The sequence below is a fragment of the Salmo trutta genome, chromosome 28, assembly GCF_901001165.1.
Source record: "Salmo trutta chromosome 28, fSalTru1.1, whole genome shotgun sequence".
NCBI lineage: Eukaryota > Metazoa > Chordata > Actinopteri > Salmoniformes > Salmonidae > Salmo > Salmo trutta.
In genome coordinates this window covers 42427405-42487907 of record NC_042984.1, presented here as the reverse complement: position 1 = coordinate 42487907, position 60503 = coordinate 42427405, and the positions used below count along the sequence as shown (strand labels likewise).

The following is a 60503-nucleotide window of genomic DNA, read 5'->3' as shown; positions in this document are numbered from 1 at the left end:
TCCCAAACCATCTCAATTGGGTTGAGCTCGTGTGATTGTGGAGGCCAGGTCATCTGATGAAGCACTCCATCACTCTCCTTCTTGGTCAAATAGCCCTTAGACAGCCTGGAGGTGTGTTGGGTCATTGTCCTGTTGAAAAACAAATGATAGTCCCACTAAGCGCAAACCAGATGGGAATTCTAAATAAATTGAAATCTAAATAAATCACTGACAGTATCAGCAGCAAAGCTCCTCCTCCATGCTTCACAGTGGGAACCACACATGCGGAGATCATCCATTCACTTACTCTGCGTCTCACAAAGACACAGCGGTTGGAACCAAAAATCTCAAATTTGGACTCATCAGACCAAAGGACAGATTTCCAACGGTCTAATGTCCATTGCTCATGTTTCTTGGCCCAAGCAAGTCTCTTCTTCTTATTGGTGTCCTTTAGTAGTGGTTTCTTTGCAGCAATTAGACCATGAAGGCCTGATTCACGCAGTCTCCTCTGAACAGTTGATGTTGAGATGTGTCTGTTACTTGAACTCTGTGAAGCATTTATTTGGGCTGCAATCTGAGGCTGGTAACTCTAATGAATTTATCCTCTGCAGCAGAGGTAACTCTGAGTCTTCCTTCCTTGTTGCGGTTCTCGTGAGAGCCAGTTTCATCATAGCGCTTGATGGTTTTTGCGACTGCACTTGAAGAAACACAACTGACTGGCTCAAACGCATTAAGAAGAAAATAAATTCCACAAATGAACTTTTAACAAGGCACACTTGTTAATTGAAAGGCATTCCAGGTGACTACCTCAATAAAAAAATATATCTAATGATTTAACCTTTATTTAACTAGGCAAGCCAGTTAAGAACAAGTTGTTATTTACAATGACGGCCTATACTGGCCAAACCCAGACCCGATGCTGGGACAATTGTGCACCATCCTATGGGACTCCCAATCATTGGCTGGCTGTGATACAGCCTTGAATCAAAAACCAGGATGTCTGTAGTGATGCCTCAAGCACTGAGATGCAGTGCCTTTTTAGATCGCTGCACCCCTCGGGAGCCCAAGTGGTGCATGTTAACAGAATGCCAAGTGTGCAAAGCTGTCATCAAAGGGTGGCTACTTTGAAGAATCTCAAATATAAATATATTTTGATTTGTTTAACACTTGTTTGGTTACTACATGATTCCATATGTGTAATTTCATAGTTTTGATGTCTTCACTATTATTCTACAATGTAGAAATTTGGTAAAAATAAAGAAAAACCCTCTAATGAGTAGGTGTGTTCAAACTTTTGACTGGTTACTGTATGTCCTTGAACCGATTACTTTCAAATCACACACAGACGAAGTTATAAGGATAATTTAGTTGCTAGCCTACAGTACCTTGGTCGGGCCTTCATCTTGAGATACTCCATGAGAGGGGTATGCACTGAGCCACCCTGCAAAGTCACTTCCTAGAGTAGCTCAAACTGCGCATGCAATGTTTCCAAAAACTCCTCCATGTAGTAAGATGACACTTCCTGATCATCAAATGCGCCACTGAGCATTCTCATAGGAAACAATGGGGTGACGTCATCGATGGCTTCCTCCATATTTTTTATAGTCTATGGGTAGAAGCCCTCAATGGCACTGTCCATGCTAATACAGCCTTTTGGCCACAAGAGGCCTCTATCATTCTCTATAGCTATGTCCAAATAGTTTTAACATGGTTCTCTGCATACTAGGTTTGGTTTGCTCCTAGTCGAAGCTGGGCTAGGCGAAGTGAATGTCTATACCTCACATGCTCTTAACCTTTGATTGAAAATAGTACTGTTTGTCCCTCTTTAGACGCTGTAGCCAGTATACTTCCTCAAAATAGTCTAAATTAATCTAAGATAACTCTAGAAATCTGTAATACATTTGTATGTTTTTGCCAAGGTGGTCTTAATAGCGCAATTTTACATCTAACTGAGATTGGTGCAGTATTTCTCAAGTGAAGAAATGTGCATGAAAACAAGCCGTCTCTCGTTGAATCAGAACAAACACTTCTTCTTCTCTTACTACTTCTTCTTCTTTTTGGCAAACAGATATTATAGGTGCATGCCACCACTTACTGTATTGGCTGTGTATCAGCCTACTATTCTGTAGTATGAATTCATTACAATATGTGAAACAATTGCCCTATCATCTAACCCTGCACCCATTAAAACCTCACCACTATTCCACTACTTTGGCCCTATCTAATCCTACTCCAGGCCAGCAGCCTGGGAGGATGGGACACTATCGTTCAAAACATCTTGTAACTCTTCTGCAGTAAAATCTCGTACACCCAAGTACTTCTCTGCAGCTTCCAACACAACATCTATCCTACTGGGATTGACGTTCCATTCCTGCGGTACAATTGACAACCATTGCCATGAACACCAAAAAACAAACCTTATTCCCAATCTCTATTGGCCTAGGCCTACTCACAGGGATCCATTTAGGATCCCTCACCCTGGACCCATCTTCCTGTACTACTTTCCTTACTGCCTCAGCATACAACACCTTCTGCACTACTCTGATCCTAGAAACCTCAACCTACCTTTCTCTCACTGGACACCTCTGATCTCCAGCACCGATTGTACACATTCCTTAATATCATGTCCTCCTACACACTTCTCACATCTAGGAATCTCCCTTCTACACACTGCTGCCACATGACCATTAGCTTGACACCTAAAACACCATAATCGATTTGGGACAAAAGCTCTCACGGGATAACTGACACATCTCAACATGAAATTATCTGGTAAAGACTCCGCCTCAAAACTAAGTAGTCCAGACAGTGTCTTCTCTGTTTCACCACGCTCTCCACCGGGTCTGCGTCGCACCAAATGGTTGGCGTCACAGAGACCTGGAATTCTGAACTTCAGTTGATCCTGCTCAACACTTAACGCCACTCCAGTTATCACTCCTTCTGGACGGCAGAAACGCAAAAAATCAACACGATTCCCCTTCGAGTGACTTTCACCGTCCCAACATACCCCAACCTCTTCTCCACCCAACCTGACACCACATATGGATCACAGGAGGTTGGTGGCACATTCATTTGGGAGGCCAGGCTCATCGTAATGACTGGAGCAGAATAAATAGAATGGTATCATATACAATGAATTCGGAGAGTATTCAGACCCCTTCACTTTTTCCTCATTTTGTTACGTTACAGCCTTATTCTAAAATTGATTAAATCGTTTTTCCCCCTCCTCAATCTGCACGCAATACACCATAATGACAAAGCAAAAAAAGTTTTGGGGAATTTTTTGCAAAGTTATATAAAAAAATACTGAAATATCACATTTACGTAAGTATTCAGTCCCTTTACTCAGTACTTTGTTGAAGAACCTTTGGAAGCGATTACAGCCTTGGTCTTCTTGGGTATGACGCTACAAACTTGGCACACCTGTATTTGGTGAGTTTCACCCATTCTTCTCTGCAGATCCTCTCAAGCTCTGTCAGGTTGGATGGAGAGCGTCACTGCACAACTATTTTCAGGTCTCTCCAGAGATGTTCGATCGGGTTCAAGTCCGGGCTCTGGCTGGGCCACTGAAGGTGTAAAAACGGACAGCTTATCTCCTTTCTAAGACCCCAACTTTCTTTTTGTTTTCCTATTGGAATAAGGTCATGCTAATCATCATAATTTTATTAGCCAATCAGCTGCCTTTTTTTTTCCGGGACTTAGAGTAATAATTTTAATTTTAATTTTATTGCAACAATAATAACAACATTACACATAAATACAGGGACATTCCTGTGAATACAATGAAATAATAAAATACCGTAATACTCGACCAGGCAGGGCCTCAGGCACTCTCTCTCTAGTTTACATTCCAACTTGTTTTTCTCTCCTGCTTATTCTACCTCCTTAGAAGAAATGTATTCTCTTTCTGATGTTTATTGTGCGTGCAGCTAAATGTAAGTGCCAAAATCCTGATGTCTTGTTGTTTGGAGCCAAATAGCGTATGTTTTAAATATTAGCATTAGCATTGTCATCTGGAATTCATTACTATTTAGCATGCTTATTAGCGATTAGCATTTTTTAGCATTTGTCTGTGGTGCTAGGCTATTTTCGTTTGTAGATCGTTCATGCTTATTACGTTTTATAATGTGTAGATATTTCTACATTGATCTATTTTTTGTGAGTCTAGCATGTGTGTTTGGGTCCACATAGACTGTTAAGTTGTTGACATGCAAATAGGCAGATTGTTTCTATACTGTGCTATAGCCTAAGTTCTCTTTTCTTTACAGAACCACAATTAGTATCAAAGAGAGTGGTGTTGTGTGTGGATCTTCATTAAACCCTTGAACTGGAACTACTGCTTCCTCGTGTTCTGAACAGACACCCTGTGGTTGTTGCTACCGGCCTAAAATCCAGCACCTAAGTTTTTTATCCCTTTTTATTGATCCTTCAAATTGATAAACTACCCATATTGTTCATGTTCCTTTGAGCTGGATTCAGTAACTGCCAGAGTCCAAGGATGCCAGTCTCCAGAGAAAATCCTCCACACATTGTGGTTCGTCCCCGCCGTCACACTCCCCCCCACTTTGTCTGGTTGACTATGAGATAAGCTACGAGTCAAGACAGACACCACACGCAACAGAAGGACATTCAGAGACTTGTCCCGAAGCCACTCCTGCATTGTCTTGGCTGTGTGCTTAGGGTCGTTGTCCTGTTGGAATGTAAGATGAACCTTCAAATAAAATCAAACATTAAAGTGACTAGTGTTGCATTATTAAAGTGGCCAGTGATTCCATGTCTATATATATATAGAGCAGCTGCCTCTAAGGTGCAGGGTTGTGTAACCGGGTGGAGCCGGCTAGTGATGGCTATTTAACAGTCTGATGGTCTTGAGATAGAAGCTGTTTTTCAGTCTCTCGGTCCAAGCTTTGATGCACCTGTATTGACCTCGCCTTCTGGATGATAGCAGGGTGAACAGGCTGTTGCTCGAGTGGTTGATGTCCTTGATGACCTTTTTGGTCTTCCTGTTACATCGGGTGTTGTCGGTGTCCTGGAGGGCAGGTAGTTTGCCCCCGGTGATGCGTTGGGCAGACAGCACCACCCTCTGGAGAGCCCTGCGGTTGCGTGCGGTGCAGATGCCGTACCAGGCGGTAATATAGCCCAACAGGATGATCTCAATTAACCATCTGTAAAAGTTTTTGAGGGTTTTACGGGCCAAGCTAAATTTCTTTAGCCTCCTGAGGTTGAAGAGGTGCTGTTGCGCCTTCTTCACCACAAAATCTGTGTGGGTGGACCATTTTAGATTGTCAGTGATGTGTACGCCGAGGATCTTGAAGCTTTCCACCTTCTCCACTGCGGTCCCGTCGATATGGATAAGGACGTGCTTCCTGTGCTGTTTCCTGAAGTCCACGATCAGCTCCTTTGTTTTGTTGACGTTGAGTGAGGTAATATATTTATGACACAACTCTCCCAGGGCTCTCACCTCCTCCCTGTAGGCTGTCTTGTCATTGTTGGTAATCAGGCCTACTACTGTTGTGTCGTCTGCAAACTTGATGATTGTGTTGGAGGCGTGGGTGGCCACGCAGTCATGGGTGAACAGGGAGTACAGGAGGGGGCTGAGCACGCACCCTTGTGGGGCCCGTGTGTTGAGGATCAGTGAAGTGGAGGTGTTGTTTCCTACGTTCACCACCTGGGGGCGGCCCGTCAGGAAGTCCAGGACCCAGTTGCAAAGGGTGGGGTTCAGACCCATGGCCATGAGCTTAATGATGAGCTTGGAAGGTACTATGGTGTTGAATGCTGAGCTATAGTCAATGAACAGCATTCTTACATAGGGATTCCTCTTGTCCAGATGGGATAGGGCAGTGTGCAGTGCGATGGCGATCTGTGGATCTATTTGGACGGTAAGCAAATTGAAGTGGGTCTAGGGTGTCAGGTAAGGTAGAGGTGATATTGTCACGTCCTGACCAGTAATAGGGGTTATTTGTTATTGTAGTTTGGACAGGACGTGGCAGAGGGTATTTGTTTTATGTGGTTCGGGGTGGTGGTTTGTTTAGTAGGGTATTTGATTTATGTATTCCGGGGGTTTTTGGGCACTGTTCTATGTTAGTGTATTTCTATGTTGTGTCTAGTTTTTTGTATTTCTATGTTTTGTTAATTGGGGTTGGACTCTCAATTGGAGGCAGGTGTTTTCTAGTTGCCTCTGATTGAGAGTCCTATATATAGGTATGTGTTTGTTGAGTGCTTTGTGGGAGATTGTTCTGTGTATAGCCTTGTGCCTTACCAGCCTGTGAATAGTCGGTGTGTTTTCTTTGTGTACGTGTTTATTTTGGTTCTCCTTCTTGTCCGATTATAATAAAGAAGATGAGTGCACATTTCCCCGCTGCATTTTGGTCTATATCCAACGAGAGCCGCTACAGATATGATCCTTAACTAGCCTCTCAAAGCACTCCATGATGACAGAAGTGAGTGCTACGGGGAGATAGTAATTTAGTTCAGTTACCTTTGCTTTCTTGGGTACAGGAACAATGGTGGACAATTTGAAGCAAGTGGGGACAGCAGACTGGGATTGGGAGAGATTGAATATGTCCGTAAACACTCCAGCCAGCTGGTTTGCGCTTGCCATCTGGGCCGGCAGCCTTGTGAGGGTTAACACGTTTAAATGTCTTACTCATGTCGGCCACGGCGAAGGAGAGCCCACAATCCTTGGTAGCGGGCCATGTCGGTGGCACTGTGTTGTCCTCAAAGCGGGCAAAGAAGGTGTTTTGCTTGTCCGGAAAGCAAGACGTCGGTGTGTGCGACGTGGCTGGTTTTCTCTTTGTAGTCCGTGATTGTCTGTAGACCCTGCCACATATGTCTCGTGTCTGAGCCGTTGAATTGCGACTCCACTTTGTCTCTGTACTGATATTTTGCCTGTTTGATTTCCTTACGGAGGGAATAACTACACTGTTTGTATTCTGCCATATTCCCAGTCAGCTTGCCATGGTTAAATGCGGTGGTTCTCAATTTCAGTTTTGCACAAATGCTGCCATCTATACATGGTTTCTGGTTTGATTAGGTTTTAATAGTCACAGTGGGAACAACATCCCCTATACACTTCCTGATGAACTCCATCTCTGTGTCAGTGTATACGTTGATGTTATTCTCAGAGGCTACCTGGAACAAATCCCAGGCCATGTGATCAAAACAATCTTGAAGCATGTATTCCGATTTGGTCAGACCAGCATTGAATGGACCTTAGCAAGGGAGAAGTAAAATGGAGTCGTGATCAGATTTGCCTAAGGGAGGGCCTTGTAGGTATTTTGAAAAGTTGAGTAGCAGTGGTCCAATGTTTTACCAACACGAGAACTACAGTCAATGTGTTGGTAGATCTTTGGTAGCATTTTCCTCAAATTTTCTTTGTTAAAATCCACACCTACAATATACAGTGGGGGAAAAAAGTATTTGATCCCCTGCTGATTTTGTACGTTTGCCCACTGATAAAGAAAGGATCAGTATAATTTTAATGGTAGGTTTATTTGAACAGTGCGAGACAGAATAACAACAAAAATATCCAGAAAAACGCATGTCAAAAATGTTATAAATTGATTTGCATTTTAATGAGGGAAATAAGTATTTGACCCCCTCTCAATCTGAAAGATTTCTGGCTCCTAGGTGTCTTTTATACAGGTAACGAGCTGAGATTAGGAGCACACTCTTAAAGGGAGTGCTCCTAACCGCAGCTTGTTACCTGTAAAAAAGACACTTGTCCACAGAAGCAATCAATCAATCAGATTCCAAACTCTCCACCATGGCCAAGACCAAAGAGCTCTTCAAGGATGTCAGGGACAAGATTGGGCTACAAGACCATTGCCAAGCAGCTTGGTGAGAAGGTGACAACATTTGGTGCGATTATTCGCAAATGGAAGACACACAAAAGAACTGTCAATCTCCCTCGGCCTGGGGCTCCATGCAAGATCTCACCTCGTGGGGTTGCAATGATCATGAGAACGGTGAGGAATCAGCCCAGAACTACACGGGAGGATCTTGTCAATGATCTCAAGGCAGCTGGGACCATTGTCACCAAGAAAACAATTGGTAACACTCTACGCCGTGAAGGACTGAAATCCTGCAGCGCCCGCAAGGTCCCCCTACTTAAGAATACATATACATGCTCGTCTGAAGTTTGCCAATGAACATCTGAATGATTCAGAGGACAACTGGTGAAAGTGTTGTGGTCAGATGAGACCATAAGGGAGCTCTTTGGCATCAACTCAACTCGCCATGTTTGGAGGAGGAGGAATGCTAACTATGACCCCAAGAACACCATCTCCACCGTCAACCATGGAGGTGGAAACATTATGCTTTGGGGGTGTTTTTCTGCTAAGGGGACAGGACAACTTCACCGCATCAAAGGGACAATAGACGGGCCATGTACCGTCAAATCTTGGGTGAGAACATCCTTCCCCCAGCCAGGGCATTGAAAATGGGTTGTGGATGGGTATTCCAGCATGACAATGACCCAAAACACACGGCCAAGGCAACAAAGGAGTGGCTCAAGAAGAAGCACATTAAGGTCCTGGAGTGGCCTACCCAGTCTCCAGACCTTAATCCCATAGAAAATATGTGGAGGCCGCTGAAGGTTCGAGTTGCCAAACGTCAGCCTCAAAACCTTAATGACTTGGAGAAGATCTGCAAAGAGGAGTGGGACAAAATCCCTCCTAAGATGTGTGCAAACTTGGTGGCCAACTACAAGAAACGTCTGACCTCTGTGATTGCCAACAAGGGTTTTGCCACCAAGTACTAAGTCATGTTTTGCAGAGGGGTCAAATACTTATTTCCCTCATTAAAATGCAAATCATTTTATAACATTTTTGACATGCGTTTTCTGGATTTTTTTGTTGTTATTCTGTCTCTCACTGTTAAAATAAACCTTCCATTACAATTATAGACTGATCATTTCTTTGTAAGTGGGCAAACGTACAAAATCAGCAGGGGATCAAATACTTTTTTCCCCCACTGTATGCGGCCTCGGGATATGTCGTTTCCAGTTTTCATAAAGTCCGGTGTTGTTCTTTGAGGGCCATCATGCTATCGGCTTGAGGGGGAATATACACGGCTGTGACTAGAACCAAAGATAATTGTCTTGGGAGGTAATACGGTCGGCATTTGATTGTGAGGTTTTCTAGGTCAGGTGAACAAAGGACTTGAGTTTCTGTATGTTATCACAATCACACCAGGAGTAGTTAATCATGAAACATACATCCCCACCTTTCTTCTTCCCGGAGAGTTCTTTATTTGTGTTTGTGTGATGTACTGAGAACCCAGATGGCTTATGGACAGGGACAGTATATCCCAAGAGAGACATGTTTCTGTGAAAGAGAGTATGTTAAAATCCCAGGTGTCTCTCTGGAAGGAGATCCTCGCCCTGAGCTTGTCTACTTTATTTTTCAAAGACTGAACATTAGCGAGTAATATACTTGGAAGCGGTCGATGGTGTGCACGCCTCCTGTATCAGACTAGAAGTCCACTCCAAATACCTCTTCTGCGCCGGTGGTGTTTTGGAGCAGCCACTGGAATAAGTTAAATTACCTTGGGGGGTATGAACGAAAGTCGTATTCCTGGTCATAATGCTGGGGAGTTACTGCCGCTCTAATATCCAAAAGTTCTTTATGTATGTAATAACACCAAACATTTTATGAGCTAATAATGTAAGAAATAACACACAAAAAAACAAAATGCTGCAAAGTTGCTTAGGAGATAGAAGCAGAGCTGCCATATCTGTTGGCGCCAAACACACAGACCTTCGCCCCAGTCTGAGGTCCTGAGTGCTCTGGAGTAGGTCTTCATCAAGAATCTCTCTGAACTTTGCTTCGTTCATCTTTCCCTTGAACCTGACTAGACTCCCAGTCCCTGCCGCTTAAAAACATCCCCACAGCATGATGCTGCCACCACCATGCTTCACCGTAGGGATGGTATTGGCCAGGTGATGAGTGGTGCTTGGTTTCCTCCAGACATGACGCTTAGCATTCAGGCCAAAGAGTTCAATCTTGGTTTCATCAGACAATCAGAGAATCTTGTTTCTCATGGTCTGAGAGTCCTTTAGGTGACTTATGGCAAACTCCAAGCGGGCCGTCATGTGCCTTTTACTGAGGAGTGTCTTCTGTCTGATTGGTGGAGTGCTGCAGAGATGGTCGTCTTTCTGGAAGGTTCTTCCATCTCCACAAAGGAACTCTGGAGCTCTGTCAGAGTGACCATCGGGTTCTTGGTCACCTCCGTGACCAAGGTCGTTCTCCCCTGATTGCTCAGTTTGGCTGGGTGGACAGCTCTAGGAATAGTCTTGGTGGCTCCAAACGTCTTCGATTTAAGAATGATGTGGTGTTCTTGGGGACCTTCAATGCTACAGCCATTTTTTGGTACCCTTCCCCAGATCTGTGCCTTGACACAATCCTGTCTCAGGGCTCTACAGACAATTCCTATGACCTCATGTCTTGGTTGTTGCTCTGACCGGTGTGTGTCTTTCCAAATCATTGAATTTTCCACAGCTGGACTCCAATCAAGTTGTAGAAACATCTCAAGGATGATCAATGGAAACAAGATGCACCTGAGCTCAATTTCGTGTCTCATAGCAAAGGGTCTGAATACTTATGCAAATAAAGTATTTCTGATTTTTATTTTTCATAAATTTGCAAACATTTCTAAGAACCTGTTTTCGCTTTGTCATTGTGGGGTATTGTGTGTAGATTGATTAGGAAAATGTTTAATTTTGTCAATTTTCGAATAAGGCTGTAATGTAAGAAATGTGGAAAAAGTAAAAGGGTCTGAATACATTCCGAACGCTCTGTTCATCAAACACATGGTTTCCAGATGTTCGACGCCGTTCCATGTGCTCCGTTCAGGCCCTTATTACGAGCCGTTCTCTCCTCTGCAGCCTCCTGTGATATGGATCTGCCAGAAGGTAAGGATCCATTCTCTCCAAAAATCTCATTCCCACAGGGCCAGAATCATCTTTGTCATCATCAGGATGAGGCTCAAACTCAGCGGTCTTCACTGCATCTGCCACCACAGTTAATTCATCCACAATCTCGTCACATTCAATTTCCTCCTGTAGCCCTTCCAAAAGTTCTGTGTGATCCACCACTCCATATTGACCTTTTTTTCCTGTCCGCCATTTTACCCCCACCTCATGGCCACAGCAGCAAACGAAGAAACACTTAATTGAAGAATTTCTACTGTTGACCAATCACCGACGAAGGGGCGTAGACTTCGGCTTGCCTCAGGAAAAAATTTTGTGTGCCCAAACAGCCAATAAAATGCTTGCAAAAGCCCCAATAAACAACCTCACAAAATGTTGTCATAATATATGAACAAACTGTTTCGGATGGGAAGCATGTAGACACCTTTATTTATTAGAATTTTACAGGATGAAATCTCTTGATATGCACCATGTTGTTTTCAAGTGTCCAAATAAAAAAAACGAACAAAGCAAACAAACAATACTTTTGTTTTGTAACAAGAATATTATGGCAACTTCTGTCTATTAATAATAACAATGTAATAATAGGCACAGGCATAGTCTGGGTGCCAGTCTGTTTAGAGACTGTTAACCCCTAAATAAATACTGGCACCCAGACTAGCGCTGGCAAGGCGAAGTAGAGAAGTTGAGAAGGAAGCATAAGGAATAATAGCGCTATCTGACGGCAAAAGGGCTATAATGCAAGGTGTGGTAAAGATACACTACATGATCAAAAGGATGTGGACAACTGCTTGTCGAACATCTCATTTCAAAATCATGGACATTAATATGGAGTTGGTCCCCCCTTTGCTGCTATAACAGCCTCCACTCTTCTGGGAAGGCTTTCCACTGGATGCTGGAACATTGCTGCAGTAACTTGCTTCCATTCAGCCACAAAAGCATTAGTGAGGTCGGGCACTGACGTTGGGCGATTAGGCCTGGCTTCCAATTCATCCCAAAAGGTGTTCGATGGGGTTGAGGTCAGGGTTCTGTGCAGGCAAGTCAAGTTCTTCCACACCGATCTAGACAAACCATTTCTGCATGGACCGCGCTTTGTGCACGGGGGAATTGTCATGCTGAAACTGGAAAGAGCCTTCCCCAAACTTGTATTTTTCTCAAAACAGTTGGAAGCACAGACTCGTCTAGAATGTCATTGTATGCTGTAGCGTTAAGATTTCCCTTCACTGGAACTAAGGTGCCTACCCAAACCATGAAAAACGGCACCAGACCATTATTCCTCCTCCACCAAACTTTACAGTTAGCACTATGCATTTGGGGAGGTAGCGTTCTCTTGGCATCCGCCAAACCCAGATTAGTCCAGATGGTGAAGCGTGATTCACCACTCCAGAGAACGTGTTTCCACTGCTCCAGAGTCCAATGGCGTTGCGCTTTACACCACTCCAGCCGTCGCTTGGTATTGCGCATGGTGATCTTAGACTTGTGTGCAGCTGCTTGGCCATGGAAACCCATTTCATGAAGCTCCCGACGAAAAGCTATTGTGCTGACATTGCTTCCAGAGGCAGTTTGGAACTCTGTAGTGAGTCGAGGACAATTTTTACGCGCTATGTGCTTCAGCGCTTGGAGGTTCCGTTCTGTGAGCTTGTGTGGCCTACCACTTCGCGGCTGAGCCATTGTTGCTCCTAGATGTTTCCACTTCACAATAACAGCACATACAGTTGACGGGGGCAGCTCTAGCAGGGAAGAAATTTGATGAACTGACTTGTTGGAAAGGTGGCATCCTATGACGATGCCATGTTGAATGTCACTGAGCTCTTCAGTGCAGGCCTTTCTACTGCCAGTGTTTGTCTATGGAGATTGCATGGCTGTGTGCTCGATTTTATACACCTGTCAGCAACGGGTGTGGCTGAAATAGCCGAATCCACTCATTTGAAGGGGTGTCCACATACTTTTGTATATATAGTGTATGTCAAAATGATACTACAAAATTATCATTTCATAAATAATTATATTCTAATATGATTTGGGTAACTTTCAACTCTCTGTTTGAATGTGTTGAACAAAGAACAAAAAAGACACACCCATGAAAGTGGTTCTCTATGTGCAGCTTGTTTTTATTGAGCAAAATATCCAGCTACCATACAATATCTCATAAAAAAGGGGAAGAGCTGTCAGTAGAGCAGTCGTGGCACTTTGTTTTTACATAAAAGATAAAGAAAACACAAAAAATCTCCTGCTGCCTACTTCCCCATCCCCCTAGGCACTACACACAGATTAGCGTTTTCTTTTTGGTAGGCTACACAATAGAATTGTACAGCTCACTAATAAATAATTTGTTCTGTAAAATGATACAGAACTCTGTAACTGACAAGTTAGAGCTGGGATTTTACTCTTATTCTGGTTATAGAACTACAATGATTTATTTTGTATATTATTTACAGCATGTGTCCAATACTAAAGAAAAGTCATTATACATAAAGCAATGACTTATGGTGTGTACGCACACGCACGCACGCACGCACGCACGCACGCACGCACGCACGCACGCACGCACGCACACACACACACACACACACACACACACACACACAACATTACACTGTATTGTTCAAACAAGACAAGGATACAAATCTGTAAATTCCAAAATGTCTTGCCTTAGCCGATTGACAGACTACGAATCCCCTTCTGTAGAGTCGCCCTCTAAAATCTATAGGTTCAGGTGGAGTTGTATGCGAAATTTGCTAATATAAAAGTATATATTCAAATTTGCTGATAACATTGTCCGAACACTTCGAAAAAAAGGATTCCAAAAGGATTCTTTGGCTTTCCCCATAAGATAAATGTTTTTGGTTCCAAGTATAACCCTTTTTGGTTCCAGGTAGAACCCTTTTGGGAGTACAGAACCCTCTGTGGAAATGGTTTTACATGGAACCAAAAATATTTATCTTCAAAGGGTTCTCCTATGGGGACAGCTGAAGAACAGTTTTAGGTTCTAGATAGCACCTTTTTTTCCTAAGTGTACTTAGTAACTGTGAAGCTTAGTCTTCGGTGTATATGATAGATAATACCGTAATAACAAGACGTTTTAATGCCCAATAATTCATTTGAAAAGGATACCCTGTGAACACCCCTTGTATAATGTCCGAGCCGGCAAGCCAACTTCATCCCCATCAACTGGCATCAACTGCGTCACCATCATCTGGCATCACCATCATCAAACCATCATCTCATTTTTGGAGCCTGAGATCGCTGATCTGTTGAGGGAGTCGTGCTCTATGGCTATGACAATGTCTCCTATCCTTTGATTTGTTATGTGTTAGCTATATGTGTAAGCCAACTATGCCTGTTATGTCATGTGTTATATGTGTAAGCCAAGTATGCCTAGTATGTTTATGTTTCTACATTTTTTAACCATTTATTTAAGAGGACCATAATGGAAATACATCTTAAAACATGTTTTGTGTCATGCTTGATGATTTTAAATGCATTATCCACATTTGTGGTTGTATATTGTTTTACATGGTCAAATAAAATCTATCTATCTATCTATCTATCTATCTATCTATCTATCTATCTATCTATCTATCTATCTATCTATCTATCTATCTATCTATCTATCTATCTATCTATCTATCTATCTATCTATCTATCTATCTATCTATCTATCTACAGTTGAAGTCGGAAGTTTACATACACCTTAGCCAAATACATTTAAACTCAGTTTTTTCACAATTCCTGACATTTAATCCTAGTAAAAATTCCCTGTCTTAAGGTCAGTTAGGATCACCACTTTATTTTAAGAATTTGAAATGTCAGAATAATAATAGAGAGAATGATTTATTTCTTTCATCACATTCCCAGTGGGTCAGAAGTTTACATACACTCAATTAGTATTTGGTAGCATTGCCTTTAAATTGTTTAACATGGGTCAAATGTTTCGGGTAGCCTTCCACAAGCTTCCCACAATAAGTTGGGTGAATTGTGGCCCATTCCTCCTGACAGAGCTGGTGTAACTGAGTCAGGTTTGTAGGCCTCCTTGCTCGCACACACTGTTTCCGTTCTGCTCACAAATTTTCTATAGGAATGAGGTCAGGGCTTTGTGATGGCCACTCCAATACCTTGACTTTGTTATCCTTAAGCCATTTTCCCACAACTTTAGAATTATGCTTGGGGTCATTGTCTATTTGGAAGACCCATTTGCGACCAAGCTTTAACTTCCTGACTGATGCCTTTAGATGTTGCTTCAATATATCCACATAATTTTCCTCCCTCATGATGCCATCTATTTTGTGAAGCGCACCAGTCCCTCCTGCAGCAAAGCACCCCCACAACATGATGCTGCCATTGGCAGCTTCACGGTTGGGATGGTGTTCTTCGGCTTGCAAGCCTCCCTCTTTTTCCTCCAAACATAACAATGGTTATTATGGTCAAACAGTTCTATTTTTGTTTCATCAGACCAGAGGACATTTCTCCAAAAACTATGATCTTTGTTCCCATCTGCAGTTGCAAACCGTAGTCTGGCTTTTTTATGGCGGTTTTGGAGGAGTGGCTTCTTCCTTGCTGAGCGGCCTTTCAGGTTATGTGGATATAGGACTCGTTTTACTGTGAATATAGATACTTTTGTACCACTGTACCCTGTTTCCTCCAGCATCTTCACAAGGTCCTTTGCTGTTTTTCTGGCATTGATTTGCACTTTCGCACCAAAACACGTTCATCTCTTGGAGATAGAATGCGTCTCCTTCCTGAGCGGTATGACGGCTGCGTGGTCCCATGGTGTTTATAATTGCGTACTATTGTTTGTACAAATGAATGTGGTACCTTCAGGCTTTTGGAAATTGCTCCCAAGGATGAACCAGACTTGTGGAGGTCTACAATTGTTTTTCTGAGGTCTTGGCTGATTTCTTTTGATTTTCCCATGATGTCAAGCAAAGAGGCACTGAGTTTGAAGGTAGGCCTTGAAATACATCCACAGGTACACCTCCAATTGACTCAAATTATGTCAATTAGCCTATCAGAAGCTTCTAAAGCCATGACATCATTTTCTGGAATTTTCCAAGCTGTTTAAAGGCAGTCAACTTAGTGCATGTAAACTTCTGACCCACTGGAATTGTGATAGAGTGAATTATAAGTGAAATAATCTGTCTGTAAACAATTGTTGGAAAAATGACTTGTGTCATGCACAAAGTAGATGTCCTAACCGACTTGCCATAACTATAGTTAACAAGAAATTTGGGGAGTGGTTGAAAAACTAGTTTTAATGACTCCAACCTAAGTGTATGTAAACGTCCGACTTCAACTGTATGTATGTATGTATCGGTGTTGTCGGAGGGCTTAGAGTTGGGAGTCGGCTCCCCCCAGGCTGTTCATCTCGTCAGGCGCATACTTCTCCCCTGCCTCTCCGGCATCATGGCGGAAGCCAGCGGCGATCTCGTCAAACGATCGTCCCTTGGTTTCGGGCACCATGAAGTAGGTGAAGACGAAGAAGCCCAGCAGCAGCACGGTGAAGATGATGAAGACGTAGGGGCCACACAGTTGCTACAGAGAATCCAGAAAAGTTACATTATTATCACTATTTTCAAATTGAAAGTGGAAGTACTATTATAGAACTATATAATATATATAATAATATCAATGGATATTCATTCATGTAATACGAAAATGAGCCATAACATTAGTAATTGTTTCTGTGTCCTTACCTCAACGTATTGGAAGGTCATGCCCACTATAAAGTTAGCTGACCAGTTGGAGAATCCAGCCACGGCAAAGGCAGAGGGCCGAGGACCTTGGCTGAAGAGCTCAGCCACAATGAACCATGGGATGGGGCCTGGGCCAATCTCAAAGAAGGCCACGAAGCTGAAGATGGCCACGATGCTAACGTAAGACATCCAAGGCAGCTGGTCCTGAGGCAAGACACATCAGTAGAGGAGCCTGGTTGAAGTAGCCGTGTACATAAAATATAATATAAGCATTTTTTTATCTTCTTTTAGTGCACCATTATACATACCAGCAGTGCCATGGCAACTGTCATCAGGACCGCTGAGAATGCCATCCCCAGTAACCCAGTGAGGTGAAGGGATCTTCGCCCAGCACGCTCTACAACGAATAGCTATATAAAGAAAGCGAGGAAGAGGAGAAGAAAGGTGGGGGTTGGGGAGTTGCTACATCTCAAAGACACATTAGTCTGTTTCATTTTCCACCCATACTAGAAAAAAAAACATTTCAAATATATTTTTTATACATTTTTTGGGGATAAATTGGAAATATCTATATTTTTTTAACATATATTACGAAATGTATTTAAAATTGATATATAAACGTATGTAAAATGTATATCACAATATACACTGAGTGAACAAAACATTAAGAACACCTTTCTAATATTGAGTTCAGTTGCAGCCCCTTTTGCCCTCAGAACAGCCTCAATTCATCGGGCCATGGACTCTACAAGGTGTCGAAAGGATTCCACAGGGATGCTGGCCTATGTTGACTCCAATGCTTCCCACAGTTGTGTAAAGTTGGCTGGATGTCCTTTGGTTGGTGGACCATTCTTGATATACACGGGAAACTGTTGAGCGTGAAAAACCCAGCAGCATCGCCTGGCACCTACTACCATTCCCTGTTCAAAAGGACTTCAATGTTTTGTCTTGCCCATTCACCCTCTGAATGGCACACATACACAATCCATGCCTCAATTGTCCCAAGGCTTAAAAATCCTTCTTTAAACTGTTTCCTCCCCTTCATCTACACTGATTGAAGTAGATTTAACAAGTGACATCAATAAGGGATCATAGCTTTCACCTGGATTCCACAACTCAATATTAGGAAGGTGTCCTTAATGTTTTGTACACTCAGTGTATGTTAAATGCATTGGAAAATGTATTTAATGTATTTTAAAGTACATTCATAAATACATGAAATAATGTTTCCACATGTATTTATTGATCAATTTAGTAAATATATTCTAAAATGTATTTGGAAATATCTTTTCAATTATAGTATGCGCCCAACGAGCTCAAACCAAGGCCACGCCTCCAAGAAGCCACGCCTCCAGATCGTCTAATAGGCTGCCGCAGCTACAATATGTTTGCTCAAAATGTATTTTTATTGTACTTGACACATCAAAAGCATACTAAAAGCATTAAAATGCATTTACATTTAAAATTATGTAATGATTTTTTCATTATTTAATGAAGCTAAAGAGAGGCACTTACTATAGTCTTTTACATTTTTTAAATTTTCATCTTGAGACGGGAAAACATGTTTTTTATGAAGTTGAACATGCACTCTTTATGACAATGTTAAAATGATATCAACGCCAACATTTTGTGTAAAAAGAGTAATTAAAGAATCCTCTGAAGGGCCAAACTATGTCATAGGCCAAATTAGGAACCACTTTGGCCACCCTGTAGACTCGATATCTTAGCCATGCATTTCTGGAATTGTCAGGCATTACATGCATTTGACCAAAGGTGGAAATGTATGTACATGTATTTGAAATACATTTTATGAAATTAAATATATTGAAATGTATTTTTTTTCTTCGTATGGGTGTTTATGGATGTTGTACAGTGCTTTTCTGACTTACAGACACAACAGTGAAGGCTGTATTGACTACTCCGGCCCCGATGGTAGCATAGACTGGCTGAGAAACACCTGCCTTCTCAAAGATCCTGGTGGAGTAGTAGAAAACCTGCACCAAATTGTCATAATTTAGTGGGTCTGGTAGTTTGAAGTGTGTGTTTGTGTGTGTGCACATGTGTGTGCATGAGTTCGCATGTATGTGCATGCATGCATGTGTATTCACAAGTCAGTGTGTGTCTCCCAGAGTGTCCTACACTCACAGCGTTGATGCCAGACAACTGCTGGGAGAGCTGGAGCATGATGGCGATGAAGATGGGCTGGCGGTAGAGTGGCGAGCGGAACAGCTCCAGGATGGTCACCTTCTTCTCCCTCATCATCTGCCTGGCCTCCTCCTTCATCTCCTGCATGTCGGCGCCCACCTCCTCAGTGCCTCGCAGCTTCTCCAGCACTGCATGCAAATCCACAACACACTCAGGACTCCATCCAGCTGGTACCAAGATGCATGACTGGTGGCCGACCCTCGTCCTGGAGAGCTACTGGATGTGCAGGCGTTTGTTCCAGCCCTACTTGAACACCCTAGACTCTACTAATAAGCTGCTTGTCGGGACCTTGATTAGTTGAATGGTGTGTTGGAGCAGGGCTGGAACAAAGCCTACACACCTAGGAGCTCTCCTGCTCTCCAGGGGAATAGGTCCTCAGCCGGGAGGGTTCCATGTTTGAGGGAGTGAAGGTGTAGCAGTAGTTAGTCAGAGGCTTACCTTCCCTGGCCTTGAGCTCCTCGTTGCAGTTGATGAGGAGGAAGCGAGGGCTCTCGGGGCAGAAGGGCAGCAGGATACACTGCAACACGGCCGGGATGAAAGTGAGGCCCAGCAGAAAGGGCCACATAGTGGAGTTCCCCATGATCGACTCCATCCCAAACACCTGTAAGTAACAATATGTTCGTACACTGTAACACTGTTAATGAAAGTTGAACTACCATGGAAATATACTGTGGTGAGGTTACTTGGGTAATGTATGTTGGTGGAAAGAATATATTTGTCCAAATGACTGTGCTGTATCACTAGCATTGAAAAAGATAACAAAAAAATCACACCTGAGGGCAGCAAATATTACTTGAACATTTATCTTCTCGTCATTGCTATATTTGTCCAGTTGTCCTGTGCCACATTTGGATTGTCATCTCTAGTAATCGCTGAAACACGGATCAGGTGAAACTGAAAGTCACCCGATGGACAGTGCCTACCTGTGCCATGAGGATTCCAATGACGATGCCCAGCTGGTGCAGAGTGCCCAGCGCCCCACGGAGCGAAGTGGGCGCGATCTCCCCCACGTACATGGGCACGAAGCCAGTGGACAGGCCGGAGTAAAGTCCCACGATGAAGCGGCCGATGATCAGCATCTCCCACGACGCTGCCAGCTTGGAGAAGCCCATGAACCCGGCGGCGATGAACGCTAGCACATTGGCGATGAGCATCGAGTTCCTCCTGCAAATCATTCACAGAGAGGTCAGTTTAAAAATATGGCTGGCTTCTTCACTTCCTAAAGGCACAACAATGCTATACTGTTGTTGAGGTGCACAAGACAGCACAACAAACCTAAATTACCCATGATTACCACACCCTTTTAACGTAAAGACCAGTCTAAAATATAACACTAACAGAGCAGATTTACCTGCCCAGGCGGTTGACAAAGAGGCCCACGGAGAAGGAGCCGAAGATGCCCCCGACAGAGAAGATGGCCACGGAGATGGACCACAGGGTGGTCAGGGATGTGGCAGGGATGGGCTCAGAGTACCTGTTGTTCCACGTGTCATTCAAAAAGCCTTCAATGATCTAAGGTACAATACAACATATCACAACATGAAGAACATACATTAACTATATTCATCATTGAAGGTGGCTGGAGACATTAAAGCTGCAATCAGCAGCAAACGATAACAAAACATCCTCCTCGATAAAAAGCTGAGGGATGGGCCTCCCAAGTGGGTTTGACCCATCAGGCGGCACACAATTGGCCCAGCGTCGTCCGGGTTAGGGGAGGGCTTGGCCGGCCGAATGTCCTTGTCCAGTCGCGCTCTAGCGACTCCTTGTGGTGGGCTGGGTTCCTGCAAGCTGATCTCGATCGCCAGTTGTACGGTGTTTCCTGCGACACATTGGTGCGGCTGGTTTCCGGGTTAAGCGAGCAGTGTGACAAGAAGCAGTGTGGCTTGGCAGGGTTCGGGAGTTGCATCGATGGGACAAGACTGCAACTATCAATTGGATATCACGAAAAAGGGGTAAAAGTAAAATAAAACATTTTAAAATCTGAGGGATGGGGCTGGAGAAATGTAATCACCCTCAAATTCATAGAGTTATGGATGCAAGGACTGACCATTCATGATATCAAAATTGTAGTTTCAACCATGTAGCTAGTGTTTGTTTACATTTACTTTGTTAAAAAACATTGGCATAAAACAAGCTATATTTTGGGTTCTGATGGGGTACGACAGTTGAATTAAGCTTATGAGGCATTTATAAATTATATTCTTCAAGAATCAATGGGTCCATATGGTTAAAGTAAAAAAATGTTTGTACAAACTGCAGATTGTCCCTTTAAATAATATCATTATCATACATACATTACATACATACAGTCACAATTCAATTCATAGTGAATTACCAACCAAAATTATAGATATTGTAATCTCGGAACTAGAACTAAAATCTTGCGTAATTGCGTCAGATGCTCAATTAAGTTCTGCGCGGAGACATGATAGAAAAAATAATTTACTAGAATGTGGAGCGGAAGCCAGGGCTCCGCCCCTCTCTCTTTGCAAGTTACAGGGAAAACATATGGGTTAAATGTCCCCTCCCCTTCCGAAATTGGAAAGATGCGAACACCTGCGAAATCATGATTTATCCAAATGATCAGTGACGAAACATCTGTGCACCGGAACAAAGTTCCTAGTTAGTCATCTCCGACGTTACGATACCAGGGCTGCAGTCCAAACACTTAAAAGACACACCCTTGTCTTATGCCCTTGGGGGAATCCCCATCGCCATCTTGGAGTGTAGTCCAAGTGATTAGCAAAGCAAGGGACGTTTGCAACGTTTTTAGTCGGCTTTGTACAATTATGTTCACTCCAGGGCCTGAAACTCCCCATAATTCAATTCGCGACAGGGCTGCAGTCCAAACACTTAAAAGACACACCTTATTCCCTCAGCCCTCAAATTAAGCGGAAACTTCTGATGACGTATCACGATGTCTGACGAGTATACACTTGCAGGGCAAAGGGCATTGGAGGAAGGAATGATTTTTAAATGGACCGCCCTTGGCCGGAAATTCGTCTCTCGTTCATCCCGCGATGATTGTGTTTTCAGCCTTGTGGGTGCTTTATATGCGCTACAGTCAGTAATGATCGCATGTCTACTTATATTAACTGTATAATTCTTAATATACGCCTATAGTATGATAGCTAGCAAATGAATTAGCTAACTAAAGTTAGCCTGCCTAGCTGGGACCTCTGAAGAAGGAAAATGTTTTATTTCTACAATTTCCAAAAGATAACCAAACAAAAACATATTTACTTTTTACGAGACGTGTTTGTGCCATCATGTGCATTAGTAGCACAATTTCTAACTTATTTGCATTCATTTCAGTTTCAATCAAAGCACATATTTTGCCTACTGGCGCACGCTGTTGAGTTTTCTCAAGAAATTACGTATTCCTTTTTTGTGTTACAGTAATGTTATAAACTCAGCAAAAAGAGAAACGTCTTCTCACTGTCAACTGCGTTTATTTTCAGCAAACTTAACATGTGTAAATACTTGTATGAACATAAGATTCAACAACTGAGACATAAACTGAACAAGTCCACAGACAGGTGACAGTCAGTATCTGGTGTGGCCACCAGCTGCATTAAATACTGCAGTGCATCTCCTCCTCATGGACTGCACCAGATTTGCCAGTTCTTGCTGTGAGATGTTACCCCACTCTTCCACCAAGGCACCTGCAAGATCCCGGACCTTTCTGGGGGGAATGGCCCTAGCCCTCACCCTCCGATCCAACAGGTCCCAGACGTGCTCAACGGGATTGAGATCTGGGCTCTTCGCTGGCCATGGCAGAACACTGACATTCCTGTCTTGCAGGAAATCACGCACAAAACGAGCAGTATGGCTGGTGGCATTGTTATGCTGGAGGGTCATGTCAGGATGAGCCTGCAGGAAGGGTACCACATGAGGGAGGAGGATGTCTTCCCTGTAACGCACAGTGTTGAGATTGCCTGCAATGACAACAAGCTCAGACCAATGATGCTGTAACACACTGCCCCAGACCATGACGGACCCTCCACTTCCAAATCGATCCCGCTCCAGAGTACAGGCCTCGGTGTAACGCTCATTCCTTCGATGATAAACGCGAATCCGATCATCACCCCTGGTGAGACAAAACCGCGACTCGTCAGTGAAGAGCACTTTTTGCCAGTCCTGTCTGGTCCAGCGACGGGGGCTTTGTGCACATAGGTGACATTGTTGCAGGTGATGTCTGGTGAGGACCTGCCTTACAACAGGCCTACAAGCCCTCAGTCCAGCCTCTCAGCCTATTGCGGACAGTCTGAGCACTGATGGAGGGATTGTGCGTTCCTGGTGTAACTCGGGCAGTTGTTGTTGCCATCCTGTACCTGTCCTGCAGGTGTGATGTTTGGATGTACCGATCCTGTGCAGGTGTTGTTACACGTGGTCTGCCACTGCGAGGATGATCAGTTGTCCGTCCTGTCTCCCTGTAGCGCTGTGTTAGGCGTCTCCCAGTACGGACATTGCAATTTATTGCCCTGGCCACATCTGCAGTCCTCATGCCTCCTTGCAGCATGCCTAAGGCATTTTCACACGGATGAGCAGGGACCCTGGGTCCTGAAAAAGGGACCTTTCTTTTTTTGCTGAGTTTATTATGTTGTTATATTCTATTTTGTTATGAAGAATACTATCATTGTGATCTTGCAGAAATGCATTCAGCTTTGATCTAACTTTATTAAACGAGCAACATTCGCCAGAGTAGCCTGTTTTCTACGAGTAGTGCAGAGACTGTGTGTAAAGTAGAGAATCCGCACATGCGCAGACCTTTCAGGACCTTTAGTGTCGGGAAGAGTGGTCCATAAAAGTCGGATCCACAGCCACTCCGTATTCGGCCGTATTCTAAAAAACAGGTAAATAAAAACATTCTTACAGAAGACCAGCAGAGGGGGGCAGAGATACACAATGCAAGATCGTTCATTACAGACTTTATGTTGACAAACATAACTCAGAGTGTCATTGATACAGGTATAAGTAAGGCAGAGTTTATTGCCCTCCAAAGAATATGCCCTGGGTCTCTGACTATGGAAAACATATTTTTCCTATGGCACGTTATTTTTTTCCCCCCGACTATTACTTATACTTATACCCCACAACATTTTTATCTGGTGATAGTAGTTTTCGGTTGAAGTGTACTTTGAAGGAGATGTGAGGTAAATTTGCCATAAAGAATATGTGAAGAAGAGAGTAGTCAGAGTGAATGATCTCTTTGTTATTGTTAGTTGCACAACTCCTATAGCCACCTTAATCCTGCAAACGTGACAATGATCCTCGTTACCTCTGCCACGTGTAATGGACACACCGCAAGTGGAATGATCGCAATGGTAAACCTTTCTCAAAATTCCCAGTTGGAGACTTCCTGGAATAAGATTGAAATCCGGGAATCCTCCAACAGGGATCTCAGGAAAACCTGGTAAATTTTGGGAAAGTTAATGGAATTATGCAACCGTAATTCACTGCAATAGATGGTGACTTTCCACCGCAGACTGTGGAGGTGACTACAAGCCTTGCATAACAAAGTATCAAAGATACTGGATCCCCTAGCAGCTACCTCCAGTAGCAGCTACCTCACCGTCCTGCACACCTTTAGACTGATGTAATCTTAATCTACAAAGCTATTTAAAGTGCTCATGTGCTCAGGTATCCCGAAAAGGCTCCAGGATTGGCCTTAAACCTCCCAAATCACTCACACACACACACACACACACACACACACACACACACACACACACACACACACACACACACACACACACACACACACACACACACACACACACACACACACACACACACACACACACACATAAATATAAGTACACACAGTAACACACATTTTTATTTACAGAGCAGGCTTCAGTAATACCTCAAGTAACTTTCTCAAGAAACTGCTGGAGTAAAGTACATACAGTACCAGAGTATCTCCAGTATATCTGCCAGACTGTCACGTACAGATGTCAGATGTTAATTTGATCACTCTTTCGTAGCAAAATTTGTTCCTGCCAGCTGGAAATTCGAAGAAGCCTTGTGATTTAGATACGTTCACTGAAAACCTGCAGTTCTCTTTCTCTCCATGTAAGGGCAGTCGAGTCATTCGGACCAGTGCCAGCTATCAAAATCATCCTTCCTCTCTTGCCACCTCAAACGGTAAAGCACCAGACAGAATATTAATACATTTCCTACTGCTACTGTAGGTCTATAGGTCTTGTTACTGAAACATTAAAATGTACAAAAATGTATCTGAAATGCATCCATACACATCAACAACTGTTGCTTCATAAAGCTTAATAACTCAAGATATATATTGGTCTCCACTACAACATACAAGTGTAAAGTGTATCCGAAATGCAGCTGTATAGTAGGCTACACCTAAACTATTGCCTACTGAAGCCTATCAAAACTAATTGCACACATAGGCCTATAATATCAGATGTAGAGACAAGATGAAATGGAGAATAGTGAGGTAGCCTACGGAATGGAGCACAATGGCGTCCAGCCGATGATTTTTTTGATCTAGTGTATATATTATTGAAAAAAATATCAATTGCCTCAGTAGATTTGCCGTGGTAAACGAGGAAATACTTTATTTCAATTGTACAGAATGCTTGTCAAATAGATAAACAGCCCTTAGACTGTTCAAAAAGGACTAAGTTCAGACTTTTGAGTTATTGTGCCAGAAGAGAGTGGGCTGGAATCAAACCCATAGCGATACGCTATGGCTTACATGTATGTGTGTGCTGAAGGCAGCGGCCTTAAGACTTTGGTTCCAAGCAGGACTAAGGTAACACTGACAACATCTTTTAGGTAGAGGTAATGTGGTGACCAATAATGGTTGCAATTGAGATTAGATGTGTGGGTGAATTTAGTGAGTATTGATGGTTTAGTTGGCGATAATCTAGTGCCATCGATGGTTGCAATAGGCCCCTTGTTGTGTGATTATATTCCAATACATTCTGCAGGCTAGCCAAGAAAGTGAAGGTAACCTGCCTAAATGATTACCGCCCCGTAGCACTCACGTCGGTAGCCATGAAGTGCTTTGAATGGCTGGTCATGGCTCACATCAACACCGCCATGCCAGAAACCCTAGACCCACTCCAATTCGCATACCGCCCCAACAGATCCACAGATGACGCAATCTCAATCGCACTCCACACTGCCCTTTCCCACCTGGACAAAAGGAACACCTATGTGAGAATGCTGTTCATTGACTAAAGCTCAGCGTTCAACACCATAATGCCCACAAAGCTCATCACTAAGCTAAGGAACCTGGGACTAAACACCTCCCTCTGCAACTGGATCCTGGACTTCCTGATGGGACACCCCCAGGTGGTAAGGGTAGGCAACACATCTGCCACGCTGATCCTCAACACTGGGACTCCTCAGGAGTGTGTGCTTAGTCCCCTCCTGTACTCCCTGTTCACCCACAACTGCGTGGCCAAGCACGACTCCAACACCATCATTAAGTTTTCTGACGACACAACAGTGGTAGGCCTGATCACTGACAATGATGAGACAGCCTATAGGGAGGTGGTCAGATCATTGGCAGTGTGGTGCCAGCACAACAACCTCTCCCTCAATGTGAGCAAGACAAAGGAGCTGATCGTGGACTATAGGAAAAGGAGGGCCAAACAGGCCCCCATTAACATCGACGGGGCTGAAGTGGAGCGGGTCGAGAGTTTCAAGTTCCTTGGGTCCACATCATAAACAAACTATCATGGTCCAAGCAACACCTTTTCCCCCTCAGGAGACTGAAAAGATTTGGCATGGGTCCCCAGCACCATCGAGAGCATCCTGACCGGTTGCATCACTGCAATTTTATTTTATTTGTTTGTATTTCCCTGGCTGAGTTGATGAGCTGATTTGGTCATCAGTTGATTGACAGATGTAGTCCTACTGTAAAACAATAAACTTTCCTCCAGTTTGGATGCTTGCCTATGTTTTATAGTTAGGTTTTGTATAATTTGTCAATATAGTTATGGTCTTTGGTGTGGATGCCCTTACAGCAGGTGAGATTTCCATTGCTAAGCTATAATGTGCCGGCTACAGCAGCATAGGCCTACTGTACTTTCAGTTTGATGTCGGCATTTGAAGTCATCCTTGTTGTGGACTGAAAGCCTGTATTGTGGGCTTTAATATTTCATTTTGTAAAGCTGCCAAAGACAATTTTGTTGAGCTGAGACTTTTCTTTGACGTGTAAATTATCGGACAGTTCGTTTTACTTCTTGAAAACTTTGAAATAAATACAGTTACCTTGTGGGCCTAAAAGAGGCTGTAAGCTATCTAAACACTTACAAAAAAAGATTGCAGTTTTGAAACTGCAGTAAAAGTGCAGTAACTGCTGTGGTATTTTGGACGCAGAAATTGTACCCTGACTGCAATCTCTCCACTCATTAAGTGAGTGAATCAAACTTTCATGTATTCAAGGCTTAAAAGTCCTCTGAAGTTTTTAATTTCCACCTCAAAATATCCAGCCTGAATCTCAGCATATAGGGTTTATTTTCTATTTCTTTGTTTGTTTTCTCTTTAAATGGTGGAATCAGTTAGCATAGTATATATTGTTGCTTGCTAGGTCTGTACATGTTGTATGAATCAATTTAGCCTACCTTGTACAATTTATAGTCATGTTTTAGGTTGGACGTGCGCTCACCAATCTAATTGTTATTTGTCCAATTATTTATTATTTATTAAATATATATTTTTAAGGAGTGGGGCAGTCCCACTCCTTTCTGATTTTTTTTATTTTATTGAAGAGATAGAACAATGTTGGAATCATGGGGAAGGGTGAGTCAAAGGGAAGTGGACCGGAGTCGAACCCATGCTGACTCTGGCACATGTGCGATGGGATCAGCGGTTCTAACCACCGATTAGTTATTCTGCCTATTGCTTGTCTTGAACATACAGTATAATAAAACAATAAAAAAAGTATTTTCCCTACCGAAATATACATTTACTTCCTAGAAATATGTGGATTTATTATAATCCAAATAAGAATTCACACGAGGTGCCCTGTAGCCTGCATGTAGCCTACATTGGCTACTTGAACTGGAGCCCAGTGGACCTGCAGTCTAAGGGATCCAAAAGGGTTCTTCAGCTGTCCCCATAGGAGAACCCCTTTTGCTTCCAGGTAGAACTATTGTTGGTTCCAGGTAGAACTCTTACAGGGTCCATATAGAACCCTTCTTGGAAATGGTTTACATGGAACCCAAAAGGGTTCTACCTGGAAGCAAAAAAGGTTCTTCAAAGGGTTCTCCTATAGGGACAGCCGAAGAACCGTTTTAGGTTATTTTTTCTAAGAGAGTAGGTACGGCATTGCATTGTATACAAACACAGCTTTCCCCTGGTGAGGATTCTAAATATTTCTTCAGACATTGAAATCCTCCTCCTGCAGGATTATTTTCCCCCTGCTACAAAACAGGCCAAACTAAAAATTCAACATCTGTAGCCAAGTGCCAAGATCCGACATCAGTAGAAGGATTGCGTCTCATCTTATCTCACCAGGGAGTCTCACCACGTCAATCAAAGATCCTACATGTATTTTATGTATCACCTTTGATTGACCTGGTGGGGCTCTTGATGGAGAGATGAGATGCAAACCTTGACAAACAAATCAAATCTGATTTTATTTGACATATGCACAGGATACAATAATAGTAACAATAACACAATAACTAAGTCAAAAAGAGCACAAATACAATTACAAAAAAAAGGTAAGAAAGTAAGAAAGATATACTGAAAAATACAGAGATGTCGGTAATGCAAGAATATACTGTGAAGGTTATTTACATAAAGTAATAAGTGACTTGGCTGAGCAGCGAGAACTATAGTAAAAGCAGATATGTAGCAAAACAGTCTGGGACTGAATCTTAGGGTCATAGGCACAACATAAACGATCCTGAACCATCAAATCATTCATCCTGATCATCTTAAAGCCAATACTGCATTTAACGTGGGCTATTAACTAACAGGTAACAAATGTTAAGAAGCACTTTATATATAGTCACGTTTGCCATCTAACTCATATCATAGACAGAGGTACGTATTGTTGCTAGACTATTAATGGCTTGGAAAATGGACTTTGGACATGGGCGTACGGCACCTTGGGTAGGACATCTATGAGTGCCATGCATCTCTTAGGAACATCTTAACCTGCAGAGCTAGTAAGGGGTGTCCAGAATGAATAGGAAGAATACTGTCTTTACATTCACTGGGTTTGGACAGTCTTTAAGGGGCACAAACATAGAAACTAAGAGTATGTGTCCAAAATTGTACCTTATTCTCTAAACAGGGCCTCTATGGCACTGGGCAAAAGTAGTGCACTATTTAGGGATTAGGGTGCCATTTGAAACTGTCCCTTTCTCACTCACCTTTTGGGGAGCGTTGATGACCCCTGTGTTGTAGCCAAACTGCAGCGAGCCAATCACAGCTGTTCCCACTGCCATCATCAGCTGGAGCGTCACCCCCTGTGGGCACAAAAATACAATTTTAATTAAAGTCTCTTCAGTTTTACAAAGAAATGCTCAAAGTGCTCAATCACATGCGTTATTGCATTATCCTACGAGCATTTTTATTTTAATATATACATATATATCTTTGAGGAAAGGTATATTCAGACTAATCTGATTTTATATGAGAAGTCTTGGACTTGGACAAAAGACAGGTGAATTGGGACTAAGACTTAATAAATGTGCATGAGATATTGAGACCTCACTTGGACTCTTCAGTGTTACTGGCACTGGTGGTCCATTCAGTATAATCCCCTTAAGGAATGAGGAACATCAGAACCTGGGCCCGGTGTTACTGACACTGGTGGTCCATTCAGTATAATCCCCTTAAGGAATGAGGAACATCAGAACCTGGGCCCGGTGTTACTGGCACTGGTGGTCCATTCAGTATAATCCCCTTAAGGAATGAGGAACATCAGAACCTGGGCCCGGTGTTACTGACACTGCTGGTCCATTCAGTATAATCCCCTTAAGGAATGAGGAACATCAGAACCTGGGCCTGGCTTCACGAGAGGGCAAAAATGAGGCTTAGACCCCTCAGTTGAAACTTGTGCCACCTCAGTTTTAGTTTTATGTCCCTATATAAAAATAGCTAAAAGGTTGAGTGACAGGTTGGCACGAAATCTATATCTGTATCTATGTGTGTGTGGGTTTGTGTGTAAGGGTGCTATGGAAAGCCACTGGAGGAAAAAAAATGCATGTTTATTTGTGGTAGACTATGTGAATAATGTGATACTCCTCCACCTGTCATTTTTGATTTAGATTTATAAGGACAGGGTCAAGTTACAGTTGAAGCTCCTTCACTGAACTCTGCCTCACACCACAATAGAGTTTAGTTAGCTTCTTAGCTCGCTGTAAAAGGCGTTAGTGTTATTAGCCTATTTAGCTCTAACCAGCTAATCTGCCAATGCCACGATGGATATCAGAAATTAAACCATCGAGGCCGCCGCCAAGCCCAGCAGTGATGATGCTGCCGAGCTCCAGCTAACTACGCGCGAAGAGCCCCCCTTCCCCCCTTTCACAAGTGCTGCCAGGGTAATGGCTCCAAAGCCCCCTCCACCGCTGTCCGTTCCTGACGATCTTGGTACAGAGGAGCCAGCCCAGGGCGCTGTCCATGGTGCTGATAAAGCGTAACAAAGTTTTCACACCAACCTTTCACTTCTTGGTCAAAAGCACTCAATGGTCTCAACATTTGAACTTTCATGTTTATTGTTGTATAGCGTGATATAAGCAGAATTTAATATAATTCCAATGCAAGAACTCAAATTACGCCCCTGGGTATATCTACATAGCTTTATGTTTCATCATAGAAATAGATAGCCTAGTTTGTTAACTGTTAATGTAACTAGCCTAAATATAGATTGTCTCTTGCCATTATCGATCTGATATTTTGTTTATAAGTGTCACGGTTGTCGTCGGTTAAGGAGGACCAAAACGCAGCAGGTATGTGTATGCTCATCTTGCTTTTTAATAAATACAAAATGAACACCAAAATAACAAAGAACGAACGATCAACAAAAACAGTCTGGTAAGGCACAAGGCTAAACACAGAACAATCTCCCACAAAATACAAGACAAACACACCCAACTAATATAGGACTTCCAATCAAAGGCAACACCAAACAGCTGCCTTCAATTGGAAGTCCAACCCCAATTAACTCAACATAGAAACACACACACTAGACTAACCATAGAATACATGAAAACCAAACAGTGCCCAAAAACCCCGAATACTTAAATCAAATGCCCCTTTCAACAAACACACCACACCGAACCACATAAAACGAATACCCTCTGCCACGTCCTGACCAAACTACAATACCAATTAACCTTATACTGGCCAGGACGTGACAATAAGCCTTTAGTAGGCCTTTGTTCTGTTCGCATTCATTCGCTCGCATTCACATGTCGGTATTCTAAGCCATGTCTCTGTTTTGAAATGTATTATTGTTGTATTATTCATGTTTAAAAAAAATAAAATAATAAGTTGCAGCCACACTGACGTCCATAAAAGTGACCCTCTTATTTACATCGACAGGAATCTCTCAGTCATTTCACCTTCTAGAATCTGCATCTTCAATCTATTAAGTCAAAAGAGAGAGGCACTCAGAGTAGCTTTATTCCTACTCCTACAAATCTTCTTAGTGAAATTCCTTTTAGACCTTATACAGCATGTACTACATCATAAATCACTTATTTTAAAATCAGGTATCAACAACAACATATGTCCTGCTCAAACAATAACACACTCTCCATCTTAGCTGTCCAGGCTTGAGCTTTTTGCATCAGTGGCCTTTTAATAGTTTAGTAATCTGGCTCCTATCTTGTGAATGACAGTGCTCCTGTGTGGAGGTTATATCCAGGGAAGTGGAGTCAGCCAGCAGTGCAGCTTTGCAGGAATCAACTGCTGCTGTGGCATGCTCACTCCTCCTTCTACACCGCTGTCATGGACACCTATCGGATGCCCTTTAGCTTCTCGCCCGCCCTGCGAGGGAAGAGTGTCCCCTGTGAAGGACAGGCCGGGTGTAAAAACGGCCAGCTCATCTCCTATTCAAGACCCCAACTCTCTTTTTAGTTTTCTTATTGCAATCATCATTATTTATTAGCCAATCAGCAACCTTTATTCCCGGGACTTAGCGAAGGACCCCACCATGCAGGGCCGTCAATCAGTCACTAGTTTTCCATCCTGATAAAAAATGTAATTAAGGCACATTTTTCATGGTTGTGAAAAACCCTCTGAACCCTCTCTCTGGTCCTGGGATAAAGATGCACAAACTTTAGAGATAAACTTTCCAGCCCAGCAGAGGCTACCATCATGGACAATTCTGCCTCTGGACTCTGTGTTTAGTGCATCTTTGACCACGTAAGTGTACTTGCAAACAGTTAGGGTTCAGTGTATGTTTATTTCATCTTATACTTGTAATAGGACTACTACTTTGTAACCAACTGCTTATACATTATTTATTTCATGCTAGTTTGCGGTTTCTACATGCCTGAGTACTAGCCAACTGCATACCATGTTAATCTGTCCCCTTTGGCATTGTTCTGGGCACAGTACCCAGGCCATTAGGAGTTGAGTGACCTAAGATGGCTACCACCTAGTCCTTCTTGTTACACAACCAGTATGGCCGACTGCTGACGTCATCATGTCCGATCACCTCCTGCTGTAGTCCTAACCACAACCAACATGGCCGCCGTTCACATGTTAGCATCCCAGCTCCATATCCCGCTAACTACTAGCTGCTAATCTGCTAACTAGCCTAGTGTGCTAGCCCACTGCCAACATATAACAATTGCATTAGGTATTGTATATAGCCAAATACATTTAAACTCAGTTTTTCACAATTCCTGACATTTAATCAGAGTAAAAATTCCCTGTCTTAGGTCAGTTAGGATCACCACTTTATTTCAAGAATGTGAAATGTCAGAATAATAGTAGAGAGAATGATTTATTTGAGCTTTTATTTCTTTCATCACATTCCCAGTGGGTCAAAAGTTTACAAACACTCAATTAGTATTTGGTAGCATTGCCTTTAAATTGTTTAACTTGGGTAAAACGTTTCGGGTAGACTTCCACAAGCTTCCTACAATAAGTTGGGTTCATTTTGGCTCATTCCTCCTGACAGAGCTGGTGTAACTGAGTCAGGTTTGTAGGCCTCCTTGCTCGCACACACTTTTTCAGTCCTAACACACACATTTTCTAAAGGATTGAGGTCAGGGCTTTGTGATAGCCACTCCAATTCCTTGACTTTGTTGTCCTTAAGCCATTTTGCCACAAATGTGGAAGTATGCTTGGGGTCATTGTCAATTTGAAGACCTATTTGTGACCAAGCTTTAACTTCCTGACTGATGTCTTGAGATGTTGCTTCAATATATCCACATAATTTTCCTCCCTCATGATGCCATCTATTTTGTGAAGTACACCAGTCCCTCCTGCAGCAAAGCACCCCCACAACATGATGCTGCCACCCCGGTGCTTCACGGTTGGGATGGTGTTCTTCGGCTTGCAAGCCTCCCCCTTTTACCTCCAAACATAACAATGGTCATTATGGCCAAAAAGTTATATTTTTGTTTCATCAGACCAGGGGACATTTCTCCAAAAAGTACAATATTTGTCCCCATGTGCAGTTGCAAACCGTAGCCTGGCTTTTTTACGGTGGTTTTGGAGCAGTAGCTTCTTCCTTGCTGAGCGGCCTGAGTTTGAAGGTAGGTCTTGAAATACATCCACAGGTACACCTCCAATTGACTCAAATGATGTCAATTAGCCCATCAGAAGCTTCTAAAGCCATGACATACTTTTCTGGAATTTTCTAAGCTGTTTAAAGGCACAGTCAACTTAGTGTATGTAAACTTCTGACCCACTGGAATTGCGATACAGTGAATTATAAGTGAAATAATCTGTCTGTAAACAATTGTTGGAAAAATTACTTGTGTCATGCACAAAGTAGATGTCCTAACCAACTTGCCAAAACTATAGTTTGTTAACAAAAAATTTGTGGAGTGGTTGAAAAACGAGTTTTAATGACTCCAACATAAGTGTATGTAAACTTCCGACTTCAACTGTACCGTTCTATTGTGTGCTATATTAGCTCATTGCTACTAGCATCCATGTATGTTATAGTGTGGCATTGTCTACTGCTAGCCTACTAACCTATCCAATACTTGAACCACTGTATAACAGAGGTGGGACCAAGTCACTATTATTTCGAGTCACAAGCAAGTCACAAGTCACAATGTCAGAGTCTCAGGTCGAATCTGAAGTAGAACGGGTCAAGACTCGAGTCAAGTCCAAGTCATGCATTCTAAGAGCAAGTCAAGTCAAGACAAGTAACAAGTTTTAAAAACATGCAACGCCTGTTCAACTACAAATCTTTGTCTATTTGAGGCTACCAGACAGACATAGGATACAGACACACAGAACTCCGACATAACCCAGAAAATATGAACAAAGGAAACCACACATTGAATTAAATAAACAGAACTTTGACCTCATGAGTCTTGCGAACGTCCATGTGCACTATAAACATCGCGCCCACCCTCAGCACTGCAACAAATGGTTTGCTAAATGGAAATGTATCGTAGGCCTATCAAACATGAAGCAGAAATGTCTACGTAGGCCTATCAATCATGGAACAGAAATGTCTATATGTGTTGCAATAAACGGTACGGGGGTGGAATGATGAAACGCTAGAAATTATTGTAGTATTAGATGGAATATAGATTTACCACATACGGCCTATGCATTTAACAGCAAACATTTCAACAAGATAAAAAGCACTCCCCCTCCACTGGCGGGAGTTTGGAGAGTGCAAGCGAAGAGCCGTGCCTATGGTGCGTCTTCGCCACAGTAATAATTCATTTTACAACAAATTCAAAATGCAAGCTTCATAAGTAAATTATCAATTTCAAGCAATTGCTACCTACCAAAAGACCAGTAGGCCTATGCTAATAATTGTTGCCCCATTGCTGGTGAGCTTGCGAAGTAAACAATTCATATTCTTGATCACCAAACAATTTTTGGAGCTGCATATTTATTTATTAATGCTAATCCTCTCTTCCTACAATTTGACGTTTGCACTGCACCCAACCCTATAGCTGTACAGCAAATCAGCAATCTGTTCGCTAGCTCGCCTGACCTGTGTTGTTTGACAGTTTACTGGTCTAATCAGAGTGCCGAGTGTGCTATCACTAGCCAAGCTGTTGCAGTTTTTTTTGCAAGGGCAATGCTGCAGCTATGGTCTCTGGCTGCATCCAGTAATCCACGTAGCCACCAAATACGTGACAAAACATTACCAAACCTGGCCAGATCATTTCAAGTCATCAGTCTAAAATCGAGTCCCGAGACTTGAGGCTCCAAGTCCAAGTCAAGTCTCAAATTATTTTATTGTCCAGTCTCAAATCATCAAATTTGTGACTTGAGTCAGACTCAAATAGAAGTCATGTGACTCGAGTCCACAATTTTGCTGTATACTGTTTCCATTTAATGCTATTTGTGCCCTGTTACTGCTTACACTATTGTAGCCTATCACTGTATAGCCATTATCATATAAGCTATATTGCTATTAATGCTCTATATTTTACATCATTGCCATTCCTTTTTTATAGCCTTACATTGCTATTACTCTGATGTAATATATATTCCTTGTTTCTTCTGTTCAACAGAAACCACAACAACACTATCACTATCACTTCTGCTAGTTTCCTCCTCTTCTCGTTTGCTGTGTGTGTGTGCCTGTCTGCTTGAATAAAGTGTGAGTTATATCCTTGTCTCTTGCTGGTCTTCATTAGTCCTCTTACCAGGACTTTGGGACAGTTGCCCCTATACTCGAAACTGACACCTCTATCGCAGTCTACCATCAGTTGGTTGCGCTTTTTTTCAATGGTCCTTTGAACCGGATCCAGTCACTGCTACAGCCCAAGGATGCCAGTCACCAGAGAAGATCCTCCACAAGTTGTAGTCCGTCCCCGCCATCAAACTCTCCCCCCACATCATCTAATTGACTATGAGGTAAGCTTCGAGTCAAGTCACACACAACACACAAAAACACACCACTCCAATGAGGGAGAGCAAGCAAAGGCCGCTGTGGGAGGAATTATTTCCTCTCACAGCCAGACAAGCACGAGATGCACGAGATAAACAAAGCACCCGCTCTTCTTCCAGAACACTCTCAACGTGCCTGAAGCTAATAGGAAAGGAAAGTGAAGAGCTAACTTCATCCGCTTCAATGAGCATCCATTAGTTCAAGAAACCACCCAGACTGACCTGCAGCTTTGAGGATGGATCAACGTCAGCCTGAGCGGGCACATCTAGTGACAACCAAAGAGGACACACTGCGGTCACAAATGCAAGGTAGAGCAGCTCATTGAAGAACTCTGGCTCAGAGAGTTCACCAACACAGACCAGCCATCATCATCGTCATCACCTACTCAGTTAAACCCTCGCTGTCGTGAGCCATCGCACCACCGACACAGGTTGTCTTCTCATTGCAGGACTCGTAGCCATACAGAGCCACCTAGAGGGCCAACCTCATCTGATCACCAATGTCGGCCTTCACGTGACGCTCATCGTCAGCCTACACATAACCCACGGTCAGTCTACACCAGATTGCCATCATCAGCCCTCACCTGACTGCCGTCAGCTGACACCTGACTCCCGTCAGCCCTCAACTAATCGCCGCCATCAGCCTACACCTGACCGCCGCTGTCGGCCTAGACCTGACCATCGCCGTCGGACTACACCTGACTGCCACCGTCAGCCTACGCCTGACCGTCGTCTTCAGCTCTCATCCTGCAGTCGCCGCCGTGATTACTCACCTGATCGTCGCTGAGGTTGGAAGAGGCTTTGCTAATTTCAGACTCCTACAGCAACAGCAGGTACCCATACAACAACATCATGGAGTCCCTCACAGAACTGTATGGCCAGCCCCACCAGCTTGCCCTACAACGCATCGCAGGGTTATTGGACGGCCCCAACATCAACTTGGTTGACCTGTTGGATAAGCTAGGGAGGAATGCACAGACGGAGCTGAGGTGTGGCTCACACTCTTAGTTAAGTTGCCACACGACTTAAGAGCCAGCTTCAAGAGACATGTGGACCCCATTAAGACACCCATTCTAACCCTCCTTTACCTGACAGAGTGGCTTGAGTATGAGCTGAGAGTGCACGAAGATGGCACGCAGTTCATCACACGCCGAGATCAGCGTAAAGACAAGTCTTTCCCCAAGACCACCACCATCCTCCATGAAGGTGAGCAGAGAAAAGACAAAGCCAAAGCCTCTTTACAGAACCAGTCATCAGAGGAACGGTCACGGTAGAAGCCAAAGAAGTACTGCCCGTTCTGCAACACCTTACAACACTACATGAATCAGTACACCAAGTTCCAGCTCCTTTCCAAAGAACAGAAAGAATCCTGAATCAAGACAAATCAGAGATGTTGGAAGTGTGGACACGAACACCAAGCAGCACAGTGTACTCTGAAAGCTAAGTGCAATAAGAAGCATCTTGAGATTCTTCACGAGGTCAACACTAGCACAACCGCTATCAAGAATGCTACAAAGACCACGAGCACAAAGGTGCCAGCAGAGAGCACTTGCCTTGTGAGTTGCTCCCCTCCTCAAGAAACCAACACTAGACTCATCTGACGTCAAGAACTATAGACCTGGGAACTTCCGGTGGCCTTTTGGCAGAGATGTACGTGTAGTTCTGAGTACCAAATCCAAAGTCCGAAATCCGTCATGAATTCCTGACAACTGGCCTCTGAACCTTCAAAATGCTTAATAACATGGACCTACGCAACTGACGACACTCAACTAAGGCACAGGGAAGCCTAAAGGCGTCCCAAACAAAGAGAGACACCGACCCAAAAGATTTTCTTCAGGAGAATCTACCAAAATGAATACCATTGCTACAAGGGAGGAATGTTGAAATTCAACGGGCACACCGGATCTACAGTGGCAATAATAACCATGGCCGTCCCCGCACCCTCATATTCTGCCTGTTAAGATATGAGGACCGAGTAGATATTCTGCGGGGAACCAGAGCCCTCGAGAACCCACCGAGACACAGGAGATCCATTCTGGCATTCTATCAAGACTACAGCAACGAATCCACACTGAAGACGAAATCCTTCGACCACGTCAAACGACAGATGACAGCAAGAGGACTGCGCCCGTTCCTGATATACCCAGCCATCCTGAAGATCAGGAAAAATGTAACACTCCAAGAATTCCATACTGTGGAGTAAGCAGAGGCATGCCTTGCAGCTGCCCCCCATTCCTCCAGATTCTCTCCACTGCAGACGGAAGAAACAGACAACTACGGCCCACCTCCTTCCTTGAATACCCCATCGCATGAAGGCCCATCTAACTAGTAAGATGGACACAACTAACTAACATCACCCATGTTTATTGTTATTCAGCGACATAATGTAGTTCATTTGAAATGGTGGATTTGTTAAATTGGCGGTTAGCATTCTGGTTAAATGACTAATAGGCAGCTGGCTGGCACGTGGCTAGCTAGTTGAGTTGGCTGGCTGGTTAGGTTAGCTGGCTGGCTGGCTGGATAAGTATTTGGGTCAGGCTGAAAACGTTAGCTGGCTAAAATATTTAGCCGTCAGTAAAGCAGTCCTGGGGTAGGGTAAACATTATGGTGATTAACATACAGAGTGCTCAGCTTGGTATGTACGTGTTTTGTGAAAAGTAACGTTGCCACCTATTCATGTCATGTTGGATAAAAACAAGAGGCTGACATAATGGGACTGTACTTGGGACGTGCGTCGCTGTTTGGGAGCCTCCTGATGTTATCGAATTTGAGTTCCTACCAGCCAAAGAGAGCGGTTGAAGCTATAGACTTATAGACTCTTTTGCGGGTGTTTTTTATTTAATTTATTGTGTATTTTGTCATACACTTATCAATACATTCTATATGACAAAGGTTTTAAATGAAACGTGAGCTCATAGTAATGTTGTTAAATTCCCATGGTTTGAATTCCGCTATCAAGCATACCAAATGATTAGAATATATAAGACACAAAAAGGTTGATATCGCCCTAATACAAGAAACTCACCTAAAACACAAGATGTCTATAAATTCCAAAACAGATACTATAAATGTGTTTTTCACTCCTCAGCCACTAACAAAAGAAAGGTGTTAATACTATTTGACAGAAAACTACGTGTTCAGGTTGATGGTTCTGACAATGATGATGCAGGACGTTTTGGATTTGTAACTACGGTTATAAATCACACTAAGATGTGTTCTGCCTCAATCTACTTTCCAAACATAACTGATTCTAATTTCCTTAGTTCTATCTCGAAAAGACTATTAGATCTTTCAGAATACCAACTTGTTGTGGGAGGAGATTTGAATCAAGTATGTAATTCTCAGTTAGATAGGTCTCATGATTCATTGCACTCTCAAATTGATCATTTCTGATCATGGAGCTGTCCTGTATAGTATCTTGCTTGATAGCTCCAAACAGAATGGTGCCAGAAGATCGCGCTTTACCACAACATTGCTGCAGAATAAAGCATTTTTGACACAACTTTCAGCAAAGTTTAAAGAATTGTTATTGTTTAATACAGATACAGCCACTTTGGGAGGTGACAAAATGTTTTATGAGGGGAAACTGTACCTTGTTTGCCTCACATCTTAATTCAACTCACAGAAAAAAAGTAGTAGACCTGAAAAACAGATCGCTATTGTTGAAAATGAGCAGAAACAAAACTTTACAGAGCAAAAGCGGAAGATTTTAACAGCATTAAAACACGAGTATAACACTTTACTACAATCTAAAGCAGAATTTATAATGCATTGCACAAGAGTAACACTATTCTGAAGGAGAGAAAGCTAGTAGACATTTGGCGGCAAGGCTTAATTAAGCAAAATGAGGCCTTTTCTTGTATCGAAACAATTTAAACACCATCTGGTAAGATATCACATGACCCGGGAGAAATGAATGATACGTTCAGGCAGTTTTATTCTCAATTATATACGACAGAGGCGGACCCTGATCATAGTAAGATGACACACATCTTATCATCATTGGGCCTTCCCAAACTCGACAGAGAGCAATCTGGATTCCTTGATTCCCCACTTACTCTTGAAGAACTCAGAAGTGCATTAACATCTATGGTTTCCCTCCTGAGTTGTTTCTTGAAATATGGCATATTGTTGGGCCCTAATTCTTGGTTCTATCAATCATGCATTAAAACACGGAGAATTCCATAGAGACCAAAACACCTCGCTGATTATAGTTTTGTTAAAAAAGGGAAAATCTCCCCTGGACTGTAAAAGTTATAGGCCCTTAAGCCTTATTACAACAGAGCTCAAGCTGTTTGCAAAGGTACTTGCCATCAGATTGGAACTGCTTGTAGGAAATCTAATCAGCGATGATCAAACTGGGTTTATAAAGCGTTGTTTTGCCTCAGACAATATTAGACATCTATTCCATATCATAAATGAGTCCGAAAACGACCTAGTCCCTGCTGCACTTTTTAGTCTGGATGCAGAAAAAGCCTTTGATAGGCAAGAATGGAACTATTTATGGGGTGTTTTGTAGGCCTTTGGTTTTGGTAAAGGATTTATCTCCATGGTAAAAACGTTGTATTCTGTATCCCAAGCAGTTGTGCAGACGGGAACTATTCTATCCAAGACTTTCTGTTTACAACGTTCCACAAAACAAGGATGTCCATTATCACCAATGCTCTTTGCACTGTCTTTGGAGCCCCTTACTCAAGCGATTAGATTGGACCCACTTATTTCACTCATCAATATTAAAGGTACTCAGCATAAAGTGTCACTCTATGCCGATAACACCTTATTGTATTTCTCAGACATTTCAATTTCCCTTCCACAGATTCTGAAATTCTTTACTATTTTCGGTTCATTCTCTGGATATAAAATAAACTGGGAAAAATCTATACTGGTGCCCCTTAATAGCCCTGTGAAATTGCTTACTTTGCCTGCTGCATCTCCAGTGCAGTGGCATGAGGCAGACTTTATTTAATTGGGCATATGCATACCCACCAAATTTTCCCAAGTTTGCAGGAGGAATTATGTCAAACTAAAAGAGGAGATCACCTCTGATTTGCAGAGATGGTCCTCTCTTAAAATGTCATTACAAGGAAGGATTGCTATAGTAAAAATGCATGTACTCGGTTGAGTGAATTCTATTTTCTCTATGCTGCCTATACCTCCTCCGCCAAAATACTTTGAGGAATTAAAGTCAATGACCTCAAAGTATATTTGGAATGATAAAAAGCCACGCATCCGATATGATACTCTTACACATTTAAAGGGAACAGGAGGTCTGTCTCTTCCAGATTACAAATTATGTTACTGGTCTTTCCAAATAAAATCCTTGAGAGTATGGTCCGATAGTTCTATTGCAGCTTCTTGGAGAGGCATAGAGGAAGCACTTGTTGCACCACATAGACTTAGAGATACATTTTTTCTGATATCAAGATAACAACAGCATTCAAAACATGTCCAACTCACTACAAGTATGGTACTATGCTGATAGGCAACACTAAGAAGTTCTGTGAATCTTCTCCTATATGGCATAACCATAACTTGCTGACAAACAATAAGCCTTTTGTGTACCCATTGTGGGCAGATAAGGGTGTACCTTACGAGACATATATAATGATAAGGGGCTAATACCTTTCCAGGACCTCAAACAAATGTATTCACTTCCAGGCTTTTCATGGTTCCTTTACCTACAGTTAAGATCTTTGTTAAAAGCTTGTGGTGCACCATGGGATGCCCTGTTAACATCCCACATAATGCCTACATGGATAGACCCTTCATTAACATCTAAAATAGTCTCTGCCACTTATACATTTAAGTCATTTATCAGACGCTCTTATCCAGAGCGACTTACAGTAGTGAATGCATACATTTCATACATTTTTATTTTTTTTCCTGTGCTGGCCCCCCGTGGGAATTGAACCCACAACCCTGGTGTTGCAAACACCATGCTCTACCAACTGAGCTACAGGGAAGGCTAATATGATGCCTGCTGTCTGTTAAATGCACTACATTGGGTGTCACTCTAGTATGGAAGCGCGAAATGCAGGGACTAGGGCACAACCTGAACTGGGATACCTTTTTGTGAAAATGTATTTGTTACCTCTAAAAACCCAGCACACCAGCTTATACATCATAAGCTTATACATAGAAGATATGCAGCCCCATTTAGACTTTTTGAGATGAAGCTGATTCCTACTCCAATATGTGATAGATGCCGTATGAATGCTGTCGGAACACTAATGCACATGTTTTGGGAATGTCCTGTGGTGTCCCAGTTCTGGTCACATGTTTCAGATTTCGTTACAAAAATTATGGGTTTCCCTGTGAACAAAGATTAACCTTTATTTTTATTGAATGATGACTCCATTTGTATTGCAACTGGTTCAGAAAATAATAATTTAGGCAGGGTTAACAGCAGCAAAAAAGGTTATCCTTAGTGCTTGGATTACCCCTACAACCCTCTCACCTCAAACATGGTTATCATATTTTAGTATAGAGCGATCAGTGGCAGTGATAAACAAAGCTCGAGCAAATGCAGTTGATGCATGGGATGCATTATGCAAAACTATCAGAAATCAACAACTCTTGAGCAAGCAACAGAACTACATGTTAAGGGAATGAGGGATTTTATTTTCTGAGAATAATATAGAATATTTTGTATTGTAAACTCTACTACCTTTCTGTAAATGTCATTGTGCACAGAAATAATTGACTCCGGAAAGTATGTAGATAGTTATATTGTATGTTGGTGTCTTCAGGTCGGCTAGTATTTGTAACGTGATCCTGCCTTGTGCGTTGTATATCGTGAAATAATAAAAAATGTTGATCACAAAGAAAAAATCTAAAATAACTATAGACTTGTATCCCTTCTTTCTTTCCAAAACACATGCTGTCTCTGATCAACTTTCTTTCATTACCTCTCTCAGAACGATCTTCTTGACCCTAACCAGTCAGGCTTCAAGATGAGTCACTCAACAGAGACTGCTCTTCTCTGTATCACGGAGGCTCTCCGCACTGCCAAAGCTGACTCTCTCTCCTCTGTTCTCATCCTCCTAGATCTATCCGCTGCCTTTGACACAGTGAACTATCAGATCCTCCTCCCCACCCTCTCAGGGCAAGGCGTCTCAGGCTATGCACACTCTTAGATTGCATCCTACCTGGCATGCCGCTCCTACCAGGTGACGTAGAGAGGATCTTTGTCTGCTCCACGTACTCTCACAACTGGTGTCCCCCAAGGCTCGGTTCTAGGCCCTCTCCTCTTATCTATATACACCAAGTCACTCGGCTCCGTCGTATCCTCCCTCACATGGTCTGTCCTATCATTGCTTGCGGATAACACTTAACTACTTTTCTCCTTCCCCCCTTCTGACACCCAGGTGGCGACACTCATCTCTGCATGCCTGGCTGATATCTCAACTTGGATGTTGGCCCACCACCTCAAGCTCAACCTCGACAAGACGGAGCTGCTCTTCCTCCCGGGGAAGGCCTGCCCACTGAAAAACCTCTCCATCACGGTTGACAACTCCACAGTGTCACCCTCCCAGACTGCAAAGAACCTTGGACAACACCCTGTCGTTCTCTGCAAACATCAAAGGAGTGACCCGCTCCTGCAGGTTCATTCTCTACAACATCTGTAGAGTACGACCCTACCTCACACAGGAAGCGGCTCAGGTAGGATCCTGCCCAGTCAGGTAGGATCCTGCCCAGTCTGAGAGCTCTCCCTACTAGAGGCAGGTAGCCAGTCCCTCCAGCAACCGTCTGGTGACACTGGCCACTGAGTATGACAACGACACTGGACTGATCAGTGTTGGAGGTCGCCTTCGGATGCCTGATCAGCTGGTTCCTGACATCCTTCACCCAGTGGTCCTGGACCCAGCTCATCCAGTCACATTGTTATCAAGAAATATGATGAGCAGCTGCGGCACCCGGGCCTAGAGAGGGTGTTTGGCTGGATTCTGTTGGGGAGGACAGCTATCCCCTTGCTTGATTGCACCGAATGCAGGAAGTGGCGACTCCAGCCAGATGTGCCTAAGATGGCTGACTTACCTCCAGCCCAACTGTGGTTCCATCAGCCCTCATTCTATTTTACAGGTGTGGACCTTTTAGGGCCGTATCTTATCAAGATTGGCCAAATAAATGAAAAGAGATGGGGAATCACCTTTTAGTGCATGACCACCCGGGCTGTACACGTGTATCTGCTGACAAACATGGATATAATTTGTTCCTGATGAGGTTGAGATGCTTCATCGCTCACAGGCGAAAGTCCTTTCTGATCTTGTCTGACTGAGGAACGAATTTCAAGGTATGAGAGTGAGAGCTACAGGAGGCCTTCACGGCTCTCCACCCACAGCTCCAGGAAGAGTTGGCCAGTCAAAATATTTTCTTTGCTTTCAACCCGCCTAGTGCAACGCACTTTGGAGGATGCTTGGAAAGGGAGATCACATCCATCAAGACTGTTCTGCAATCCACTCTCGGCACACAGACCGTCTCCAAAGAGGCGCTGAGGGCTATCCTAATTGATATAGAAGGGATCTTGAACTCCAAGCCCTTGGGGTATGTGTCCTCGGACATCGCAGATCTGTATCCAATCACTCCTAACTCTGTTCTCATGGTGGCGGCCAGACTCGGCACTACCACAGGTGGCCTACCTAGAGTCTGAACTGCTTAGTCGCAAAAGGCAGAGACTCAGTCAGGTTCTAGATGACCATATCTGGCATTGCTTCACAAGCACGCCAAAAGTGGCACAAGGATAAGGAGGACCTTGCAGTTGGGACCGTTGTGATGATCATGGAAGATCAGTCTCCTAGAGCACTCTAGCAAGTTGTAAATGTTAAGTCAGTTATCCTTGGAGCAGATGGGAAAGTGAGGATAGCAGAGATCCAAGTCAAGGATAGAACTTACGTCAGGCCTGTTGCTCGGCTCATCCAGCTGCCCTTCCTCAAGAAGCTACCGACCCTTAGCTGGCCTGTCAGCTGAAGCAAATCTGGGGGCGGCTGTAAAAATGGCCATCTTATCTCCTATTCAAGACCCCAACTTTCTTTTAGTTTTCTTATTGGAATAAGGTCACACCAATCATACTTATTTACCAGCCATTCAGCAGCCTTTATTCCCAGGATTTAGCGTAGGACCCCACCAGGCAGGGCAGTCAGTCAGTAGTTTTCTATCCTGACGACCAATCGTTTTCCCCTCCAGCACATTCTATCTCCTGAGGAAAAATACGTTTTAGTTTCTGATGTTGATTGTGCGTGCAGCTAAATAACCACAGTTAGTATCAGAGAGAGTGGTGTTGTATGTGTGTGTGTGGATCTTCATTATAACCATTGAACTGGAAATACGGCTTCCTCTGGAAGGACAACCTGTGGTGGTTGCCTAAAAATCCTGCACCTACATTTTATTCTTATTCTATTATTGGTCCTTCAAATTTCATAACCAAGCCATATTTTTTCACCGGGGAATCTGAAGGGGAGATGAAAGTGTGTGTGGGGGTGAGGTGAGTTTGTGGGTGTGTATTGAATAGTTTGATGGCTTTGATAACACTTTGAAGATGCTGCTACTGAATGTATTTTCTTTTGTACCCCATAGTTAGATTTTTCAGGAAAAAAGTAATGCAAGGGAGACAATGGTGTGGCGATAAAGAGCGCTGAAAAGCTTCATCAGAAAGTTAACCCATGAGTAAGGGCATTACCCAAATGTAAACAACATTAAATGAGAGAGAGAAAGCCAGTGTTTGGGGTCATTGAGTGCATTCTTTAACCACCCACAGAACAGGATGTTAACCAAATACACACACAAACACACACACACACAACAGATAGACCAAGGCAACCTCTGTTTAAAACACACAATTCAGAGACCGTGAATGTGTGCCTCCTGGCAGCCTCCTTTGCGGCACATAATTATAAGGATGCTGAAAATTGCCTCAATATGTGTTAGAATAATAACATGTGTTATTGCCATATGGGGACAGGGTTCCACAAGTAATTCATTAATCTGATGTTTATACCATATAAGGCATACAACTAACTAGGATGATAATTTCTCAGAGTGAGCAGTAAAAAAATAAAACATGGTTTTAAATGTTGTCAGGCAGGGAGACATGTACATGTGTACATCTACATGAACCCTTGACATAGGATGTCAACACAAACACCGACACACACACACACATAAATCGATCATGTTTTGACACTTGGTCTAACTCAAATAAAGTACTGTATGTTTCACAAAATAAACAATCCATCACAGACATTCTCTGCTCCAGGTATCAGAACCCAGTCTAGACTGATATGCAAGTTTGAGGCTTTGTTCCCTCAGACAAATTGAACCATCCTATTCTACCCAGCCATACTCAACAACACTAGATATTGCCAAAGTTTAACATCGCAAACATCCTTTGTGTCAGGTAGTTTCAGGGCAATATTCCATATAGGCCTACTGTGCAAAAATGTTGCAACAAAGCATCTGATATTGCATGACCTATTATTAATATGAAAATGGCCATACTGTCAAACTCATGTAGACAAAACCAACAGCACAGGTTACCAAGACTATCCGTTGGCCATCAGCATACCTTGGCTAATAGCATACCTTGGCTAATTTAACTAGTTTTTAGATCTAACTTATTCATTACCTTGCCTCCACCTTCCATATTTGATCAGTGAAGTAGATCGATGGTGAAAGCAGGTCTGTCGGGACAACTCGCAGCTTCTGCTTGTAGGAGCCTATTGGACAGGACACAATTATGGAGAACAGTTTTCTATCTTCCTTGTATCTTCAGAGGCAACTAAAATCCACAGGGTTTACTACACCGTCGTAAGCCTTTTTCAATATTGATATCAAAGTAAAAAAATAATATTTAAAATACACAATTCCTTAATAGAGTTTCATTATGCCGTCTTTCCTTATCTCTTGTATGTTGCGTTTGTAGACGGTTATAGACTCCCATTGACTTGCTGCTAGTACACATAAGCCGGTTAATATAATTCAAGCAGCTTGCATTGTGATTGGCTGTCGCCAGCTTCCAAGCGAGCGCTTCGGACTTGAGGGTGTGGGAGAGCCTGTTTGTAACATATGGCTCTGATTGGCTGTGGATAGCTCGGCAGATGACGTAGCCCATAACAAACTTCAGTACTACAAGAAAGTTGTATGTGATGGAGAGAGACATTTTTACACTTCAGTCCATATTTATCTTGCATGTGTTACTTTGAAAAAGTAATCAGAGTATCTAAGGCAAGATAACTTGTTAATAGATTAGCATTTCAAGAAGCAATTAAAGACTGTAGCTTATCACTGAAACATTTTTTATTGTTAGGCTATTTTAAAGGTATAGCGTTCACTATTTGCAGACACGCTATAAAATTATAACAAACACAGAGACAAGATGATAAAATGTAGGCTCTCTCTGAAAGGGACAGAGTGGCATGTGCTCAGGTGGAAGTGCATAGAGGTGTTGATGTAGGAAGATGGCCAAGGTTGAGTTCCTTGTGGATTAGATTAATTAAAAGTTCAAGCACTGAGGTTATTTATAAATGAGGCCATATTGTGGGGTGAGTAATCTTCTTAGTTATCCTTCATTTTGTGATAAAAGCACCAAATTTGGTACAGATTATATCAAAACTCAAAAGATGTAGATAACGGTCCAAAGCAGGTATGGCCCTGTGGCAGACTGGCGCTCTTATTTGTATTAATAATATTAATTCAATACTCTACATACTCCTACAGTAATTGTTTAAGTATTTTCTAAATGTCAGATTGTTTTGATAAGATGTCACTACGGTCAGACTGGAACCCTGGAGAACCATGTTTACATGGGAAAGCAGTAGGGGTGGCACAGATTTTTGCAGCATGTGTTAGGTGAAGTGCATCTATGTTTAAACAACTATGTTTAAGCAACAGGTTCAATGTCTTGATCAAATACCATCAGAACCAGTAATGTAGCTGTAAAAAAAAGAAAAAAAGTGGGTAAACGGTGGTCGCTTTCCTTGTGAATAAAGTAATGCTCCCTAAATTCTCAATGCATTTTTCCACAATAGGCGGATAAACACTCCTACAAAATAAAAAAAGGTGTGTAAACAGTGTTTATGTGCATTTACCCTCCCATATACCACTAGAATGGCGCTGCATTGGATGGCAGCCGTTTTACAGGCTCCAGACCAATTCTGCTATTTTGTGTTTTGCTGCGCTGATCTGAATAAGTTTTGTACATGATGTTTCCTCCATCATTTTCTATGACTGAAAAGAGCCTCTGGTCATCAGAACAGCGATAACTAATCTCGATTTGGATGAATATTTCTACTTCAACAAGTCAGAGGCGCAGGACATACTGCTCACCCCGGACCAGGCCCTAATCCCTGAGACACTGAAAAGAAAAAGGTGGCGTAAGAGAGGCCAAGGCCCTGACGAGTACATAAACCACCTCAAGTTCTACTGGCGTACGTACAATCACAGGAGAACAAACTGAATTAGCTCTATTTGAGACTATCCTATCAACGGGACTTGAAGAACTGTAACATCCTATGTTTCAGGGAGTCGAGACTGAACAAGGACATTGATAATATAGATCTAGCTGGTTTTTCTATGCATCGGCAGGACAGAATGGCAGCGTTGGGTAAGCTCAAAGGAGGAGGGGTGTGTTTTTTGTTAACAACAGCTGGTACCCAATCGCTAATATTAAGGAACTCTCGAAGTTCTGGGTATGCGCAATGCCGTCAGGGGTTGCGCATACCAGCACATTTAGATTAAGGAACTCTCGAAGTTCTGGGTATACGCAATGCCGTCAGGGGTTTGTGCATACCAGCACATTTAGATTTTCCAACAGGGCTATACATTTGGGTGAGGTTTTTTCTCGCCTGAGTAGCCTCGTTTCACTGCCAAAAATAAAAATTAAACCATCTAGTGTTCAGCGAAATAACACCACAATGTCAAATACAGGTAGCCTAGTCAAATAATTAACGTTTTGGACACTACAGTGAAAATGGTTAACTTTGTTAAAGCAAGGCCCCTGAACTCTTGTGTATTTTCTGCATTATGCAATGATATGGGCAGCAATCATGTAACGCTTTTACAACATACAGAAGTGCGCTGGTTATCAAGGGGCAAATTATTAATTAATTAATTGAGAGTCGAGCTTAAAGTTTTCTTCACTCACCATCATTTTCACTTGTCTGACCGCTTGCATGATGACGAGTTTCTCACATGACTGGCCTATCTGGGTGATGTTTTGTCTTGCCTGAGTGATCTGAATCAAGGGTTATAAGGACTCTCCGCAACTATATACATTGTGCGGGACAAAATGACAGCTATGATAAAGAATTTGGAGCTCTTTTCTGTCTGCATTAACAAGGACAACACACAGGTTTTTCCTGTGTAAAAATGTAATATAGCGAAGCACTTGAGTGAGCTGGGTGTGCAATAACGCAGGTACTTTCCTGAAACGGATGACACAAACAACTGGATTTGTTATCCCTTTCATGCCCTGCCTCCAGTCCACTTACCGATATCTGAACAAGAGAGCCTCATTGAAATTGCAACAAGCGGTTCTGTGAAAATTGAATTTAATCTTAAGGCTAGGCCCCTTTTTTCTCGATTTCCGCCTGAATGACGTGCCCAAAGTAAACTGCCTGTTGCTCATTCCCTGAAGCCAGAATCTGCATGTAATTGGTACCATTGGAAAGAAAACACTTTGAAATTTGTAGAAATGTTAAAATAATGTAGGAGAATATAACACAATAGATATGGTAGGAGAAAATCCAAAGAAAAACCAACCAGACATTTTTTTGAGAGAGACCGTCCTCTTAGAAAGGAAAGTTAAAGGTGATATTGAAAATTAGCTCCCTGGATGCAATTCCTATGGCTTCCACAGGGGGTCAGCAGTCTACGTTCAAGGTTTCAGGCTTGTAAGTTCAAAAACGAATAAGAAATATCAGTTTTAGTACAGGGACGCAGTCTTGGAAATTCGTGTTTGCGTGCGCCATGAAGACAGTACGCACCTGCTAAAATCAGTTTCCTATTGAACATACTTTTTTCCGTAAGAAATATTATAGTTTGATTACATTTTAGGGTATCTGAGGAGTAAATAGAAATGTATTTTGACTTGTTGAAACAAAGTTTAGGGATAGACTTTCGGATTCCTTTCTCTCCATGTTGAACGAGTGGATTACACAAATCGATGGCGCCAACTAAACAGACTTTTTGGGATATAAAGAAGGATTTTATCTAACAAACGACACTACATGCTATAGCTGGGACCCTTTGGATGACAAATCAGAGGAAGATTTTCAAAAAGTAAGCGAATATTTAATCGTTATTTGTGAATGTAGGAAACCTGTGACAGTGGAAAAATATTTTGATGTGGGGCGCCGTCCTCAAACCATCGCATGGCATGTTTTCGCTGTAATAGCTACTGTAAATCGGACAGTGCAGTTAGATTAACAAGAATTTAAGCTTTCAGCCGATATAAGACACTTATATGTACCGGGACGACTATCCCTCAGAAGCCACTCCCAGATTTCTGGATAGGGCTGCGCTCAGAGTTTCTTGCCTTGGAAAATCGCGCTGTTAAAACATTGATGCCCTTTGCAACCACTTACCGATGTGAGAGTCGATTGTCGGCCCTCACTAGCATGAAAACTAAATACAGGCACAGACTGTGTGTGGAAAATGATTAAAGACTGAGACTCTCTCCAATACAACCCAACATTGTAGAGTTATGAGCATCCTTTCAAGCACACCCTTCTCATTAACCTGTGGTGGGTTGTTCACAATTTTTGATGAATACATAAGGTTTTATATGTAAGATGGTTAAATAAAGAGCAAAAGTATTGATTATTATTATATTATTATTTGTGCCCTGGTCCTATAAGAGCTCTTTGTCACTTCCAACGAGCCGGGTTGTGACACAAACTCACACTCATTCTTATGTTTAATAAATGTATCGTATTGTGGCAGGTTTACAATGGCAGGTTTACAATGATGGCAAAAAACAACATTTGAGAGTGCGCTGACCCTGGAGCTAGTTGGGGAGCTAGTTGGGGAATGCAGCTGAAGGTTGAATGTTTGAAGGGGTACAGGACTATAAAAAGTTTGGGAGCCACTGCTCTAGACCATACTATTCACCAAGAGCGTTTTCATCTATATTTTTCGTAGCTGTCTATCTACCACCACAAACCGATGCTGTCACAAAACCTGCACTCAACTGGCTGTATAGGGCCATAAACAAACAATAAAATGCTGATCCAGAGGCGGCGCTCCTAGTGGCCAGTGATTTGAATGCAGGAAAACTGAAATTCGTCCTGCCTCATTTCTACCAGCATGTCAGGTGTGCAACTAGAGGCAAAACAAATCTAGATAACCTTTAGTCCACACACAGACACGCATAGAAAGCTATCCCTCGCCCTCCTTTGGCAAATCTGACTATAACGCTATCCTCCTGATTTCTGTTTACTAGCAAAAACTCAAACAGGAATTACCCGTCATGAGCTCATTACGTAGTCTGATGAAGCTGATGCTAAGCTACAGGACTGTTTCGCTAGCACAGACTGGAATATGTTCCGGGATTCATCTGATGACATTGAGGAGTTAACCACATCAGTCAGCGGCTTCATCGCAAAAACCTGTAACATATGCAGATGCCACTGTTATGTATGCTATTGCCCTTACGACTGACCAGGCTATGTTGGAGCTGCAAAGTCCTTATTGGTTTAAAATTGGGTCTTAATGCGGAAAAACTAAATGTATGCTGCTTTCTAATTCTCTTAGAAATATTTCAGATGGCTTACAGTACACATTTACACATTAAATGGTTCTTTTGTCGAGCAGGTGTGCGCCTATAAATATCTGGGCTTTTGGATTGACAATCCTTTTATATTTAAAAAACATATGGAGGAGCTTGTTAAGAAGTGTAGAACTACATCATGCCTCTCTAAACAGCAGGGAGCAAATTGTACAGTCAACTTTTCTGCCAGTTCTTGTCCATGGTGACACCATTTATCGGAATGCAGCAGCCACTATTCTTAAACCTTTGGATGTCGTCTACCATAGCGCCCTTCGCTTTATCACAGGTGACAGTTTTAATACGCATCACTACATCCTGTATCAAAAGGTTGGCTGATCTTCATCAAAGTCCCATAGATCATTTCATTACTCCCTTTTTGTTTACAAAGCTTTACTACACAAACTTCCTTACCTACCTCACTTCACTGTTAAAATAAAAAAACATGAGACACCAAACCCGTTCACAAGGATGGTTAAATCTCAAGGTTTCACTGGTACGTACCGATCTAGGTAAATCCGCCTTCAGTTTTAGTGCCCCCTATTTTTTGAAAAACATACAAAATTCCCTACATGTTGACTCTGGTGCCTCTAGGGCAGTTTATGATATACATGTTCAGTTAATTTAATGAGAATTGCAACTGTTTGGATTTAACGTAAATAATTGTATTTATCGTAACCAAAAAAGTGTTAAACAAATAAAAATATATATTATATTTGGGATTCTTCAAAGTAGCCACCCTTGTAGAAAATAGTACAAATTAAGAAAAACACTTGAATGAGTAGGTGTGTCCAAACTTTTGCCTGCTACTGTATGTGAAAATGCTGTTCATTGACTACAGCTCAGCGTTCAACACCATAGTTCTCATCACTAAGCTAAGGACCCTGGGACTGAACATCTGGATCCTGGGCGGGCCGCCCCCAGGTGGTGAGCGTAGGTTACAACACATCCACCACGCTGACCCTCTGGGGTGCGTGCTTAGTCGTGAAGAGGGCATGACAACACATCTTCCCCCTCGGGAGGCTGAAAATATTTGACATGGGCCCTCAGATCCTCAAAAAGTTATACAGCTGCACCATTAAGAGCATCTTTACTGGCTGCATTACTGCTTAGTATGGCAGCTACTTGGCATCCAGCCACAAGGCGTTACAGAGGATAGTGTGTACAGCCCAGTACATCACTGTGGCCGAGCTCCCTGCCATCCAGGACCTCTTTACCAGGCGATGTCAAAAATGGTCAAAGTCTCCAGCCACCCTAGTCATAGTCTGTTCTCTCTGTGATCGCACAGCATGCGATACCAATGCACCTGGAACCAACAGGACCCTGAACAGCTTCTACCCCCAAGCCATAAGACTGCTAAATAGTTAAATAGTTAACCAAATAGCTACCCGGAAAATCGGCATTGACCCTTTTTGCAATAACCTTTTAGGCTCATCACATACGCTGCTCTTACTGTTTATTATCTGTCACTTTGTTCCTAGTTATATGTACATATATACCTCAATTACTTCGTACCCCTGCACATCGACTCGGTATTGGTACCCTGTGTACATAGCCAAGTTATCGATACTCATTATGTATTTATTATTACTTTTAGTATTACGTGTTTTACTTTTCTATTATTTCTCTATTTTCTTTCTCTTTTCTATTGTCGGGAAGGACCTGTAAATATTCCCTGTTAGTCTACACCTGGGGTTTACGAAGCATGTGACTTCGAAACGGCACATGACTGACAGGAACAAATCCTTAGCCAATGACTTGACCAAGTTCTTGTCAGTCCTGAGTTGTTAACTACTGCATCGTGGTAATGCCAAGCTGCTCTTTTTTTTATTCAACCTTTTCTTTGTAAGATGGGTACCACAGCCTCCAGGTGCCAGATCTGTGATGGCCTGATATCTAAATATTTTCAGGACACATAAATCTGCAAAAGTTGGTGCTTTTATCACAAAATGAATAATCTTTATGGGAACGTCAGTTTAGCTGCCCCACTAATACAACATTTGCATTGGAAATAGATTTAGAATTGAACCTGTTGAAAATCAGGAGGAGAAACTGGACGTCACATGAACAATAAATGTTTCATATGGACTCACATTCTGGCTGAGTAGGCTATGGCATCATGCTACTGTTAGTGGCCACACTGGCCTGGTAATGACAAGGAAGAAGTTATGTCCACTTTTAAAACATTTAGTCATGTAAATGCCGGAAATTTAGGACAATGGCCATTGCTTATAGTAGAAGAATAGAGGCCAATTCCATAAATGGTTATGAGAGACACTTAATAATACTCAGCTGGAGGGAAGCTTTGCAAGTGGAGGGAAGGGATGCTTAGCAGATCTAGTTTACAGCTCAAAACCACCTAATGAAACAATAACTACAGGACAAAAATGTCAATATGTTTGGTCTAATAAGAAATGGGTCTGAAGCGCAGTACTTTCCCACGGAATGCTGTGTGAAATGCTAAGGGTTAATGTGTTGCTGATATCATTGGATGTATTTTAGCCAACCTTTGTTCATTATGCATGAGATGCAAGAAAAGACCACGTGCAAAGACTTCTGCTCTAAATTGGGATTAAATCAACACTCTTTGAAAGTGAACATAAACAATAACGTTAAAAGAAAGAATGGGTGGAGTTTTGGTGGGGTCAGTGTTGTTAAAAATATATCAAAAGAGAATACTTGAATACAAGCCATTGTGAACACCTTGTGACAAAGGCCATGCAACATGATAAAAAAAAACTTTTAAGTAAAGAGAAAACAGTACAGTTTAATACAAAGTTAACTACTACAGTAAATGATGAATGAGAATCAAGGGTCAGAATAGACAGGTAATAGTGAACGAGTCACAATAAGGAATCCCATCCTTCCACCTTCCAGGCTGGTTGTGATTTGATGGGTTTCTGCTTTGGCTGTGTTGTAACCAGTTTGCACAAATGTTTACCTCGCGATCATTTGTGAAGATGTAGATAACCCTCGCATGCAAGACAAGGGATTGTCTTCTGTCATGATAATAGGCCTAAAGGATTTTCAAGGGTCCCCTTAGTTAGTTAGCCAACTATTGACTGTTTACGTGTTAGTTGGTGAACTACTACTGCACCTTGGGCAGAACAATCCTGCATAGAGGGTAAGCTATGCAATGTCTAGATGAGTCCTTTTGTCCTGTAAACAAATTCACCCAAAGAACGTTTGATTATTTTATGACAAGTATTGAGTCATTTAATTTCAGGTCATGTCAGTCACTACAGGCCGAAATGCTAGAACGGAAACAGGATAGTGGAAAGCACATTGGGTATTTGCAATCTAATACTTGCATGGTGTCATCTACCACTGAAAGGACTTTCACCACACAGAGGCTTCAATTATTTGGTGAGTCCATATGTTTTTACTAAGTTGTGTGCTAGCCAAACAACCTGCAAACAGCAGAATAAGACAGGCCAGCCAACTGATGTTTACAAGAAAGAACAAGGTCTGCACCGTCATAGTAATGACATGATTTATTTGTTACAGGATTATTCGATCATTTGTTCTGTCTCTCTGTATGTCTGTCCCTCTCACCTGTCACGGAAGTGTTGCATTGTTTCTCTCGTGCGAGTACAGGTGAGTGCTTATCTGGACAGCTCCTAGCACTTACTGTAATCCCTTTGAGTACAGTTTCTATTTTAAGGAAGCGCTTCTCAATGGTTTGATACCAGCACTTCTGACACCTGGATGATGCTGTGGCTGAATGTAACATTCAGGTCTTAGGACCAGATTTACTAAGCGTTTGCACACAAAGTTACAACCTATAATTTTCAGAACAGAATCATTTCTAAAGCTAAACATACTATTGGTTTCATTTCAACTCAATCCTAACCTAAAATAACCTTTGTTGCCTTTTATTCCCTCTGAAATACAACAACTGCAAACTTTTCACCATGCAAATATTTAGAACATCTTGCATGTGAGACCAAATGAAAGTTTGAGATGCACACCTTTGTCTTGCAGGTGTATTGGTGATGAGGGTTGAGGGCTGTGGCTGACGGCTGGGTGTGAACTGGCCCATGGCCACCTTGACTTCCCTTGAGAGAGGATGAGCTCAGGTAAAAACATGACACCTAATCCAGGTGGTCATGTGACCTCCCCCAGTGCTGCTGTCTCATGGGAATACTCCCTGTCTCCAGGGTGACTCACCCTCACATGACGGGAACCTGATCCCCTCCCCAGCTGCTTGCTCTGACTGAGGCCCACCTGTTCTTGCTGCCTAATCCAGAATCCTGCCTCCATCCTGCCTCCAACCTCCAATCCCAGCCAAACCCAGGAGACGGACATCCAAACTGGCCAATCCAGAGAACAGAGGAAAGACACAAGGTATAAGTGCTTTGAGAGACACTATGCACAATGAATAAATCATGAAAGTAGGCAAATACATGCAAGGCCATCGGTAGAACAGCCAAGAATGTGGTATAAGTGGCATGGCAGAGAACAAAAGGATATTTCTCCTCAAAACAACTAGTTCACTCTGTTAAGCCAGTGCCAAGCAAACGTGTTGTAGTAGAAATGTAGACGTTTTACTGTGTAGCCTAGCATGCCGTCATTCCCCCCCAACCTCCTTTCTCTGTCATGTACCTGCTGTACTGTATAGTTGAATGGGGTCTGCCAGTTTACTGAGTTCCAACAGAAAGATCAAGGCCTGATCAAGGCCTGATGGTGGACGGGCGCAAAAGAGTATGACCAGTGTACCCAAAGCAAGTACGCCCACATTCACCCCCTCACCGCTCTTGTCCCAGTCATCAAGGGCCATTTTGCAATTGAGGTTGACACTGTCCAAGGCTCATTGGCACAGCATGAAAGCGGAGTGTCAAATTGAAACCATCACCCCAACAAAGATGGTGATATCACATCAGCGCACAGCGCATGCAGTTTCATGCCACTGTTCTGTTGCGAAATATTTATTCCCTTTTCCCAATTAGGGAAATTTTGCCTCTCTTTTTTCTGTGACTGGGGAAAATAGGAGAATAGGCTGTCATCAAAATTTGACCAGTCATTCAGTTCAATGGTGAGTCATAGCCAGGGGTGAAAGTAAGGTGGTACGGTCCGGTATTGCATCCAGGCAAAATAAATAGTGGGTGTATGCCATTCTGGTAAAATGTGAGCCTCTCACAATAATTAAAACAAAATGCCTAGAGAACTATAGGCAATTACACCATTATTTAACAGTACCGCATGTCAGCTGTATGGAAATGAGCGATCTGACTTGAAAATGGGCATATAGGCCTACTCTCCAAATTGTGTTGTGGCCAACAGGAGTGCTTTTTGAAGTGATTGTTTGACAATCAGATGAAAACATGACTGGTTGTGTTTATGCCACATTAAAATGTAATAGATGATAAAAGTTATATGACAAACCTTTATTATGCCTACTATGCCCATGGAGATCACTGAATTAATAGGGATTCTATATGCAATTTAATGATTAGACACATAACATTTTTAGTAGTAGGTCTCGTACCAGTAAGAAATGTAATCTACGTTCACCCATTGTCATAGCTAGGGTCCCTGGGTCAAGCTGGTAAATGCGCTGATTAATCTAATGAATGGGTGAATTAACTTAATGAGCATGGGAATTTAAATGAAGGACACCAGTAACTGGAATTCCAAATGTGACAGAGACAGTAAAATAACTTGTTTTAGCTTTGAGATATCTCTCAACAGTTGCTGACCATTTTCTGGGAACTAAAATCCCATCCAGGAGAGTTAAAGTTCTGAACAATGCTTATACATTTTCTTCAAATGATTCCTACAGTAGATGAAAAGATCCAAAAAGTTAGTCCAAGCCCTTAAAAAACAACAACAGGAGGTTGCTCAAAGGAGGATGTGAAAAGAAAGGCGGAGAGTTTACCATATCAGCCATTGCTTCCAGATAGCCACTCTCACTTTTGGCCATGGGCAGATGTTTCCATATCTCTTTGAAGTCAGTGTGTTTGAGGAATGTAGATGAAAATAGATGTTTAAAAAAGCATTGTCTTTACACAGAAAGTTATACTTTCTTCCAATGTGAGAAAACCATGCTCTGTAGCCTACACCGTTTGGCCTGTATGAGTTTGAATGCCTGCCCTTCGGTTTATACAATGCTCCAGCAACCTTCCATAGATTTACAGAGCTGTTTGGGCAACCTGGTAGCAGGGCCCTCTTGGCAGTACTGTATGCTGCTGCCATCTTGTGGAGAATAACACCCATAACTTTGAGCACAGAAAAGCAGGACCGAATACTGACCCAACACAACGCCATAGAATAAAACATAAACTTAATTGCCATTGTAGGGAATTTATCTTGCACATACATAAAATAGCACTGTCAATTTACAGTCAAAGCTGTTCAAACACTGTTGGAAAATGACAACCCACTATGGTGAAATCACAGCAATTCAATTTGGCTGTATGTCAGTGATGTACTTAAATAATTAAACATTCACTTTCCTTATATATTCTGTCCAGTATAATTTCAGATGATCAGAAACTCCAAAACGTGTTGCGCTTAAATAAGCGTCATACAGAGAAAGTAGTACATTATTTTATACAACAATAATTCGGTTTGGCTGTATCAGGTTAGGATAAGGGCCTTAATGTATTTAGGGAACAGAGCAACATCAAGAGCAACATGGCCAGTGAGTGGTACACAGCATGTAGTGGTGTATAATTCCAGAGTTGACTGTAGGTCACTGTTCACACAGAGACACTCCCTTCTTGTTCGTCTGTTGTTTTTTTCTAGATTATCAAGCAAAAAGCTTCCAACCAGTCAATCAGCATCTCCCCATTACTGTGACGCCACGTCAAATATTTCCATCTACTGCTCCAAGCGTTATCACATGATGTGAGATCAACACAAGGCTATAGATAACACACTATTTGTTCAATGTTCCTAAATATTAAGAGTTGGTGAAATGGAATTGCAGAAAAAATGTCTAAATGGTAGAATAAACATGGGAGAAGCTTGCAAAGTAAATAGTCAAATACAAACAAATTTATCTCACTCAAAACACTGTAATGACATTGACTTCAAAACATCCGAGGCTACACAAACATGCATGATATTGTATATTTAGCAGATTCGGTTAAGGACAATATAACCCCCAGTCAAGTACATCTCAGTGGTACTGATGGACTCTACTTGCGATTAGATTACATATCGCTCAGCATTGTCCCAGGCTATCAGCCATGTCTTTTATGCAGTAGTAGGATATAACGTTTGTGTAGAGATGGAGAATATAATCCTCTGTATAGCTAGGTCCCAGCCAGGTCATAACTAGCCTGCTATAACTGGATCACGCAGTATGCACATGCTTAATTTCAGTCATCAACTCCATGTACGTGCAGTACCATACTGTAATCAGATTACACCACAATCACGCCATCTACCGCACTATGGCGTATGATATCAACCGAGACAGCTGTATCTATGTAGCCATGGATATTTTGCCCCATCTTCTTCGAATTGCTAAAAAAAACTCAAAATGACATACACATTGTAAACACTTTTACACAATACAATATCACTCCTCCAAGATATGTCTGAACAATGTAAAACTACCCCATCAATCAAAGTCTAGCTCATCAACATGATGTAATATCATTCCCTTTAAGAATACTTACAAATAAAAACACTTTCTACCAGAAAACTATGATATGAAAAAGCTGTAAGAGGTTAAATGAAGCCCTGGGCCTGGCCCTTACCTGTTCTTGGCTTGGACCCCTTACCAGACTGGTGGCCTCTGTGGGGCCAGGGATAGGGGTCTTGACCCCCTCGGTGGTGGACATGGTCTTCTGGTCCTATGGTCCTGGTTGTGGAGGGAAGCTGAGGGCGGAAGCTGAGGAGCTGTGGTTGTGGTACAGCAGCAGAAATAGAGTCAGAGGCGGCTGTCTAATCCTGGCTGGATTCCACAGTGTGTGTGTGTGTGTGTGTGTGTGTGTGTGTGTGTGTGTGTGTGTGTGTGTGTGTGTGTGTGTGTGTGTGTGTGTGTGTGTGTGTGTGTGTGTGTGTGTGTCAGTCAGAGCTCCCATTCATCCCAATCGGCCTCTGTCGTCACATACAAACAGCCCATTGGACATTACTGTTCGAACCGAACATACACTAAACAAATTAAATGGAATGTAGCAGCTTTTTTAGAAGCATAATAAACAGTTAAATGCCATTTGTTAATGGCCATCTCAATTCTCTTTAAAGTGTGCTATTGTTTTGTTATTAGTGATTAAATATTGATTCCACAAAATATTTTTGTGTGAAAAGTCAGGCAGCTAGTATCATTGTGCACAACTGCTTCAATCTGATCATAGTAACTATTCACTTTACTGTTCCTTTTTCCTTCCACATGTGATGAGCTGATAAAAAACTATCCTGCCATCAAATAAAATGCATGGCAAACTTATTAGCTTCTTAACCCCCCCCCCCCAGGTAGAATACAGCAGCCTCACTTCCCTCAGTCCCCCAGCCGTTTCCTGCCCCCAGCCGTTTCCTGACCTGCCTAATTACCCTATTGCTGTCTGCACCTGTGTGTCTAACACAATTACGCGTACAATCACTTTGTAGCCTTCGATGTCCTCCGATTGAATTACATTTCAGAACCTTTTATTACCCAAGACCGAGAACAAATCATTCATATTTTAGTTGTTTCAAAATGAGCACTCGAGTGATTAGCACTCTGTTTTCAATCATAGATTACTTTTCATTGCACCATAAATGGACCATAAACGCAAGACCGTCAAGCTTTAGAAGTTCTATATAGTCCCCTATAATGACTCTCTCTCTCTCTCTCTCTCACACGCACAAGACACACACACACACACATTGTAATGCACTTGCATGTTACTCTATGAACGCATAGCAATATCAGACCCACTCACACACACCCTAA

At 42.5% G+C, this 60503-nt stretch overlaps 1 protein-coding gene across 2 annotated transcripts; it reads right to left on the bottom strand.

The window, feature by feature from the left end:
• Positions 1 to 16162: 16162 nt before the first annotated feature.
• LOC115166285 (solute carrier family 2, facilitated glucose transporter member 1-like) lies at positions 16163 to 59428 on the bottom strand. Of its 2 annotated transcripts, none has more exons than XM_029720142.1 (10): positions 59326 to 59428; positions 29178 to 29273; positions 20159 to 20319; positions 19731 to 19971; positions 19246 to 19408; positions 18748 to 18935; positions 18492 to 18596; positions 16911 to 17012; positions 16603 to 16806; positions 16163 to 16441 (listed from the first exon to the last, which is right to left on the bottom strand). In XM_029720142.1, the coding sequence occupies exons 1-10, from the start codon at positions 59407 to 59409 to the stop codon at positions 16238 to 16240; spliced, it is 1548 nt and encodes a 515-aa protein (XP_029576002.1). In that variant the 5' UTR covers positions 59410 to 59428; the 3' UTR covers positions 16163 to 16237. The 2 variants fall into 2 exon arrangements, with proteins under 2 accessions (XP_029576002.1, XP_029576003.1); XM_029720143.1 differs by lacking the exon at positions 59326 to 59428 and adding an exon at positions 46478 to 46740.
• Between the last annotated feature and the right edge of the window lie 1075 nt (positions 59429 to 60503).

Coding starts and splice junctions, on each gene's coding strand:
- LOC115166285 (XM_029720142.1), bottom strand. CDS start 59,409: ATGTCCACCACCGAGGGGGTCAAGACCCCTATCCCTGGCCCCACAGAG. Junction 19,972..20,158: donor TTTGTCAACCGCCTGGGCAG/GTAAATCTGCTC, acceptor AATGATTTGCAG/GAGGAACTCGATGCTCATCG. Junction 16,442..16,602: donor TGACCTTCCAATACGTTGAG/GTAAGGACACAG, acceptor GATTCTCTGTAG/CAACTGTGTGGCCCCTACGT.